At 33.6% G+C, this 71,410-nt stretch overlaps 6 protein-coding genes and 4 long non-coding RNA genes across 13 annotated transcripts in view; 3 read left to right on the top strand and 7 right to left on the bottom strand.

The window, feature by feature from the left end:
• The window catches only part of LOC146923895 (elicitor-responsive protein 1-like), a 20,073-nt gene extending 7,540 nt beyond the window's left edge, over positions 1–12,533 (bottom strand). The window contains exons 1-4 of one of the 3 annotated variants that reach the window (XM_085708978.1): positions 12,330–12,530; positions 12,033–12,240; positions 11,780–11,915; positions 9,206–9,305 (exon numbers count right to left, since the gene is read on the bottom strand). In XM_085708978.1, coding sequence (XP_085565104.1) covers positions 9,252–9,305; positions 11,780–11,915; positions 12,033–12,240; positions 12,330–12,396 — 465 coding nt within the window. In that variant the 5' untranslated portion in view covers positions 12,397–12,530 and the 3' untranslated portion in view covers positions 9,206–9,251. Of the gene's footprint in view, positions 1–9,205; positions 9,306–11,389; positions 11,658–11,779; positions 11,916–12,032; positions 12,241–12,329 lie in introns of those variants that run through there. The other 2 variants (XM_085708977.1, XM_085708976.1) reach the window with 2 other exon arrangements.
• A 5,962-nt stretch (positions 12,534–18,495) lies between these two features.
• LOC146923894 (Calcium-dependent lipid-binding (CaLB domain) family protein) lies at positions 18,496–22,131 on the bottom strand. Its single transcript, XM_085708980.1, has 5 exons — positions 21,571–22,131; positions 21,298–21,363; positions 19,778–19,916; positions 19,241–19,376; positions 18,496–18,910 (listed from the first exon to the last, which is right to left on the bottom strand). The coding sequence occupies exons 1-5, from the start codon at positions 21,635–21,637 to the stop codon at positions 18,857–18,859; spliced, it is 462 nt and encodes a 153-aa protein (XP_085565106.1). The 5' UTR covers positions 21,638–22,131; the 3' UTR covers positions 18,496–18,856.
• An 831-nt stretch (positions 22,132–22,962) lies between these two features.
• Positions 22,963–27,236, bottom strand: SCL30 (SC35-like splicing factor 30). Of its 2 annotated transcripts, none has more exons than XM_085708974.1 (8): positions 27,156–27,236; positions 26,759–27,032; positions 25,354–25,521; positions 25,170–25,210; positions 23,798–23,876; positions 23,521–23,721; positions 23,312–23,427; positions 22,963–23,225 (listed from the first exon to the last, which is right to left on the bottom strand). In XM_085708974.1, the coding sequence occupies exons 2-7, from the start codon at positions 27,016–27,018 to the stop codon at positions 23,313–23,315; spliced, it is 864 nt and encodes a 287-aa protein (XP_085565100.1). In that variant the 5' UTR covers positions 27,019–27,032; positions 27,156–27,236; the 3' UTR covers positions 22,963–23,225; position 23,312. The 2 variants fall into 2 exon arrangements, with proteins under 2 accessions (XP_085565100.1, XP_085565101.1); XM_085708975.1 differs by having other exon boundaries at positions 22,963–23,213.
• A 1,975-nt stretch (positions 27,237–29,211) lies between these two features.
• LOC146923892 (Radical SAM superfamily protein) lies at positions 29,212–33,933 on the bottom strand. Its single transcript, XM_085708990.1, has 10 exons — positions 33,706–33,933; positions 33,513–33,588; positions 32,810–32,907; positions 32,221–32,322; positions 31,999–32,085; positions 31,649–31,765; positions 30,635–30,738; positions 30,253–30,392; positions 30,014–30,150; positions 29,212–29,912 (listed from the first exon to the last, which is right to left on the bottom strand). Exons 1-10 carry the CDS (start codon positions 33,895–33,897, stop codon positions 29,724–29,726), a joined length of 1,242 nt encoding a protein of 413 aa, XP_085565116.1. The 5' UTR covers positions 33,898–33,933; the 3' UTR covers positions 29,212–29,723.
• Positions 33,934–35,657: 1,724 nt separating this feature from the next.
• LOC146923891 (receptor-like cytoplasmic kinase 176) lies at positions 35,658–38,831 on the bottom strand. The gene is made up of 6 exons (XM_085708991.1): positions 38,672–38,831; positions 37,604–37,932; positions 36,922–37,057; positions 36,691–36,833; positions 36,493–36,616; positions 35,658–36,248 (listed from the first exon to the last, which is right to left on the bottom strand). The coding sequence occupies exons 1-6, from the start codon at positions 38,721–38,723 to the stop codon at positions 35,797–35,799; spliced, it is 1,236 nt and encodes a 411-aa protein (XP_085565117.1). The 5' UTR covers positions 38,724–38,831; the 3' UTR covers positions 35,658–35,796.
• A 3,948-nt stretch (positions 38,832–42,779) lies between these two features.
• LOC146923890 (F-box protein At4g35733-like) lies at positions 42,780–44,241 on the bottom strand. Its single transcript, XM_085711793.1, has 3 exons — positions 44,176–44,241; positions 43,016–43,299; positions 42,780–42,954 (listed from the first exon to the last, which is right to left on the bottom strand). Exons 1-3 carry the CDS (start codon positions 44,239–44,241, stop codon positions 42,780–42,782), a joined length of 525 nt encoding a protein of 174 aa, XP_085567919.1.
• A 1,998-nt stretch (positions 44,242–46,239) lies between these two features.
• On the top strand, positions 46,240–48,407 carry LOC146923889 (uncharacterized). The gene is made up of 3 exons (XR_015009923.1): positions 46,240–46,652; positions 46,777–46,912; positions 48,189–48,407. It is a non-coding gene; the product is annotated as an uncharacterized LOC146923889 (long non-coding RNA).
• Positions 48,408–50,534: 2,127 nt separating this feature from the next.
• On the top strand, positions 50,535–52,702 carry LOC146923888 (uncharacterized). The gene is made up of 3 exons (XR_015010937.1): positions 50,535–50,947; positions 51,072–51,207; positions 52,484–52,702. It is a non-coding gene; the product is annotated as an uncharacterized LOC146923888 (long non-coding RNA).
• A 16,886-nt stretch (positions 52,703–69,588) lies between these two features.
• On the top strand, positions 69,589–70,303 carry LOC146923887 (uncharacterized). Its single transcript, XR_015009922.1, has 2 exons — positions 69,589–69,794; positions 70,132–70,303. It is a non-coding gene; the product is annotated as an uncharacterized LOC146923887 (long non-coding RNA).
• A 737-nt stretch (positions 70,304–71,040) lies between these two features.
• Positions 71,041–71,410, bottom strand: part of LOC146923886 (uncharacterized) — a 2,834-nt gene continuing 2,464 nt past the window's right edge. The window contains exon 2 of the long non-coding RNA XR_015009921.1: positions 71,041–71,410. This exon is cut by the window's right edge and continues 1,419 nt beyond it. This is a non-coding gene — a long non-coding RNA (uncharacterized LOC146923886).

Genomic DNA, 71,410 nt, shown 5'->3' with positions numbered 1-71,410 from the left:
GAAGTTAACCAATATTTTTTTTTTTTGAGGGAAGAAGTTAACCAATATTATGTACTTGTTTTTTTTAGGGTAATATAATGTTCTAGTTGAATTGCTCATACAAATCCAATTATATGTTTAACTCATAAGAACAATGCGTGTTGCCAGATGAGTTAAGCGATGTGTCTTGTTGACATATGTCTTGTTTATTGTTACTAAGCTCCCTCACAAACTATGAATATTAATGTTGAAGAAAATATGACAATAAGTGTTTACTGTTAAGGACCTAATTGATAGTAAGTATGCACAATGAACGATCTTAATGACCATTTCAATTTTTTATGTTTGTTTATTCTATATATATCCGAACTGTTTCATTGAGGAAGATGACCCATTCATGACGAATGAACAACATTTCGTTGGGACGAGTTTGCACCGACGCCCATCATCATGTTATTCGATTTTGGCATTTAATGGAAGATTTGATTTTCAACAAAAGAGGGAATTAGATGAGATTTAAGGATTTGAGGATCAAATTCGGGATTTATGGATTTGAGATTCAATTTGCGATATTGATTTACAGTTCATGGACCAAAATAATCATTTTCTACTTTCAGTTTAGGCCCTGTGACACCCCATGCACCTTGTCAGCATAAAATATTTGACACCTCATCAATCAACAAAAGTTTTTAACATTAGACACTAAACTGATAATAGAAGTGCACATTTAAGGAGTACTTAATATTTAATCCTGAGTCAAAGACCTTTGTAACATTATGCAGAGCTAGGGACTAAAGTGACAATTTCCTCATTTTATAACCACTTTCAAGAAGTTAACTAATATTGTGAAGTTGAATTGCTCACACAAATTCAATTATGTGTGTAACTCATATGTATGATTCCCATAAAACACAAATGTATGATTCCCATAACAAACATTTTTAGGTAGGCGAGATGAGTTATAATGGTGTGACCGATTGTGGAAAAATTGTGAGAAGCCATTATATATAGCTACGATCGGTTGATCCCAAATGTTAATTTTTTTTTTGACAAAATAAAAGATATTCATTCATTCAAATTGAAAGAGTACATCGATATAATGCAAATGCGCTAAAAACAAAAAGGATGAATCTGTGAACAGGCTCACAACATCCATGTTAATAGCATAAAACGGCAAAGTACAAATGCCTACACATATGACTATATTTAAATCTCCGGAATAACCATATTTCCGGATCTGCAACGTGGATGACGCCAAAGTCATTGATTGGATCTGCACTGGATCGAAGCTGATCTGACAATCTGAAGCGATCAAATACCTGAGAGAAACAAGAAAGACAACCAACGTCGCACGAAGACAACGAAATCACAAAATAAAACGAAATAAATGTGAAAATCACTTATTTCAATAAAAGGGAAATAGAAAACGAGTTAGAGGGGTGATTTTGGGTCAAAAATTGACCTTAAATCACCCCTCTTTAGTGGATGACGGAGAAGAAGCTAGGGTTTTTGTGACGGCTCATATGAGAGAAAGGAAAAAATGAATTTGGTTCTTCATAGCACGTCGGCACCAAATGTTAAATTTGGCATGATTATATCGCTAACTTTTTTCTTTTTAGTATATTATACACATTTTATAAATGCAACTATTGAATCACTTTGCCTACGGGTGATAACTTTGTACATACACCTCTTCAATCAATCACAACACAAGAGTTTATTTGAAAAATTAGATGGTTTTTTTTTCTTTCTAAGAAGTTAAATTAGCTCACCCAAATCGGCACCAGAAGGAATCGAACCGGAGACGTTGAGGAGGAGCACACTCCCCGGTCCCAAGTCAATACCACTAGGCCAATCCAAGTGGGTTGAATTTTATTTTTATTTATTTGGGGATTAGATAAAAAAATCTTTAATCTTTTTTAAGAGACTGGGTATGTAGAAAATTATATATGAAGGGTTATAATTAATATTCAGACCAGAAGGCAGGAATAAAATTCTAGGTTTAGTGCTTAGTTCGATGGGATCAGGTTTACTGTGGTTTTTGACCTTTCTGTGGAATAGAGTCTTGGATACACTTCGCTACGTTCGGAGGGATTGGGCGAAGATACTTGTCAGTGTGGGGAACCATAAAAAAAAATGTATTAATTTATTTTCATTTTTAATGAAATAATAATAATTGATTTGTTTTTTTGGATGGAATATAATTGATTTGTGATTATCTTGAAAAAATGGTGGTAAATATGACATTAGTACTAATCTATGGAATAATAATGAGAGGTGTTTATGCTCTTGTCTTATATTTGCTTCCACATTAAATCGGAATATTAATTCATTCAATGTCGATGTGCATTTTATAAGATTTTTTTAACAGGAGTGCATTTTACAAGATTGTTGCACGTTAAATAGTTTTGTCAGTTTAGAATTTTGAGTTTATATCGTCAAAGTAGTTTGATAGAGTTAGAGGGTTCGATCATATAATTGTGAAGTTTTCGAAAGAAGTCATGGCATAAAGTGTTTGGACCGTTCTACTGGTCTGTTGAAGGATGTGATAAAAAATTTACAAATTACAATATTCTCGATGTTTATGTTGTAGAATCTCATTGATTTGGATGACTCAGTTATCTTTTGAAGAATTTTGTGTTATTACACTCTACCAATAACCAAAGACAGATGTTATGCTTTTGAGAGTTTCTTCGCTTTGATGGATATCTTCAAACAAGAGAGTGGTTGTGGTTTTTCAATTTAATTACAGTGAAGAAAGATCAACGGTCTTTAATTTCAAGAAAAAAGAAGATTTGTAACAATACGTTTAATGGTGTTGTAACCACCTACATCTTAATACAACTGCATAACTATTTCCTTAACAAAAAATCTCTTCTTAAACACAAAATATCCTAAAATAAATAATGTAAATTATTTCCTTTTGCGGGTTCCAACTTTAAACGATTTTATCCGGTCTAAAAGGCAGCATAAGCTCGCCTACAGATTTGATGAAATACTTCCTAATTTTGTTGTTAATTAACAAATCCTAGTCTTTATTTTGTTTCATGTTTATAAACTACAAATATAAGAAATGTTTCGGATTGGTCCAAGACTTTGACCTAATCCTAGAGTCAGCATAAATCAAAGAAAACAGGTCTTTAGGCACTAACGATTACTCTCATTCATTTACCGAACAACAATTAACTTGTTGTCCGATACTTTCTAGATCAGTTAAGGCAACCGATTTAAAAAGTGTGTCGAACGGTAGTTATTTACCGTTTGGCTTTTACTAAGTGCCTAGGGAGAAATTGTCTATGCTAAACTTCAAGAATATTGCTCTTCTCCCATCAAACTTTGCTCACTTCCAACCAAACTTCCGAAAATATCACAGCGTGACTTAAGTCACGTGTTAACTGCAACGTGACTTAAGTCACGTTGAAATGGAACCTACGTGACTTAAGTCACGCTGAAAACTCACACCGAACCCCAACGTGAGTTAACTCACTGGAGATATTTTCGGAAATTCGGTCGGGAGTGAGAAAATTTTGATGGGAGAAAAGCAATTTTCAAACTTCAAACCACCAACGAGGTCCAATAAAAACTCCTCGAAACCTCACCAACTTACGTTCTAGTGTTTTTGCTGATACATCACCCCCGCTCTAATGAAGAACAATTGCAAAGCACTGCATCACACCTACCCCAGCCGTCAGCTCTATTTGTCGACAAATGAAACAACAAAAAATTTATCTTTTTTTTTTTTGAAAAACAAAATTTTCATCTTAAAAGTGTTGTTTTCATTATATTCTATATAAATATGCAAAAAACTATACAATGAGAAAATACAATGAAACATTTTTTTTAAGAAATTAAACTCACCCACCCAACTTGGCACCAGGGTGAATTGAACATGAAATCTTGGAGTGTGATCTTATCACAATCCAAGATCTCAAGCAAACACGACAAATAAAATGAAACTTATTTTGTTACAAATGAAAATAATAAATAAAAATAAAACGTTTTTGAAAGTTCATAGTGTTTATTTTGTGAGATTGTATCCCTCATATCAACAATATAAATGAGCTAAGAAAGTATGTAAATATTTTAAAGATGTAATTTTCTGATTGAAACAAAAACATGTTCAAAATCGATCATAAGTAGATAGATGATTCCAAAATTTCAAATTGGTCCAAGAATATAAATTACTGAGAGAATATTTAACCATTACATAGATGATTTCAAAGTGGATAGATAGATGATTCCAAAGTTTCACCATCATATTGTACCAAAAGAATATTTACATAAACTCCAATCAGAAAATGATAGTTTTAGGTTATAGTCAAATATCAAAATTCCAGTTAATGCTCATATGATTAACTCATTGAGTGATTACAAATTGTAAAATGAAACTCATAAACAACAATCTCAATTAAATTGTAAGTGTTTACAACACATAACCACCATTAGAAAAGATTACAAATTCTATGCACATTCAAATGTTAATGAAAATACTGTTGGATTAATTATTTAATTAATCAATCATGGATTCACAATAATCAATTATTATAAGTTGATGTCATAATATAAATTATGGTCTATTGTGTTAAGCACTAATTATATGATGAATTTGAGTGATTGGGCTTTTGTTACTAAATGGACCGTGATGGGTTGGACCATTTAGATAAGCCCAATGAGAGGTCCCTGCCCTCAGTCGTTTAGATATTTAAACGTCATCCCATTAGACGGTTAATTATTCTGAATGTTGGTGAAAACCTAGAGCTAGACGGAATGAGGGTAGTTACCCCTCTCATAAGTTGTCGGCGTTGTCTACGGTTATCCTTCATCAACTTAATTCAAAGGTACACAATCTCTTGTTCTTTCTTTGTTATTGATGATATGCTATAATTTGTATCTAGTGATCGATGGCTAAAACACTTAAACTTTCATCAATTGGTATCAGAGCCGAATAGATACAATTTATGGCTATTGTTGTTTGCCTTGTATATGGTATGAATTGAATATGAATCATCCAATTGAATCAGTTATCCTGTATATGCCATATTTTTTGTTTTCCATCATCGTGGCTATTATGTATTATCTAATTCGTATGATTTATCGTTAGTCACCATATTCATATGATAAATACTTGACTGTGATCCGTATATATGAGATTGCATACCTTATTGAAATCATCGTTGAATCGAATTTTTTTTTTTTTACGGAGTAATCAATCAGATTTTGAGTGGAATCATGGTTATTCTAAATCTAGTAACCTACACTATTTTTTATATACTGATTCAAATACTATACTGCTGAATCAAAGAATCAATTTTCATGGGGCTAACTCAAAATCATTGATTCGAATATTTATGCCTCAAAACTCAGTTAACTGTTCAAAGCACGTAAACAAGAGGAAAACCGGGTATTTGCAACCCGTTTTTGTTTTATTAAATTTTATTTATTTTTGCCTATGTCCACTTGTGCTTTAGGCTCGTGTTAGGTCTAGATAATTCCAATATTTTTTATTTTTTATATGCCAGATATTATTATTATTATTATTCTGATTCTTCGGGCATAAATTTTGGAATTATTTTGACAACTATAAATATTTTTATATTATTATTTGGGGATAAATTATATTTTAAAGTATCATATTCTTAGTTTTTGTGGGAAGATTTCTTACTCGTTTATGACACTTCGAGAAAATACTCATTGATGTATTTTTCATCCCCAAACTAACTAGTTAATATTATATTATTTTGGGATAAAAATATAATTTCTCTTGTACCCAAAATATTCAGAAGATTTGATTTATTTTATACCCTTAAAATTTGGGATTTAAATTACTTTTGAGATCTCTAAATTTTTGATGTATGCTAATATGAGAATCATATGTTCTTTTAAATCATGCATTCTTTAGATTTGAGTCTAAAATATAACACTTATGTAAATTATTCTTTTAAAGTGTTAGTATTGTGAAGAATCTTTAGACTGAGTCTTATATTCTTGTCTCAAATATCTTGTATAAACTAATATATTTTGAGAATTGTTGATATTGTATTTTTTTGATGCATGGATTACAAAATTTTGTCAAATCTTGTAAGGATCATATATCAATTAAATTGAGAATAATTTATTTCAAATCATATTCTCTTAAAGCATAAAAATTACTTATTTGTATAATTGGAATCTCACCTATCGTGGGTACAATTATGCGAATTTTGTTAAATAGATTAGCATTATATTGGTAACAGGCATACCCTATCGGTGTGTTGTTATTAATATAATTGTTATTATTCAATGTACCTAAAATATTTATACTTATGTCAATTATAATACTCTATCAATGTATAAATTTTGAGACATAAGAATTGTACATTGTGATGATATAGTTCTTACTTATTATTATCCTTAAGGTTCTCGAATGAGATTACAATAAGTAAGTTACTCTATTAAAAGACATGTAGAAAATTGTATAAATTTTGCAATCCAATATTATTATATTTTGAATTAAATTTCTACTTAAATGTTATTTTTATATATATAAATATTTTGGATTGCTACTATCCCTTTGTTATGTGAGTGACGGACATACCCTATCGGTGTGACGTTACTTAACATATCATTTTGTGATAGAGAAATAGTTGAATATTTTATTTAAAATATCTTTCAAACTTTTTAATTCAACTATCATTGTCTATTCTCTATCAAGTGGGAGAATCATTGTTATGTATTGTGTAACGTGATGGACATACCCTATCGGTATGACATTACTTAACATAATCATCCTTTTGTGGGTAAGATAGTTTAACTATCATTCTCCACCAAGTGGAGAAAATATCATTCTTCAACAGGTGAGGAAAATTCTACATGTCAACTAACTATATCTCATAAACAAATATATTTATTTGTTTTCATATTTTTAGATATGAAATTTTTGTAGAGACTTATATTGAGGATATTAGTTATGTTATTGCTATTCTTTAATACTTATGGAAGCTTATGACTATTTTCTCTTATATCCTCAATAATAATAAAATATAAGTCTTGTGTATTTCCGCGCTATTCTTTAATACTTATGGAAGCTTATGACTATTTTCTCTTATATCCTCAATAATAATAAAATATAAGTCTTGTGTATTTCCGTTGTTTGTAACCTAATTGTTTCACAAATTTGTGTAAGTATAATTGTAGCATTTGAGTTTTGAGTGAGTTATTAAAATTGTGAACAGAGTCTTATATCCTATTTTTTAGAGACTCATCTCACTCATATGATGATAAATTTTTTATATAATCATCATACTCTGTCATATATTGGTTACTATGTTTATAAAATTCTGTGGAATTTTAATTGTGAAAAAGGAGATTTTGTGTTATAAATTTCTTAAATGAAAATTTACATTCTCCTTAATTATAAATGCAGAATATGCGGTTAACTACGAAACTCAATTCTTGATGATATAAGTCATTGATAAAATATGTATTTGAGGGGTTTTATATTATCTTTGAGTTACCACTTGTGTTAATAATTCTGCTATGCTTATGTGCAAAATATGTAGTTGAGTTCATGAAACTCTGTTAGTTAAAATTATATAACCACTTATGTTGATAATCTTGCACTAGTAATTGAGTATCCCACTGTTGAATATTACATTATTATAATATTTTGTATCAGTGATCACTAATGAGAATCCCACTTACTCTTGTTTATATATATGTGGGATCAGTGGGAGTGTGTACACAACATTATATATCATGAGCTCAAATGAGAAATCTCACTCTTGTTTATATATATGTGAGATCAAGAGAAATGTGTACACAATATTATTGTCGTTATCGCCATATACTTTTGTGCACACTATAAAATATGGCATAACTTAAGAGACTTTAAACTTTAGTCTCATTCTATTATATTGAGATATATGTTAAAATTCTATCGATCTCAATGAGCATCATAATTGGATGCTTAAATCAATTTTGTTGGAATATGCACAATAACTTCTTGGCATGCAAATATACATTGTGTTTCTGTTTTACCAACATTCCACATTTTTTGAGGTCATAAAATTTAAGTACAATGTACAATATCAATACTCCTATTGAGTATGATATTGTGTTCTTGTGGTACTTATAATTTGAGATAACCATAAATGTTCTTTTGTTATTGACATTCTAGTGGCCACATTAATCCACATCTTTTTCTTTAAACTACGTGTCTATGTTAATCCAATTTGGGGGTTATTGAATTTCCTATTTTGTTTTTATGGATTTTCATAGTCACGCTTTTGCTAAAACTTGGATTAATTGAATGTCATAGAACATTTATTGATTTTGACTATATGTAATTACACTCTCTTAATAGGCTATCCCTATAAGTAATTACTATTCGTGTACCTATGTGGATATATGACTTCTGTAATATTGAAAACTCATTGGCAGAACCACTAACCACAGACTTATATATATGAGTATTGTAACTCATGATGATTTGATTAAGTCTATACTATTTTGGGTTAGTGGGAGTTTGTTATAGCATTTTTAAAATGTTTGGGCTATTCTTTAGTGACATATTCTTTTTAATTCAAACGTGTCACTATAGATTCATCATTTGTTAGAAAAGTGAGTCTTTGATCTGTATGATTTGTTTTCACTATCGGATTCAATTTCTGCAGCATTAAAGCTTACTTCTCTTTTGAATGATTAGTGCTTTGACCATACATGTAATTTTAAATTTTTAAATTCTTTATGACAACTGATTTTTTTTAATTCTTTCAGTAATTGAGTATTGTCATCCACGTGGGAGATTGTTGGATTAATTATTTAATTAATCAATCATGGATTGACAATAATCAATTATTATAAGTTGATGTCATAATATAAATTATGGTCTATTGTGTTAAGCACTAATTATATGATGAATTTGAGTGATTGGGCTTTTGTTACTACATGGACCATGGTGGGTTGGACCATTTAGATAAGCCCAATGAGAGGTCCCTGCCCTCAATCGTTTAGCTATTTAAACGTCATTCCATTAGACGGTTAATTATTCTGAATGTTGGTGAAAACCTAGAGCTAGACGGAATGAGGGTAGTTACCCCTCTCATAAGTTGTCGGCGTTGTCTACGGTTATCCTTCATCAACTTAATTCAAAGGTACACAATCTCTTGTTCTTTCTTTGTTATTGATGATATGCTATAATTTGTATCTAGTAATCGATGACTAAAACACTTAAACTTTCATCAAATACTTGTCTTCAACTTCCATTCCAAATCCTACATCTGCTACACAATGAACTAATATTCACTATCCCTCCATCCTCCAATGTCATCGTCAGTATATTCATTTTCCTGTGATGAATTTCAAGAACATTAGAGACAATACTAAACATAAGTTTGGTTTGGCGTTACCATAAGTTTTTTCATGTTCCAATGTAATTGACAGTGAAAATTAGGAAGCAACAAATCGTAGCAGCTGCCAAACATGCGACCCCACTGTGATTGCCTTGAAATAAAGAGTTATGACATGTTGACTAGAGTAATTTCAAACATGTTGACTAGATTTGTGTCACTGCCTTGACAAACACGTCAACTCCCATCCTTCCAAACTTTTATGATTCAATTCATGTCTCATTACAAGACTTGTGATTCCACGTTAGAAATTACAAGCTCTTCTTCCTATTCCTATTCATATTTTCCTCAAGAAATTGACTGGTCTTTTTTAGTTTTGTTTTTTGATCAAGCTAAATAACTAGTGCGTATTTATCTATTCTTAATACTTTTCTTCACATGGATGGTAATGTTAGCTCATGCTTTTAGGTCACAAATGCCGCCATAATTCGCTAAGCGAAGTGAGACCCGTTTAGAGAATTTTATCATTTATATATATGAACCATTATTTACACTTGAATAGAAGGCAAGCGGACAACAAGCTACGCCGCTAGACCTTTTTGGATGGTAAAACCAATCCTCGTGAACACAACATTCATGGATCTAGGAGACATGACATTACTATGCATAACCTTTTGAACTCTATGTAGAAGGTCAACAGCCTCGGGTGCTAGGAAACCAAAAGTGTCAAAAGCAAATGGTATAAAAACATGTTGATTGTCAGAACACACTTTCTCATGTTTGGCCACTTTGCCTGACGCAACTTTTAGCGCTACCTGTCCTACGGTAAAAGGTCTGACATGTAATCCCACAAGTGGTGAAACCCGAGTCAAGTCTACACAAGCATGTTTTTCACCTACCCATCCGTAAACCATAACGTCCGCAGGCCTGAGTGTTGATCTTCTATCTAGTGGGTCAGTCAGGAAGTTCACAAGCGCCTCCTTCTTCACTGATATCCCTGCCCGTCTGAATATATCAAAAAGTACATCCCTAACAAAGTCATGTCTGTGCTTAAAGTCGGGAAACTCCTTACAATGAACGGCGTGCTCCCTAAAAGTATCCAGGCACGCCTTACGACAAACAGGGCACACCTCATCAATAGGAAATAGTGGAATCATAAGGCGATATCTAAGGATAGTATGATACTCCACTGGTGACATACGCTGACCTAACCCATCAATCGGGATAACTAGAAGAAAATGTTGAGCATGTGCTGCTTACAAACATCCAAAAATTGCATTCTGTCTCGTGGTCATGTCAAATTTAACTTCCATATCCTGAACACTTTTATTAATGTAAAAGAAATAAAGAATTACTAGCTTATTAATGAATGTATCGATACATATCTCATCCGTACAATTATAAAATTGAAATGTATTGATACATTAATTAACGGACATTTCTATGAAATAAAGAGTTTATAGACTATTATGTTTTACTCTCTTTGTCTTAAATTATAAGTCGATTTACAATGTCAATGAAACATTAATTTAACTTTTTCTGTTATATTCTTACCTATTTATTACTCTCTTTTCTTTTAATTATTTAATTTATCTTTCTCATATTATTTATTAAGGACAATTTTTTAAAACAGCTTATAATATCTTTTTTCATACAAAATTAATTACATAATTTATTAATACGTGTGAAATATTCAAAACCTCGTATAATTTGATACAGGAGAGGTATTAATAAATTTCATTTACCAATGCTAAAAGAGGAGTATATAAATTCATTTCCAGGCTTCAAAGACGCTAAAAAACAGTTTATGAGGAAAGAGTTTTTGCTCGCGCAGAAATAGATAATGGTAGATAGCTGTTTAGAGAGTGATTGGTTTCAGTAAGTTGGTTATTTGGTCACTATTCAATTCAACTTAATTGAACCAATCACCCTCATCCCATGTAAAACATCTACTTGGTTAACCTATAGGTAAATCAGATTAAAGTTATGAATAAAAAGAACATAACATCACTATATTCTATATAAGATGAATTTGCCCTTTTCAAAAATAACTTCAAAGAAATAATTAATATCCAAATAAAAAATTGAATAAAAGAATTGAATTTGATTGAATTGAATATTACAAAAAACAACAAGCATCCTAGAGGTTCCATGTAACAACATACATTTATCCCTTTAATACTTGCTAGAAAGAATAAAAGAATACAAGCTAATGAATCAACATGTAATTACATAATGAAATTTCAAAACTATTTTTAATTTACAAATAGGTCATGCATAGTCTAATTAAGATATATAGTAACTACTTTCTTTCCATCCTCCTATGTCTTCTTCAATTAAATCCTCTTCCACCTGTGAATGAATTCCAACAAAGAAAAATAATCAACTAAACAAGAAACAAAAATTCAATTACCATAACTATATATTGTTACATGCCTTAACAAAAATGAAATGTGAATATATTAATTAATTACCTTTGGAGTAAAAGTAATAGCAACTTCAATCTCTCCACGATAAGATTGGTCTGCACGAACAACTCTATACTTGAGAGGTGGTAGCTTAGCAACTCCATTTTGGACACCTTGAGCCAATAAATCTTTACAATAGATTCTGTTTAATTAAGGAATAATCAATAGTTTTAATTAATCAACTCATTAATTAACACATGCATTAACAAAAATGAGACATTATTGTTAGGTGTATATATGTGGAAGGCATTAGTCTTACGTGGCTTGTCCAATGAAATCATCAGCAGAAAAGCTATCTTTGTCCATTATTTTGAGAATGACTTTGTTTTTATCATTTGATCCATTGTTTTCTACTTTGAACATAAATATCTCATCCCATACATGATTTCTTCCTCTACCTTTAGCCACACGGCTCCTATGCTCTTGGCCTTGATATTGTATCAAAACATAGGGATCTTCCATTCCACCTATATTAATATAGTAATTAAAAATAATAAATATATGATACAAGGGCAAAATATATGAATGTGTAAGGGCAAAATAATTTGCTATATACCAAAGAAACAAGTGCTATTGAGGCCTTTTGCTTTCACAAGATGTACTTCCATTATCCCAATTGCCATATCTTTGAGTGTATGAGAACTGTTTATAATCTAACCCTAAAGATTCAAATTCAAAAACTAATATTGTTGTTTGTGATGTATACCAAAGTATATGTTTTAGGTTTTAAGTGGATCTTTATAACTTTAGAAGGAGTTGAACCTTGTTTATATAGAGCCCTCATCATGAGCAGCCCCTATGATAGGATGAAGACTTGGTATGATTTTGTACAGAAATCAAAGAAACGATGTGGACCGTACTCGGTCAACTTTTGAAATCATAGTCTTAGTTCCAAAACTAAAATAAAGAATTGTCAAACTGGTATTAATATTGGTAAATAATTCAAACTACAAATTTAAATAAAGTTAACTAGTAAATTTTTTTTTTGAAAGAAAATAAAGTTAACTAGTAAATTTAAATATAGTAACATAGTGAGTCAAAAATAAATAAATAAATAAATGACTTGGTAAACAATCTTTACTCGTTTGGCTGCTACTTCAAAACAATTCATTCAAAAGGCTAACTAGTGGATTCGATTTGGATGCAGTTTGTGGAACTGTCATCAAGTTAAATAAAAATTGCTTGAGAATAAATTAAGGACGAGTAATCCTCCTTTATTTTTTATTTTTTTGTGTTAAGCTTCTGTTTTTAGAAGAAATAACCTTGACAATCTGAAATTCGATCTTAAGATAAATACAGTTTAATGAAAGATTGTTTCATCCAATAATCGAATTCAAATTCTTTCGAACGATTCGTTAACTACTAAGTTTAATTTTTTTTTCCCTCCTTTGCCTCTAGTACAAAATGCAACAATGCAACGTAAGTCTTAATTAAAGTATAAAGTAATCATATCATCATATACTAAGTTTAAGATATCACACTCACTAGTTTAGCTATTAATTCTTTTACGTTATTTTTTTTTTACAGAAACAAATTCTTTTACATTGATATTAATGGAAAAAAAAATCAAAATCTAGATAAAGACATAATTGTATTTCTTAAAAGTTAAGACTATTTGTCATTTACGCTCAATCAAAAATATACTAGTCAATATCTAGAAAGAAATACGAATATGAATAGAAATAGGAAGGAGAGAGTGTAATATCTAACGTGGAATTGCAAGTCTTGTAATGAGACATGAATTTGTGCAGTCAAATATATTTTATTTTTGTGGTTGCTGATGATGGCTACGGAAGATTCAATATAGTGTGTCAACTATCGAATATAAAATCAAATTTCTTGGAACCTCTCAAATAAATAAGGACAAATTGAAGACGTGACATTAGACTGAGACTTGGTAAAGAAAAAGAAGACAACACAACAATGGTTGAAATGTAAGATTTGCATGCATCCCTAGTCCCTACCATGATCATTCTCATTCACACATTACTAAACTGAGATGTTCTAGGACTCTTGATTTTTAGATTAATAAATTAATAAACATTATTATGAACTAAAAAAACTATTTGTCGGTATTTATATTTTAGAAAATATTATTTTATAAAAAAAAAATATCATTTCATCCAACTTGTAAATATGTTCTTAATTAAATTTTTACAACGTGGAGAATAAAAAAAAAAATGCTTTGACACTCTCTGAAATGTTATTTAATTTCTCCATAAAAATGAAGTTTCCTAAATTTTTCAGAATATAAAATATGTTAAGAATAATATTATAAACAAGACAAAATCAATTAAATTAAAATTTAATTATTCTTTTACCACTAAAAATGAATTTTTCTCCTTATATTTGAAATTGGATGAAGTTTTTTTATAACCACATTCAAGAAGTAAATTAATATTATGTACTAGTTTTTTTTCTAGGGTAATATAATTTTCTAGTTGAATTGCTCAGACAAATCCAATTATATGTTTAACTCACAAGAACAATGTGTGTTGTCACATGAGTTAAGCAACGTGGCGGTAAATGTTTACTGTTAGGGATCTAACTGATGGTAAATATGGACAGTCAATGATTTGAATGACTATTTAAATGTTTTATGTTTGTTTATTCTATTTGCTCGAAACAGTTTCATTGAAGAGGATAACCCATTGTTGACCAATGAGCAACATTTCGTTGGAACGAGTTTGCACCAACACCCATCATCTTGTTATTAATTCAATATAAGCGTTTAATGGAACATTTGATTTTGAACAAAAGAGAGAATTAGATGAGATTTAGGGATTTGAAGATTAAATTCGGGATTTAGGGATTTGAGATTCAATTGGGGATATTGATTTTCAGTTCAGAGACCAAAGTGACTATTTTCTACTTTCATTTTAGTCCTTGTGACACCCCTTGCACCTTGTTAGCACAAAACATTTGACACCTTATCATTTAACAAAAGTTTTTAACGTCAGGAACTAAAATGACAATGGAAGTGCACATTCAGTGAGTACTTTGCATTTAATCCTAAGTCATGGACCATTGTAACAGTGTGGTGCATAATTAAAGACTAAAGTGATCATTTCCTCATTTTAAAACCACTTTCAAGAAGTTAACTAATATTGTGAAGTTGAATTGCCCACACATATCCAATTATGTGTGTACCTCATCTGTCAACACACATCGTCCTTAAGAGCAGAATGACATATGTATGATTTCCATAAAACACAAATGTATGATTCTAACAAACATTTTTAGGTAGGGGAGATGAGTTATAATGGTGTGACCGATTATGGAAAAATAGTGAGAAACCGATTATATATAGTTACCATTAGTTGACACCAAGTCTTAAATTTGGCATATGGTTATACCTCTAATAACTTTGTATATTGTACACATTTTATGAATGCAACCATTGAATCACTTTGCGTAGAGGTGATAACTTTGTACATACACCTCTTCAATCAATCACACCATAAGAGTATATTTGAAAAATTAGATGGGGATTTTTTTGGAGGAATTAGATAGAAAAATCTTTCATCTTTTTTAAGCAAGCGAGTTTGTAGAAATTAACATATAAAGAGTTGTAATTAATATATTTTAAAAATATTATAACAACATAAATTGAATTTAAAGAATTTATCTAAGCCCTTTATAATTCTCCTCCAATGCATTTTTCTAGTTTTTCCAAATTAAAGAAATTTTGTATTCTCCTAAAATAAATTGTTATGAAGAGAAAAAAAAAAAAGTAAAACCCCCCAAAGCTTCCTCTCTTCAAATTTTCTATTCCTTCCAATGACTTAAAAAATGAAACCCCAGGAGCTTCCTCTCTCATCTCCCTTTTCCCAAGTTCTTCCCTTCCCCTTCAATCTCCAAATACAAACCGCAATGTAACAAAGTGTAGATAAATTAGTTTGATAGTAGATACAAAGAGTCCAAACTTGTTTAAAAATACCTAAAGTTTCGTTGGCAGCGCAGTGCCCTCCTAACCATGATGACTTAAAAAAAATTGCACATGTATTGTAATTCAAATTTTCAAAAGTAAATTGTTTTCGTGAACCAGATAATATTTTGAAGTAAATTTTTAAAAATATGTTATTAAGCCTAAAAAATTGTTATTAAATTGGCGTACAATAACAATTCAACCTTTAAAAGAAATTTATTAAAAAAAAACTTAAAAAAACTATTCCTAAAAAAACCTTTTAAAAGAAATTACTATATAAGTCACATACACTTTTGAAATTACTATAAGATATGTTAAATCGCTACCCCTTCTGGAATGAAATATAAGCAACAATGGTAGTAAAAAAAAAAACAATGTATGTGTAGTTCACATACACTTTTGAACTACACTCCAGAGGGAGTATTCCAATTTTATATTATATTTGCTTTCATATTAAGCCTGAATATTTGATATGCATCTTATAAGATTGCATGTGCGCGTTAAATAGTCTTAGTATGAGTTTGCAACTTTGAGTTTATATCGCCAAAGGTTGATCAAAAGAAAGTATTTAGACTGTTCTATTGACCAATTGAAGATGTGATAAAAAATTTACAAATTATATTGATCATGTATTACAAATGCGCTACCAATGGCTTAGTAAAAAGATGAATATGAAGAAACTGAAATGAATCTTTGGTGAGTTTCGGTTTGATTGCTGATCTTCAAGACAAGGGAGTAATTGTGATTTTCAAACTTAATCTTACAGTAGATGGAACATACTTTATTGTTAATAGTTAGATAGATTTAAATCTTTACCTTAAGAAAGATTTGCAGCAATCACAGCAATCATCGTTTACATGATGTTGTACACAAGGATTAAATGTACATTCAAATAAAACATAGAATAAACCACATAAATTTTAGAGTTAAATATGTTTTTGGTCCCTATAAATATATCAAATTTTCGTTTTAGTCCATCTAAAATTTTCCTTCGACTTTTAGTCCCCATAAAATTTTCAGTCTTAAATTTTGGTCTGTATTCTTAAGTCAACATATGTATTTTTTAACGAAATTTTCCAGAAATGTGTAGAATATTATAAAAATATCTCCCAAAATAATTAATTTTTTTTAACCAAACATGAATTAAATATGAATTTTTAACCACAAAAATATAAAAATGCATATTTAATTCATGTTTTGTTAAAAAAATCTAATTTTTTGGGGAGAGTTTCTTATAATATTATAAATTTTCCGTGTAAAATTTTATTCAAAAATATGGATTCTACATAGTAGTTTACTTTAAAGAAGGGACCAAAAGTGAAGATGAAATATTTTTGAGAGAATAAAAGTTCAAGAATTTTTTTGAAGGGATTAAAAGAAAAGTTAGTATATTTATAAGGACAAAAATATATTTAACCCCAAAATTTTAATAAAATGCAGAACAACTCTTAGAAAAACTTGATATGCATATTAATTATATCCTAAAATAATTTATGTAAATTACAATGTAAATGATTTTATCCGGTTTAAGAGACAACAAAAGCTCAACTACGGGTTTGATGGAATACTTTGTATTATTGTTGTTAATTAATAAATCCATAGTCTTTTTATTTTAGAGTTTAATAGTGGTGGGTCTCTGACTCTATGATTATGTCAAAGTCTCACTGGGTCCGACTTGGTCCAATCTAAAACATTATTTATGTTAGTAATTAAAAAATTAAAAACAAGAAATAAAATAAAATTCCCTATAAAAAAAAAAGAAATAAAATAAAGTGTTTAATGATTGTGGATCGACGGTCTAAATCAACTTTGTCCGCACGATCAATCAAAACAATCAAAATTGCCATATTAATTAAAAACATTAATTGATGTGTCAATTCTAAATGTTTTGATTGATTATGTGTGTAAAATTGTTTTGGATTCTCGGCTCACCATCATTATTCATTAAACACTTTGTTTGTAGGGAATTTTATTTTATTTCTTGTGTTTAAATACTAACATAAGAAAAATGTTATAGATTGGACCGGGTCGGATCCAATGAGACTTTGACATAATCCTAGAGACAAAGACCCAATGAGTTGCATAAATCAAAGACAATTGATCTTTAGACACTAACGATCACTCTCATGCACTCACCGAACATTAACGGTTTTTCGGTACTTTCTAGATCAGTTAAGGTGATCGATTTAAAAAGTGTGTCAAACGACATTTAATTACTGTTTGGCTTTTATTAAGTGCCGAAAGAGCAATTGTCTAAGTTAGCCTTCAAACCACCAATGAGGTCCAATAAAACCTCTTGAAACCTCACTAACTTAAACGTTGTGGTGTTTTTGCAAATACATCACTCTCGCTCTAACGGAAAACAATCGCAAACCACTTCATACTCCAGCAGCCGTCAGTTCTAGCCGTCGACAAATCAAGAAACAACAGAATTTTTATCCTAAAATGTGTAGTTTTGATCATTTTTCTATCGAAAAAACTATACACAAGAAAATAAAATGATTTTTTTAAAGCTAAACTAGCCCACCAACTTGACACCGGGGTGAGTCGAATATGAAATCTTGAGGAGGAGCATACCACAAATAAAATGAAACTTATTTTGTTACAAATGAAAATAAACAAATAAAAATAAAACGTTTTCTGAAAGTTCATAGTTTTATTTTGTGAGACTGTATCCCTCATATTAATAATATAAATGAGCTAAGAAAGTATGTAAATATTTTGAAGATGTAATTTTCTAATTGAAAGAAAAACATGTGCAAAATTGATCATAAGTAAATAGATGATTCCAAAGTTTCAAGTTGGTCCAAGAATATAAATTACTGAGAGAATATTTAACCATTACATAGATGATTCCACAGTTTACCATTATATTGTACCAAACAAATATTTACATAAACTCCAATCAGAAAATGATAGTTTCAGGTTATAGTCAAATATCAAAATTCCAGTTAATGCTCATATGATTAACTCATTGAGTGATTACAAATTGTAAGATGAAACTCATAAACAACAATCTCAATTAGTTGCAAGTGCTTACAACACATAACCAACATTAGAAGAGATTTGAAATTCTACGCACATTCAAATGTTAATGAAAATACTTGTCTTCAACTTCCATTCCAAATCCTACATCTGCTGCACTGCACAATGAACTAATATTCACTATCCCTCCATCCTCCAATGTCATCGTCAGTATATTCATTTTCCTGTGATGAATTCCAAGAACATTAGAGAAAATACTAAACATAAGTTTGGTTTGGCGTTAGCATTATTTCTTTCACGTTCCAATGTAATGGACAATGAAAATTAGGAAGCTACAAATTGTAGCAGCAGCCAAACATGCGCCCCCACCGTGAATGCATACATATCATAACATGATCATACACTACATATTGACTAGGTTAATTTCAAATTTATAATTGTAAAATCATAAATAGGGCTTTTTTCATCTGTGATCTCAAAAGTCACATTTTTTACAATGGTTTGCATAACAAGTAATTTGAGCACTTTCAAGCTATTAGTTTCAAAATGTTTACCTTTCGAGTGTAAGTTATACCAACTTCGAGTTCACCGCAATAAGAATTGTCGGCTCGAACCACACTATACTTGCGAGGACGAAGCTCAGCTGATCCATTCTCTGCTCCTTCTGCCAATAAATCCTTTACATAGATTCTGGACACGGAAAAAAAATACCCTTTATCAATTATCAGATCAAGAAATAAAAAAGCACTTACGATCTAATTTTAATGAATCATGACTCTGGTGTAATGTCCTACTCATTTAGGGTTTTTTTGTCATCCTTATTCATAGATGCAGTGTAGCCAATAGCAGATCACAAAAAATAGCTGTTTGCTCAAATTCTGCTATGCAACACTGCAACAGTGCTATAGCTGCTATTCAACAAGCGTATAGCTGGACAATAGCAATTTGTTCAAATTTCATTATGCAATACTGCTACTATAGCCGTTATTTAGCAACACTGAATGAAACTGCATTTTTGAATTGGTTAATCGGAGAAACTAATCATTATTCATGACTGATGCAATTAGTTTATGAAGCAATTGAAGTCTTACACGGCCTGACCAACAAAATCATCGGAAGAAAAAACATCCTTGTCCATGATTTTAAGATTGAGCTTGTATTGGTCACCTGATCCAGGGTATTCCACTCTGAATACAAATTTCTCATTCCATACTGGCCTGCTACCCCCCTCTGCATCATTCAATACACCAGTTAAGCAAATAAATAAAAAAAACTATATTGTAGTGAAATTTTATCTAAGGTTTTATTAGCATTTGAATTTCTTTATGGCTCTAGTGATATCCACTGTTGATAAAGATACTAGCACTTAAGCAGACATTTATTTTTACTGATCCATTGCATGTATGTGACTTTGATCCTTCAAATTACATATTGTGGAGCAGTTGGAAAAGGAAGAAGAAAGGAAAATCTATGTAGCACCAGTCTGTCAGACACTAATACGACACCGACGTATGTGATTACATTCAATCTCTTCGATTTTCTCAAATATTACTAAGTGTGTATGATGAGAGTAACTAGTGTTCGGTGTTTTTGTCAGTGCTTCATAAGGAAAAACTTCTACTTTGCCATTCCCATTTCCTTAAAAAAGCAGAATACACATGGGAGAGGGGCTGAATGAAAATTGTCTCATTCCATGAACATGCCACTTCATACTGAAATGTGTGGATTTATCCATGTGTGACAACTGGGGTAACCCTTTTGTTTTATAGTGTCAGATTCTTCAGCTCTAAGCTTCTAACCACAAAATGTTCAATTCATTTATCCAATTTGCTTTATTACCCCCCTCTCCACAAGAAATCAAAAAGAAAAAAAAAAAAAGGCAGAAGGAATAGATTACATAAGCATCCCCCTAGATTAAACCTAACAAATCTCTTCCTATTTCACTTTCACTCTTTCAATATCACAACAGGAAAATCTGAGTACAAGTGTATGTCAAATCATTATACTAATCCATGTACCCGTCAGGGAAGATTAACTTACTATCTTGAACCAATTTAACTAGTGGTTCCACCGTTGAACCATGAACTACATAAGCAAATGAGAAATGATATTTGAACAACCATTTTTTAGAACTTTTGTGACAACTTTCTCTCTCATACTCACATTATCTTTTTACTTTCTCTCTCTATTGCTTTGGTTTTTGTGCCACTACCTCATTTCCTTTGTAAAATTTTGGTTGTCACAAAAGTTGTCACATATATGGATGTTCAATTAACACAACTCTTAAGCAAATCTAACCACTTACAAAATTTAATCTATGAAATAATGACAATCAATGGCATGAGATTTGAAATACTCCACCATTCACTTCGTCTGCCTTCAACATTTCATTGAAAGTGTATTTCGTTACCCATGTGCCGATGTCGAACACTGACACAACACTAATGTTTGTGATTACATTCAATCAGTTTCATTTTCTTAAATTATTATTGATGTCTACGTGTCAGTGTCAATATCGTGTATGATGTATTTGCTTCACAGTACAAACACATGTCAATTGATTAAACACAAGACAACTGAATTTTGAGAGAGAATGAGGAAAAGAACTAACCATGAACTACACTGCTCTTGTGCTCTTGCCTCTTGTATTGTAAGAGAACATACGGATCCATGCGAGCTATTAACAAAGAAAACATAATTATAAAAAAAATGATAAAAATAACATTTTCATTTGCATGTAAATCTGAGAGGTCAGATCAGAAGATAAACCAAGAGGAAAAATAAAACAGCATATTTTAGAATAAGAAAAAATGCTTTAAATCTGAGGAAAAACATTGCATGCAAACAATAATAAAATTAGAAAGGGAAAATAACTGTTATTTACCAAAGATATCGGTTTCTTGAAGACCCTTTGCTTTCACCAAAAGCACTTCCATGAACCCAATTGTCATCTCTCTCACACTCTCTTCAAATCTCTCTCTAGTCTCTCTCTTCAAACTTCTCTCTCAAAGGTGGAGATGAAATGAAATAGAAGTTTCTTTGGTTTGGTTAGTATAGAAGGAAGAAAAGTGAAAGTCAATATACATCAGCAACCCATAATATGACAAAAACGTGTGTAACTAGTAGAAGATTTGACAAAGACAAAGCCACCTTCAAAGGCAAAGAATGTGAAACTGAAAGTATCCAACAAATAATAAAGAAATACTAGTTGTTAGTTAGCCACGTAAGAAATGGAAAGTCATCAATCAATGTTATTACGCGTTTTCCATTTTCTGATCCTGACTAGTACAATAATCACTTGCTTGCTACATTTGAGTTTTCCGATTATTGCAAGAAACATTGAGCTTTACTAAATAACAAAATTAAGGGAACCTTGGAACATTTCTGATTTTCCTTTTTGAGAAGAAAATGGAAGTAATTTAGTGGTTACATTAACCCAAATCTCTTCCTCAAAACCCCGTATATCTTTGGTGACATTTTTATCATTAAAATGCTTCCAACAATTATGTTTTAGAAAGTATCTAAAACAAAAGAAAAAAAAGAATAAGGTGAAAGTGACAAGTTGTGTGAGAAAACCAAATTTTTAAAAAACTAAAATAAATTACTAGTTTTTTATCACACAGAAATGCAATATTCTCAAGTTTACATTCCTAAAACAAAATTTATGACCTTAAAACACAAATTTAGAACAAATGTTTACAGAGTATCTCACTCGAATAAAGTCTAACTAGCAGTCACAAGACTTTTATATAGGCTACATATTATATCAGATATAATTTCTGATTGGTATGGACGTATTTTGTAAAACTTGAGTTCCTATAGTTACCACATCAATGAAAGCATGAGCTGCTATGATTGTTAAACTTGATACCACATCTGATGACATAACAATCAAGAGTTGAGCAACTCCAATTTAATTACAGCAATAAGTTCGTAGTCCAACATGATTGTTTCATTTAGAACATTCATTGGTTGCTAGACTTGGTTCCGTTGAGCGGTTGAAACTTCATTGCATATTCTATTTTTTATTTTTTTTACTTCAAATTAACCACTTGCCCATGCTAAAATGGTGATTGTAACACATGCTAGCATTATATATTCTTTTAGACAGGATGAAGGTATCAATCACACCTGAAACATACAGCCCAACACTGTAGCTTATGCAAAAATCACCATTTTAACAAACCTAGTACTATGTTAGTTACCAAACAAGGACACAGTCATTGACGGTCTCATACAACTGCAGCAGTTATGTTGAAATCATTCTCGAAGGGTGTTTGACAGAAGAAAAATAAAAGCTTAAAATCCTCAACAATTCATCAGTTACATAGGTATTACACAAGTTCAAAGTCCAAAAAGCCCCACACAGGTACCAAGTTTAAAGATTATACAACCAACCATCATAACATTTTGAAACTTTTAAGCAGTCTACATGTTTTAGTAAATGTCCTGATAAATAGAAGATAGTAAATGTCCTGATAAATAGAGGAAATTGTACATAAGCCCAAATGCGCATTGCCAATAAACCTGCAGTGCAACCTGCATGAAAAAAAACCATCAAAATAGATTCTAAACAGAGGAACTGATATCCTAATAAATATACTTTTTAACATTGAACACTTTACCTCATCTGCCACGTCTAGGTGACAAATCAACAGATCTTGATCTAGATCTAGATCCTGGGGGTGATCTTGATGACTTCCACTGGCCTCTATCCGCCTCAGATTTGTACACAGATTTCCTTTATACAGAACAAAGTATAAACATACAGCGCAGGAGAGGGGAACCTAGCACATTCAAGTAAAGAAGATAAACAGAAAATAGATGGACTCACTCGGCATATCCATTGCTTTGATTCTGATCAACATCATTGCCATAACCTGGAGGAGAATACGACCTGCGTTTATGATCTCCATCGCGCTCCACAGGAGGACTTCTAGGAGGACTTCTAGGTGATCTAGGGCGTTCTGCATGCCTTCTAGGAGAAACAGAGTAGTCACCTTGCCTTCTTGGGGCAGGCGAGAAGGACCTGGACCTGTCATATATCAATTCAAAACCATGACTTCGTGATTCAGTTAACATATAAAAGGAAGTTATTTGAAGAAACTTGCCTTGAGCGATAGCGGTTTCTAGAACCAGAGTGATAAGGAGGTGATCTTGATCTGGAAATTGAGCGAGATCGAGAACGCCCTGATGGATTTGACATGATTATAAAATTGTAAGTATTTATAAGAAATGCAGAGCAATGCCATATCACATTTGGCCAACCTAAGAACTAAGATTCAATATGAGCAATGCTTCATATATATGAAAACATTTAGCAAGATGAATGAAAAATTGTATAACTATAAAGTACGACCAATTTAGCACATCAAAAGACTAAACGTGGTCGACGAAAGTTGAGGAATGGGTGGAAGAACTGTCATAGCATCTGAAAAATACCTCACCACACCATGAATGATGAATCTACTGTAAAATATGTCCAAATCATCTTATCTTTTATCTTAAAATTAGTTTTCCATATTCTCTTACTTTCATGATTTTTTTTTTTTTTTACATATTTCACTAGGATTAAGAGTCTAGTAGAGTAATACTCTAATAGATTAATATAAATAAAGATTAGTGTTGACTTCTGTATTTAACATTCAACATACCATTCCTACTTTTATTATAGTTCTGAGTACCCCCAACTTCCCTTCCTTTATGCCTAAAACTAGCCTAATGACTTAAACAAGAAATATGAAAAAGCATGGCACCTATGCATACTCTTAGTAAAGAAGCTTAAAAATTGGCAGTCCCCAATGAACACCTACCGTTCCAACAAAAATCAGTCTTCCAATCCTTATATATCTAGTATGGTTTTCAGTAGGCTAGCTAAAATCAATTAGTTAAATAACTTTTAGACACATAAAAGTTTAGTATCGGAGCGGCAATCCTGACAATAAATCTCTGGAGCATCAATACTAAGACAACAAAGGTCAAGGGGGCGCAGTCTGAATAGAGTACAACATAACTATTTACTACTCATGAAATACATGGATATGACATTATAGAAAGAAAAATATATATATCATTGTTTCTTCACATCAGGATAAATACAAAATAGGCTTAAATAAGCCACAATTCTAATTCCAACTAGAATAAGCCATGGTCAAGACTCTGGAAGAACATATTTAGGTTCAGTATCAGGAAAAAGCAGCAAAACTTTTTAAAGACAACTAATAAATTTCTTGAGGCAACAAAGAAACGATTATCAATTCATTCAGATAAAGCACACATGTCACACACTATCATTCTATTGTCAAATTCACGCAAAAAGGACAAATTCTAATGTGGTGGAAGAACAACAACAATATGCATCACATGTGCAGGTGGAACAAATTTCATATCTAGCATCTAAAAAATGCTTCAGCCATAAATAGCATTAGGTCTGCTCAGTATAGATTCCAAGAAGTTAATACAATTTGAAAAAAGTAATATTACCGTGGTAGGAAGACCTTTGCCCTCCATAGCCCCCTGGTCCTCTGTAAAATACAAAAATCATGCAAATACATATAAAGAGATATTTTTTTTGGTGGGCGATCTTTAAATGCGACAAAGTAAGATATACTACAGATTTGTAATCTTCTACATAAGAGTAGACAAAGCAGAGAAATCAAAGACATACCTGGACCTACTAGTCCTATGACGCATCTCCTCTGGCCTTTTTCTTGTCTCTGCAGCCACAACAACAGATATTTCCCTTCCAGCAAAAATTTGTCTGTCCATATGGTACTGCGCCTCAGAGGCCTCATATGCATCCACAAACTGCACGAATGCAAAGCCTCGAGGTTGTCTGTACGGGAAAAAACAGAGCTTCATTCTAACACTGCTACAAAAATATTGGCAGAGAAAGACTGCAGAAAATGCTGATTAGGCAGACTTCGCATACCACAGTAACCACCTCAAATCACATTACATAGTATAGCTTTCTTTAGACAACCTATTAATGGCTCTCTTGAGACATGTACACAGTAGTGGACGCTGATTACTAAAGCCGCTAAAATCCAAAGCTTAGTTGTGACTGGGCCTTATCTTTACATTCAAGTAGTAAAGTGACTTGAAAAATTCTTCAACATTCTTGTTGTATTTATAATCACTTGAATTCAAAGCTTCCCACAACCACAAAATAAAAAAAACCTCCTCACAAAGTCTTCAATAGGACAACCAACCAACTTGCATGAAACTTGTATTCATTGAGTTGCGTAATTATATAGATTCTCTATCTTGGTATGACATTAACACACTTGGAAACCAACAAGTTAAAGAGTGAGTAGTTCTCTTCAAATGTGGGGCTTGGGCTTGTTTTAACTTCAATTTCAAACCAACATACCCCCTGACAAACCAGTCAAAATTAATTCATAATGCAAAAGTTTAAACCTTATAAACCAAAAAAAATTACATTTTGGTTCCATCTATTTTCAAATTCACAATTTTGGTCCTTAAATTTCATTTCTGCCTAATTTGGTCTCCCCACATGACGATTTTTGGGGACCAAAAGTTTGGAAAAACAACAATACTAAGAGACCAAGTGCCTGTTTGGATTGGCTTATATGAGCTTGTCTATTGGAATAAGTTGTTTTCAGCTTATGACATTGTTCAAAAACTGTTTTCAGCTTATTTTCATAAGTCCTCCAAGATATCTTATGAAAATAGCTTATAAATTTTACGAAAACAATTTAACTTTATTTTATGTTCTGCTATAGAAATATCTTATACATAAGCACTTGTGCTTTAAGTTGCAAATCAGCTGTTAATCCAAACAGCGCCCAAAAGTACAATAAAACAATTCAGAAACCAAAATCCCAAAAAATAATTCGCAAGAATCAAATTCATGAAAAATAAAATAGGGAACCAAAATCGTAAATTTAAGAAAACAAGGGGACATGACAGAACAGACCACCCAAACCCAACAATCAACCTGTCAAATCAAACCCACAAATCTGAAAAACACAAACTTAACAAACAACACAGCAAGACACAAACAATAATTACGAATAATTACGCAGAGTAGATCACAAAACTTAGCTCACCCAGAGTAATAATCCTTCGGTATGTAAACATCACGAACCGGTCCAAATCGCTCGAACGGCGCTCTCAGCTCCTCAGGTCTACAATCCAAAGGAATGTTCCTCACCAAAAGACTCCCATTGTTGCTTTCCCGGCGTCTACCTCCACCTCCACCTCCACCACCACCACCGTATCCTCTCCTGCCACCACCACCTCCACCACCACCCCTTCCACCGTATCCTCTCCGTGGAGGACTGTAGTAACCTGGACTGTTCCTCCGCATTTCTTAACCTAACCCTAATTTCAAAATTAACAAAGAATTAATGGAAATTGGCGAGAATTCGAATGTGCTTAGTTGTTGTTTGAAGCGAATTATTGATTGGAATGATGAAAAAGATAATGAATTTAGAAAATTGTTACCTTGATTTGAGTGATTAGAGAGAAAGGTACCAAAAAATTCGTATGCACGGGAAAGTATAGAAAAGAAAGCGTTGAGAATGTGTTTGTTTTTTCCTCTGAGAAACCTATTTTAAACCCTAGATTGGATTTCACGTGACCATTCCAAACGCACCGTTTCATTCATAACTATAAATATATACTCCTATTTTATTTTTATTTTTTTTAATTATTTGTTAGTTACACGCTCTCTAAGTTTATTGAATAATTTTTTAGTTGGTCTTTCACAAATTTTTCTGAGGTTGATTTAGTCTTTTACAAAAATAAAATATTGTAGTTTCTAGTAATTTTATACCAGATAAATCAGTATAAAAATATCAAAGATAAGTCTATTGAATAATTTTTTAGTTGGTCATTCACAAATGTTTATGAGGTTGATTTAGTCTTTTACAAAAATAAAATATTGTAGTTTCTAGTATTTTTATACCAGATAAATCAGTATAAAAATATCAAAGATAAGTCTATTGAATAATTTTTTAGTTGGTCATTCACAAATTTTTCTGAGGTTGATTTAGTCTTTAACAAAAATAAAATATTGTAGTTTCTAGTATTTTTATACCAGATAAATCACTATGAAAATATCAAAGAGTAAATTGATTCGTGAGAAAATTATGAAAGATTAAATTGGATCTTCACTCATGGTATTTATAGTTTTTTTGTTGTTTTTATGTTGAGAATCTAGATCATACTCAAAACTCATTTTAAGTAGATTTGCAGAAACTTATTTCAAGTACGTTTAGGTAAACTCGGTTCAAGACTTCAAGTACATCTAGATAAACTTAATTCATGTAACACATGTACATTCTAAGTTACTAGATTTTACTCAAACTCAATTCAAGTACATTTTCATAAAGACAAAATTACACTTTTAGTCCCTTAACTTAATTTTAAATAACAATTTGGTCCTTTATATTTTTTTTTTCCATTTCAATTTTGTCATTTTGGTCCATTTGCATATGGATCTTCCAACTTCAAATTTAATATTCATTTGTAGACATATATTTTTGAAGATTAAGAGGCAATAATATACATAAAGGACAAAATTGAAATGAAAAAAAAAAGATAAACAACCAATTGTTAACTGAAATTAAGTTAAATGACGAGAAACTGTAATTTTACCTTTTCATAAACTTAGATTTTACTAAAGCTCAGTTGAAGAACATTTACACAGTTCAAATGTGTTTACATAAACTTGGTTTATATAAACTCAATTTAAGTACGTTTAAGCAAATTCTATTCTTCAAGCACTTTATGCCAAGAGTATTTTGAGTTAGAAAGGTGTAAGCATGAAAAAAGGGGTAGCCAAATGAAGGGGTTGTAACTAACAAATGTCTGAATTATTATATTATATTATATTATGAAATTTCTACCAGTATACCTACCAGAATAGATTTTTTCCTCCTCAATGCCTATAGGATTCCAACTTCCGGGAAGGCTTTCTGCTGATTTTGAACTCAATGATAACAATCAATAATCCAAACTCCTTAGCTCATTGAAGAGCTTGAAGAAGTTCTATGGCCTCACATTCCTTTTAGACTAGCCATCCAACTTGTTCTAGCAAGAAGAAAATCACATCTTTCTCCCCTTAGACACACACATTGCCGTTAGTAGGCATCAAAGACGGATACATCTATACTCTTTTTTTAAGAAAACTGTGGAGGCCTCATCCATAATTCTAATTCAACATGCAGTTGATCAAGATTCCATTTAGCATTAGATTCTCAACTTTCCCAAACCTTGTTATTTCCTCTATAACTCAAGCTCCAATTTGGATCCTCTACAATGTTGTATGGTGCAGTAGCTATAGAAACCATTAGATTAGAAAGAGATTCGTGAGGTTTTGCATTTATAATTTGCTATACCATAAAGCAGCTGTTTAGGATTTGGATTCATGAGATTTTGCATTTATAATTTGCAAAAACTAAACAACTTTAACATTGTCAAAATGACATGGTCCATAGTGAACCACTTAAAGGATGTGCATTTCAAACAACGTCTATGTTCTAATAGCAACAAAAAATTAACAAAGGGAAAAATATCTGTTTTAATAATCAGATTTTCACAGGCTAGATCAGCAGTTTGCTACATGAATAAATATATAATGCAAAAGGGGTCCAATACATGAAAAATATCTCCCAAGTGCACCATATAAACTACAAGGTCCTAATCACTTATTACCAACAATATTTGCTTGTGGCAGTAACTAAATCTCCAGTAGGTTATTTCTTATGAAAATTCCTCTTAGCTTCCAAAGAATCTAAAGACTTTCTAAGTTGCCAAGCCTGCATACCACAAAAATAGTGCCAACAACCACATAGATGTTTCTCCACATTTCTCTGCTAGCAAGAAAGTTGACATTACAACTCGGGCAGTAACAGGAAACACCTCTATCACTTCATAATTGGTAATTGAGATTATGCTCATTTTGGTTCATCAAACCTCTCATTGTTTTTGTCCAAACTTGTTAGTATATGCCATATAAGTAGAATGTTGATAACATAAGCAGCCACGAAACTGACATTGTGTGTGCAATCAACCTGTAACTGCAAGGTCCATATTTGGAAGCTGGGATTCCAGATTGTTGTCAGAGTCCGTGACCAAAGGAGTTTTCTGGAAATTATTTCGTAGCTGACCACAAGCTGCATTTGCGTCCAGTCCTCTGGTTTGGCGTACACTAGTGGTTATTTTAGATGACTCCAAAGCATTAACAAATGCTTGCACCTACCAAATGACAAAGTTTGGATTGAAAAATTATTGAATACATCAAGCCATAAATTATAAATCGTGTTTAGAATAAATGAAAAATAAGAAAATTATCATACTGCTTTCCTGTAAGGACGGCGAAACTCAGAGCCTTCTATTGGATTAAAAGGTATAAGATTGACATGATAACCACTGCCATATTCATGTAGTAGTTTAGCTAGTTCTACTGCATTGTCTACCGAGTCATTGATTCCAGCTGCTCAAACATAATGACAGGAAAGTGGCAAATACATTGTAAGAATTTCATTAACCTTACTATACGAGGGAGGAACAAGAATGTGTTCGAAACTTTCCGTACCTAAAAGTGCATATTCAAAGGAAACCCGTCTACTTGTTTCACGGAAGTATTCCTTGCAATCTTGCATAAGTGCATCCAATGGGTAAGACTTTGCACTTGGAACAATTGTCTCCCTTAGTTTCTGGTTAGGAGCATGTAGGCTGATGCAAGATACAAAAGGGAGGGATATCATATGTTAGAAAGAGAATTATTTACATAAACGAGTATGAAAAAATCCACTAAAAGAAGCCACCAAATGATATATTTTGCGGCCACAAATCAGACCAGACCAGACACCAAAGTATGAACAATGAACGAAGAAAGGCACGAGATAAAAGCATATTGATTATTCGTTGTGAAGTCCTAATTCTTGACTGACAAGACCAGAATCAAGGACAATTACCTCACAGCTAAAGTGGATTGAAGTTTATGAGTAGCTAACTTCTTTATTGTATTTGGAACCCCCACGGTGGAGATAGTCATCATTCTTTGCCCAATTTGTATATCCTACACGAAGCCAACATTAGCACACTTACATACAATAACTATATGCTCTCTATCATCACAATAAAATGAAATATAAAAGGTGAAATAAGACCAAGCAAAACTTTATTCTGATCAGCATAGTCAATCACTGATCACAGAAAATAGCTGTTTGTTCAAATTCTGCTAAGCAACAGTGTTATAGCACAACTATAGTTGCTGTTTAACAACATTTTGTACTAAATAGCGTATCACGGAGCAATAGTGGTTGTTCAAATTCTGCTACGCTATATTGTTTATAGCCGCTACTTAACAACACTGATCCGATAAATGATTTCTTTTGACGGATGACCATATGTATGCATAAATATTTTTATGCATGTGAGACGGTCCTATTCTGTTCTATCTCGTTTATGCTTTCCAAGGGAACTAAGATGTATCACTTTTTACCTTGTAAGTGTATCCTGTTCTGTTCTACTTTTAAGTTTTAACATGTACCAAACATAAAACATAACTAATTTGTTCTCTTATATTCTGGCCTGTTTTAATTTCTATAGAACTTCTGGAAAGAAAAAAAAAATCCATGTCCCTCCTCCGTGAAAAGATAATATTATGCAAAACAACCAATCCAGTAGCAAGAGAACCTAACACTTGCTAAGATGGAATCAAAAATTTGCAAAACCGATCTGTAAGGTGAGGGGTACCGCTCTTTATAAACTCACTTCAGGCTCTATTTCTATTCTATGCGATTTGGGTTTTTTCCCAATAAGTAACTACCAATGAGTCCCAGAGTTTAAATGATAATGTTAACCCTAGTTAAGAGCACAGATCGCTGTTGCAGGTTTAAACTCTAAATATCATATAGAGAACTGTTACAATTACAGGCAAGCATTTGATAAGGATATAATGTCACATATCATAGGCATTCATTCACCTTATTCAAGCAATGGTGTGCCTCAATTACTGCCTTCAGGTTTAACATTGGTTCACCCATTCCCATAAAGACTACATTAGTCACCCTGCGTTTGAACACCTCCTCAATGGCCAAGACCTGTTCACATAAAATGCAATGTTATCCAGCTTTGTGGTGGAACAAAAAGAGCTTGCGTAAAAACATTTGCGAACCCGAAAATGATCTTGTTGCTTTATTTGATATTTTTCCTTTCTTTTCTGTTAACATTTTTATTCTTTTAATTAAATCTAAATTGCCTTGGGCAATTTATTTACGGATCACATGGGAAATCTAACATTAAACTACTCTACTGTATATGTATGGACACAAACCTGCTCAACAATTTCATGGCTCCGAAGATTCCTTGAAAAGCCCCCTTTTCCAGTGGCACAAAAAGAGCATTTCAGAGGGCAACCTACCTAAATATCCAAATAACAGATGGACATAACAAAAACAAATGGAAAATATCAGTTTCTTGATCAATAACGCAAACATTACTGCAAAGAAAGAGAACAACAACTCATTCATCAATGATTCAAAAGTAAGTCAAACACCTGCGATGAGACACATGCTGTCAGGCGAACTGAACCCTTCTCATCTTCAACAGGAATACCAACAGTTTCAATCAATCTGTTGTCTTCCAACTTTAATAACAACTGCAAAATCAAATTCCAACAAATAGAAAAACAAGAATCAGTGCATAAAAAAAACCAAGGAAACATCAACAATCCCATCCTTTAACAAGCAAGTTAATATCTTACCCTTCTTCTTAAGAATACCAAGTAAAACACACAAAGAAAACAACTTGAATCATTGCCGGAAAAATGAGAACAATGTCACTGGAATCAAATTACATTTGTGTTTAGAGGTAGACATCTCAAGATATAAAGTGGTCACTAAAACAGAAATTTAAATCATTTAAAAAAATTAAAAACTACAAAGCACAACAATACAACATCGTAAATGATTGAATGTTTTTCTTATTGAAAAACATGAAGTTTTTCTTATTGAAAAGTATAGCCTTTGAAATAAATAATGTATTGAATGTTGTGATACCCCATAAAAAATGATTATAGCAGGAACCATAAATTAAAAACAACAACAACAACAATAGGTTTGCTGAACTGTGATTATATCTTTTACCTTAACAGTTCCATCAGTTGCAACGACAGTGTTGAAAATAGGAGACCTTCCTACCTTCCATCCAGCTTCCTCAAGCTCATTCCTAAATGCTTGAGGCACTGCAATGCAAGCAAAACCACAACAACACCACATCGAAAAGTTAATACTTTCATTGTCAAACACTCGACACTAACACTAACACGAACACGAACAACACCGACAACAGTAATAATTTGATAAAATAGAAGTGATTGAATATAACCACGTGGGTCAATGTCGTGTGAATGACACTGACACAGCTAATAATTTGATAAAATGAAAGTAATTGAATGTAACCACCTGCGTCAATGCTACACTGAAACAGACGCAAACGATACTGACACCAATAATAACTTGATACAATGAAAATGATTGAATGCAACCATGTGTGTCAGTGTGGTGTGGGTTGTTCGAACATCGGACAAAACTTCTTACTCAATACTCCCTCCATCCCGGATTAACTGAGCCATTTACTTAAAAAAAGTGTCCCAAAATAACTGAGCCATTTCAATTTTCAATACTACTTTCATCATTCTCAATTCAATATATTCCACTTTTTCCTTTATTTATACATTTTTCTTAATAAGTGTGAAATGAACCAAGGGCTCAATTAATCCGGGACAGAGGGAGTAATAGATATCTCAACAAACAAGACAAAATAAGGTTAAAAGTAAAATACACTCACCCTGAGTAAACTCCTGAATATCTTTGACCTTTCTCTTGTATATAAGATGATAAAGTTGCTTCCCCCTAAAACCTTGCTAAGAAAAATTCAATCAATAAAAAAAAATTCATCAAAAATTCAATTTTTTTATTTATTTCAAAGTGAATTGAATAAATTAATAACGAAGGGAATTGAAAAAAGAGAAGAAATTTACCTGACCAAAGTCAAGGGCAAGTTTCTGAAGTTCGGTTTCGGATAAGCCAAGGAGAACCTGAGACTGAGGAATAATTGTGCGAGGAGGAGAAGAAGAAGAAGAAGTTGCGAAGGAAATGGCGGCACGTGTGCGAGGTGAAGGACGCACCACACGTGCGAGGGGGATGGAATAGTGGTGAAGCAGAGACATCATTATCTCTCTTACAAGAAAGAAGAGAAAGAAGATAACGAAACACAGAGTAGAAGCAAAAACCTCTTAAACCCTCCACCCAATGTTTATTAATTCAATTTTAATTATATTTTCAATAATATCCTAACTTTTTTTTTTGAGAGAATAATAATATCCTAACTTGATAAGTAAAAACTAAAATTTCATGTTGTTGATATTTTTATTTTAAATTACTTCATTTTTCCCTATTTTAAATTTTTGTCACTAAATTTAAAAAATTATAAGAATGATGTTAGGAAATTGTCTCGGGTAAAATAGAATATTTTATGTTTACATAGGGAGAATGGAGGTTTGGGGGTCAGGAGGCTGAATGAGTTTAATTTATCTTTACTTAGTAAATAGGTGTGGAGTATGATGGAGGAAAGAGGAAGTTTGTGGTAAAATGTGTTGTTTGGGAAATATGGTGAGGAGGGGGGTGGTTATGTGTTGGTGGAGATTGGGGGGCTCCGTGTGGTGGCAAAACTTGAATCTTATTAGGATGAGGGATGGTTTGTTAGATGATCGGTGATTGTTGGATAATATTTCTAGGCAGGTGGGGATAGGGCTTCTTCATTGTTCTATAAGGATTCTTGGTTGGATGATGTATTTTTAGATGTTAGATATGCTAGGTTGTTTGATCTTGTTGTTAATAAATTTGTCACTATTGCAAAGATGTTTTCTTTTGATTAGGAGGTTAATGGAGAGGCGTGGAAGTAGAGAAGGAGATTGTTTGCATGGGAGAAGGGGTTGGTAAGGGAGTGTGCGGAGCAACTTTCACTTGTTGTTTTGCAGGTTGGTGTGACTGACAAGTGGATTTGGAAGCTTCATTCTTCCTATAGGTACACGGTTAAAAGCGCTTATAATCATTTGACTAGCTCAGATGGGGCAATTGATGACCGTTGCAATCATGTTTTATGGCTTAAGCAAATTCCGCTTAAGGTCAGTATTTTTATTTGGCGTTTGTTTTTGAATAGATTAGCAACAAAGATGAATCTGTTTAGGAGAAATATTTTGGATTATAATGATTCTTTTTGTTCAACCGTTTGCGGATTGGTGGAGGATCAGGATCATTTGTTATTTTCTTGTGCTTTTTATGGTCAACTTTGGCTTTTGATATCGGTTTTGTTAGGCATTTCAACGGATCTTCAAGGTTCCTTATTTGAGCATTTTCTTCAGTTTTGAGGTCTTGGGGGTTTCTCCAACAAGTCTCGTTTGGCTTTTAACATTATTTGGATTTCAGCTCTTTTTACTATTTAGAAGAATCATAATATGAGGCATTTTCACAATAAAAATCGGAACAACTTCTATCTTTATTGGAAAGGTTAAACTCCAAGCTTTTTGGTGGTTCAAATCTTATTATTTGGTTTTTGATTTTGAGTATTCAGTTCGGAGGTTAAGTCCTTTATTATGTTTCCATATTGTAACGTAATTTTTTTTTTATTGGCTACATTGTGATAGCTGGGTTTTTTCTATTGTAATTTTCAAATACTTTAGCTTCCTGCATCTCTTGTTAAATAATCATAACAACTAACATTTTGTTATTTAAGAAAATTATTCGAATTAATAAAATCAATAAATATCACTTGCATATTGACCAAAAAAAGAACCCCACCAACATTACATTGTAGATACAACTTCCATTAAAATGGTCACATTACTACAAACTTTAAAAATGATAATTGAGCTGTATTATAAAAAAAAATAAAAAAAAATATATGATAATTGAGCTGCAAATGGAAGAAACATTGGAAAAAGAAATGAAAATTTTAATAATTTTACTGAATCAAAAATCTGTACAACAATCACAGATATCTCAAGACACATACTTAAGTTCATCAAGATATACAATTATGCCAGAATTCAAAACCAGAAACACAAAGCTATCTACATAACTAATATTTCATTGTTTATTGTTACACTTGGCCTATTACTTCTATGTTGTCTTGGACCGTTGTTGTTCCTTGAGCTATGAACACTCCTTTTAATATTTTGATCTCGCGGGTTTCCGACTCCTCCGGCCGTGTCAACCGAAGAACCCTGAAGTTCCTCCAATACTCTTACAATCTCGTCCATTTTCGGTCTGAATCTTGGTTCAACGGACAGGCATCGAACTGCAAGGTCAGCTACTTTCATTGCTTGACGCACCGTATACTGGCCTTCAATGCGAGCATCCATAAATTGGAAGACCCGGCGTTTGCTGTTGAGGTAAGGTTTGGCCCATTCAATTAAATTGTGTTCCCCAGATGGCCTGTTGTTGTCAAGCGCACGTTTTCCAGACATAATTTCAAGGAGCACAACGCCGAAACTGTATACATCACTCTTTTTGGTCAAATGACCTGCACAAAAAAGACAATGGAAAGCAATGTGTTAGAAGTGACAAGTGAGAGTCAAGTTCAAACTGCTCAGTTTTCAAACAAATTAATATAGTTTCAAAGACTAAATGCAATAATGCATGTTTGGATTTGTGGAGATTTTGGCAGAATCCTAGTGGACCACGTTTTTAACTAAGTACATGATTATGTCACATGTGAAATGGTACAACAAATTAAAGTAATCATAAGTACTTTGTAAGTTTTGTACCTGTGGCCATATATTCAGGAGCGGCATAGCCGTATGTGCCCATAACCCTTGTAGAGACATGACTATTATCACCTGCCGGTCCATCCTTAGCCAATCCAAAATCGGAAAGTTTTGCATTATAATTCTGCCATCGACAAAACGGAATGTCAGAAAAGCCCATTTTACAATTGAATTATAAGAGCAATGAGATTTACTTACTGTATCGAGCAATATATTTGAAGTTTTAAAGTCACGATATATCACTTTTGCTTCATCGCTGTGAAGATATGCAAGACCCTTAGCAGCATCAAGAGCAACCTTCATTCGGATGCTCCAAGAAAGTGGTTGAAAATAAGAAGCTCCTGTTCCAATAAGAGTTGATAAGTTAGAGTTTGAGGTATTTGATAGTGTTAAGCATAAGAAATTTTTGAAGGAAAATCAATAACTTACTTCGAAATAAGTGATTATCCAAACTGCCTTTGGTTAAAAACTCGTAAACCAAAAGCCTATGTTCATCTTCAAAGCAGTAACCGATCAATTTCACAAGATTAGGATGATGCAGTTGTCCCAGGTAATTGATTTCTGTCTATAGCACAAGGCTAATTAGTTACATCAATAGAGTAAATCATCTAAAACATTAACTATATTCACTACATATATTTCACATTGATAAATTCCCGAAAACATCCTAATAAACTAATTTGACATATTCCTAAACTTCAAAATTTGTTCTATATAGTCTAAAGGAAACAATGAAGGCCAAGATGTGACTAGAGGATGAGTATTCATGGGAGTAAAGGGGGACGTCGTGGTCTATATCCTAGAGATGGATTAAAGGAAAATGATCATCTGGTCTTCATTATAGACATCGTGCGTGTTTGGAATCACGGTAAATTTGACAAAATTACGGTGACACCGTGATTTGTTTGAAGCTTCGAAGTGCATCTTTCACCAAAAACACACCGGCACACCATGATTCTATCAAAATCACTGTCAATACAAACATATTTAACAACTATTTAATTTAGTTTGAATTTTCATTTAGCTTTTGGACAAACAGAAATGTATCTTAAATTCTCAGGTTTTGAGCAAATTTCCAAGGTGTAGATAACCCTTGCTAAAAGACACTTACCAACCACTCGCTGTGCCCTTGTAAACCTTCTTGGTTAAGTCTCTTGACAGCAATGACAACTCCAGTCCCTGGTCTAACCGGTACTAGTGTGTTCTCATCGATCCACCCCTTAAATACAGCTCCAAATCCACCTTCGCCAACCACACTATCGGGACGAAAGTTTCTTGTAGCAGTTTTTAGCTCACTAAAAGTGAAGCTCTTCATATTGGAAGACTTTAAGATCTCGCCCTCAGTTCGAGGAGTTAGAGGTGCAGTAGGTGCAGTGGAGACCTTGCCACTGCTTCGACCACTCAAGCCAGTTTCTCTGCTTCTGTCCTTCGAACTCGAACCTACACGTGTCATAAGAAAAATGGATCAACTTTTCAGGACATATACATGCACTCTAATCAAGTTACTAATTGATCTTAATTATGCTTCTTGATAAACTTGGACACTAGATTTTTTGGTTGTTACAAGATCATGAAAAGGTAAAACACTTGATAAATTAGATAAATAAGCATAAATTCTGTTTTCCAAGTGGTGAAAGTTCTCAAGTTCATCCTTGATTTTTTCTTAACAATCTAAACAAAGAAAAATTGAATTCAATACCATAGGAAAATGCTCATACAAGGAGTGGATCTTGCTAATTTCCAAAACAAATCAACAATTTTCACAATCTTGTATCCTTAAATCAATACTATGATTCAATTTATTCCTTCATTTTAATTTACCATGGCTCTCTCTTTACCAAAAATCACATAACTCACCATCATCATCAACATAGCTATTAATTACCAAACAAAAATCATCAATTAAAGCAAGTTCCTTTTTATAGTGAATTATTCTTCAAAAACAAACACAAACTAAAATAACACGAACATCTACCTAGTTCCTCCAATCACTAAAGTTGCCAAATCAAGCAACCATATTTCATAGTCTCAACTCAAATCATAAACACAAACATATTCAAAATTCCAATTAATTAATCCAAAGAAACTCACAACAAGGTGATTAATATAAAAACTTATAAATAAAAGGAGTAGAAGAAAAGATGAAAAAGAAGACATGCAACAAATATTCCATACATACCATTACGTGGAGGGCTTTCAGCTTTGATTCTAGCACTAAGACAACAACCCATGAAGTGAGACTTAGATGAAGAAGAAAGAAGAAAGAATAGCTAGAGAGGGAAAGAAAACAAGGTTGAAGTTGCAAAAAAAAAAAAAAAGTGAAGAGTTTAAGGAAGTATAGGGAAAGAACATAAAAAGGACAAATATAAAAGTGTGAAAGCAAATTGTAAATTCCACATGAAAAGTTAGCTGTCAAGTTATGACACAAAACCTCCCAATATTCAATGCACTGTATGGCTTCTAGTTCCAAACAAAAGACTAGTTGTTGTTTTGTTTTATGTGTGAATGGAGGTGATGAGAAACTTCTTGGTTTTTGACTTTTGACTTTTTTAGAAAGAGAGAGAAAGAAGGACAATAGCATAACGGGGTTGACTTTACTGACACCATTAGATTGTGGTTAGATTATGTGCAAGTGGTAACTACTATGTGTCAGTTGTTCCAACCTCCAACCTTTTTTTAATGATGTTGCTTCTTTTTGGGTGGGGTCCTTGTTTTTAAACCTTATCTTTCTCTTACTCTAATCTATTAAGAATATGGTCACAATTTTAATTTTGGAAAATATTTGGTATACACCTTATATCGTATATGGGTTCAAAAAAAAAAAAAACCTTATATCGTATATACAATTTAAAAGAAATGTAAAAAGAAATGTATCAGTGATATGATAGGAAGAACAAGATAAAAAATAGAATGAGTGTATAAATTTAGAAGTGTTCTATGGTATATTTAATTTATGGGTTGTGAGTATTAACAAATTTCATTTGAGAGAGACATTTACTAAATGTAGATTTTTATTTTTGGAGGGGTCATATACTTCTAGGAGGAAAGATGCTTGAGAAATTGAAAATAAGGTGGCAAGAAAATCATCAACTAGACAAAAATTTATGAAAGAATTGACTTTTAGTGCATTTTTGGTTGAGTTTGTAATGGTCAAACGTGGTTTGACTAGATGTAAAGATATTTGGTTTTCTATGTTAAAATTTATTCTAAGTTGAAGTTTGTAGCTTCTATGATGGCTTAGAATTGATTATGAATTTCAATGTAATGTGATAGTCATCTTCACACTATTTTATTTTGGTAATTCCGTAATTGTAACAAATGAATTTATAAAAAAGTACCTTTCTCATAAATTACTCAAATATAAATTAGGTTCAACATTTCTTAAAAAAAATAAATTAGGTTCACCAATAAGAATTTGATCTATAGTTGTAATAACTTCACACTATATTTACAAATGAATGTATAAAAAGCATCCATCTCTTTATTCTCTTGAGTTCTACTCCCTCCGTCCTTATATCTAAGCACCCTTTTATTAGAGGCAAAAAATGCTTACATATAGGAACGGATGGAGTATTTCTATAGTTGTGATAACTTATATGAAATGGATCTAGATATATAATTAGAATTGAAGTGATGTGGTGGAAGACGTGGAGTACACTAGGTGGTGAATTTGTAAGCACTTCAACAATCAAGTTAGTTCGGGATTGAGTTGATGATAAGTTCTTTTCTGTATCACATTACTGAATGTAAGTAACTATGAACATAAATATGATTTTTTGTCATTGATCAATACTACTAGAAGTATATGACCCCTCCAAAAATAAAAATAAAAAATACTTGTATATGGATATAACTTTCGTGCATGTAAATTTATTTTGCTAAATATCTAGAGACAATAGGGTGTGGTCATTCTTGGTTAGAATAGGTCATGTTTAGGAGAAAGATATACAACATTTGGAAAAAGAAACATTGAAACATGTTTTTTATTTTATAATATAGTTTGTGTAAATTATTATCGGTAAAAGTGAAAATGGATCATTTCAGGACGAACTTTGTAAAGTTTAAATTTAACCTACTACAAACATTATAGGCTTGAGTATGACATATTAGCTTTCATATGTTCATTTTAAAGGTCTCGTTAGTAGCGGAGCGAGAGAAAAATCTAGGGTAGGCCATAAAATTAATATTGCAATAAACATTAAGCGCAAAATTGATCATAAAAAAATTAAACTGTATATCTTTAAAATTTAAAATAATTTTTAATGTGATTCGAATGACTTAGAATTATCAATAATAGACTCAAAACTAATACTTGTACTAATTTTTCTTTCAATAATGGATCACCTGTCAAAGCTAGGTAGAATAAGAGGGCTAAGCAGCTGAACGGATTAAGAAACATAGAGTCGAAACAAGGTACCGGAAAATAATGGGTTGGTTTTGTTCAACAAAAAAAAACAAGGAGAGAATGGGTTGAGTGGGCCAGATTAGAATTTGTTTTAAAACCAACGGTATTTTTGTCATTTTGCCTATTGAAAAAAAAATCTTTTTTAGGGAAGTGGGTTGTTGTCCGCCTATATCCTTGTAAGGCTCCACATTTAGGTATGGTCTGACATTTTTAAATGTCTGTTGAAACCTGAAAGTCTATTTAAAAATATATTTTACACTAAGGTATAAAAACACCAATTTCAAGTGAGTCACTAATCCAAAATTTTAAAAATAATTATGATACACAAAACAAGTTATCACTAATTAGAATAACCATCATACACAATACAAGTTTTCATTGATGATATTCCCTCTGGTCCTTATTATAAGAAACAATTGACTTTTTTGCTTTATTGTGTAAGTGATGTATCTAATCTATATTTTCAGTAAGATACATTAATTAATCTATGAACCTAAAAAGTCAACTTTTTCTTATAATAAAGACCGGAGGGAGTATTAATCTATGATACACATGACAAGTTGTCGTTGATTCACAATTTCAAAATAACCACGTGATAACACACAATTTACCCCAGAGAAAAAAAAAAGGAGAGATAGAGAAAGAAAGAAACATAAAAGATAGAGAGGAAAATCAAACTTGATAAGAGTTTAAAAATAAAAAAAGTCATATACAATGTCTCTAAAAAGTGAGTTACAAGAAATGTTAAAACTGATTCTACAACAAAAGACACCACTGTATTTTTTAAAGGGAAAAGACACCACTGTGTTAAAATATAGTAAAAAGAGTTTTTTTTTTTTCACATGTCATGTTCGCCATGGCCATCTCCGATAATTTGGAGGCCCCTGTGTAATCTTGACAATTTTAATTTAAAAAAGTATTGAAAAAAAATAACACTATTTAAGAGTGACAAACATCTATGTTCTAGTCAAATATACGAATAATAGTTCAAACATGACTTTTACCCACATATAAACAGACATTTACCTACAGACAATTTATAACTAACAGTAAAATAGTTGAATTTTGGAGTTCTGCCTACGAAAAATGACATTTAGTGACGGATATTGTCCGCAGGTACAAGTTTTTTTTTTATCCTTTTTTCAAATTTTAAGGCCCCATTAAGTTTGAGACCATGTGTCAAGGGCCTTGATGCACTTGCACATGGTCGGCCCTGATGCTTGCCATTGGTAAACTATTTGGCAATTTTTCTTTTATTTCTTCTATATATCAACAACAAGTGTCAAAACAAAAACTACATTTGTCAATCTCAAAATTGATATTTCAAACAAATATAATGCAATACACGGCTTGTTGCGCGTCCTGTGAAAGAGAATCAAACCTTAATTCAAATCAATTCTCTTAAATGCCTAAGGATTAAATGGGTCATGGTTTGGTAAAAAGAATTTAAGGGTGATAAATGATAAGCATGTCATCGTATCCCTTAGTTTTTGTCACAAATATGATTTGATACGTCCTAATATTCATATAAACAAGTATCATTCGTCAAACGGAATGACATTTAACTAGCTATAGCGATATTTTATCTTTCATTTGCAATATCTCTCGTAAACTTGCAAATGTGGCCATATATAACTCCACTTCCCAATTTTATTTTAAAATTTCAGTATTGTAGTATTGTATCGATCCTTTAATTTTTAATGAAATTAACTAGTTTTCTCTCAAAAAAATAAAACCAAAAAAATGTAATTGATGATTAAACATTGTGCAACCACAAAATAACTTTATTATAGAAGTATGAAGTTGACATTGACACCAAGTACATGTTTAAGATTAAAATGTAAAACAATATCACTCATTTTATCATTCAATCAAGTGACTCCTACTTGATCAAGTCCTGGTTGATGAGACTATGGAAATCCAATTGGTCCGCTAACAATTTGTCATTGAAATACTCGAACTCTATAACCTGTTTATCAAGGTCTGATGTAACCATTGAAGATGATGATATTGATGTGGAGCAACTGACCAATAAGTTTAGATTGGTACCTTTAACACTAGTGACAACCATTAAAATTGAACAAAGTTGGGCAAAGCCATGAAATATGATCAACATACTTAATTCCAGAATTGTTCAGGCTGATACGGACAATCCTATTTCTACAATGAAAGTAAATGCAATTTCTTTCAAATCCATAATAGTCTTTAGCTGATAATGAAAAGTTTGAGTCTTTGCCTAACACAAACAGATCATCACCCAAGTCTGATACACGGAGCCATCTACTTAAATCGTTATCAACAATTAAAACACTGGTGTCAATGTTTAAATCGTAAGCATTCAATCTTTTTCTTTCATAATATATATCGACAACAAAGAGTCTTCCATTTGATTCCACCAAATACTTGGAACAATTCTCTTACTCGCAAGTTCATGAAATCTAACACGTTGAATGGGTATGTGTGTGTTATGGATGCGTTAGTCAAGACATCTAAGTGACGAAGTTTTCCAGATTTTGATTCTTCAACCTTTATGATCCACCCTTTATTAGAAATAGAATTAGAAGAACAAGTTGGTATTAATGGTTCTAGACGGTATATTTTAGTTTGGACGAGTTGCCAAAATTTGTCATCTAGAGTGTGAAGTCTGTAAGAGGGAGATTGAAGAGGAGGGGGAAGAATAGAGCGCAATAAATTACAAATACTACGAAATCGAATAACATCAATTGTAGTATTCATATTTTTTGATATAACTAACCATAGTTCTAGAGGAAGATTTACCCATTCAACCAGATTATCACCCATCAGTGAGGCACACACTTTTTTGACTTCAAGTCTCTCTATCGTTTGTCCCTGTCCGCTTTGCCTTTTTTGCTATTTGCTGCCTTTTAAGATTCTTATGCCTGATAAATGGGTTAGGACTAGAAAGAATTGAGTCACTCTGATTAACAAAAACACACTCTTTGATTTCTAATACTTGAATGATTCAATAAGTACGCTATGAACTCATATTTATAGGAGAAGAAAAATGAGAAGGCTTTCATGCGAGAACACAAGTGTCAAAAAATAGCATGCAACATGCAAAGTGTCAAGATAAACACATGCAATAAGCCAAGTGCACATCATGCAATAAGGTTAGGTGTATCTCATGCAACAATGCAATATTTCAAGTGTGGGTTAGATAATGGTTTGGGCTTTGGTCATTATGTGGACCTGGCTTGAAACAATATTGAAATTGATTTTTAAGCTTTTAAAATTTTTCTCACGCACCTCAAAATTACCTTAATACCCCCAATGACATTTAATAGTCGTTTGCTTTTCCATGCGACAGTTAACCATCGTTGCATTCTGACTTATACCAGAATAGCAATGAGCCAAGAATACAATGTGAATATTGTTTAGACTAGGTTTAAGTTTAATGTGGTAGTTTAAAACTTGAAATAACACAATGAACCAAGAATATGAACTTTTCACTCCAAGTGTTTTATGAAATTCCTGAATGAGCTTTTCATTGATTTTTTTTAATTGTTTTTTGTTGTGTATATATGGCTGACAACCCCCATAGGTGCGTACTAGGCAAGGAGACAACGTCGAACAACACTCGTAGAGAAAGATTGGAGGCAACCTTACTAAACAGAGGGGGAATAGGAACCCAAATGTGGTAGATGGCTCGCATACGGGTCGGACGCATGTGGTCGATCCTACACAATATCACTTCCATATGGATAAGGAGTAGTTATAAGAGCCTACTGAGCAACATTACCATCATGATACTCATAATCAGTACTATTAGTACCATCCCGAGCATGATGAAGAGGTTCAACCTGAGCAGCATGACACCATGGTACCCCCAACACCACCAACACATGATTCTTATCCTAGAGGGCCTTTAAATCTATCTTTGTTCCCCTCATTCAAATATCATATTGCTTTCAAGATCTGAAATGATGTCGATGTAAGTGTTTATACTCGTTTCTATCCATTTAATATTTTAATTTTCAAGTGTTTATTTTCGTTTCTATTTATTTAATTTTGTATTTTCAAGTGTTTATTCTCGATTCTATTTTTTTACTTTTTTTTTTAATTTCAAGTGTTTATTCTCGTTTATATTAATTTAACTTTAATTTTTAAGTGTTCATTCTCATTTCTAGTCATTTAAGGATAATCCACACTATACCTTTGACTTGCCACGCGTTGTACGGTTCGTTCTTAAGATCATTCTTAGGAAGGGTCACGCTACACTGTAGTCGTACCGAGTGATCTTTGATTGTCTGGACATGGAAGGTGTGATATTTAACGCATACGGTAAGCATGTGGAAGTCCAAACATTCCACGATATATGGTGGTATTTTGGATGGATTATGTGAGACCGATGGAGGGTATACTGCTACTTCCCTGAGTGGGTGAAGAGGTTGTACATGCACGTGCAAGACATCCCTAGACATCTATCATTTCTGCATGTTTGTGGTTTATCCTAGATAGTCCAGGGTTTCTTGGAATTCTGTGTGCACATCATATCTCATGATGAGTGGGGTTGGGTAGTGGTAGATCCATGTTAGTACGTACCAAGGTATGTGGCGTTGTTATCGCGAGAGATCCTCTAAGACGGGCTAATGAGGACGTTATCACTGAGCATAACTATGCTAGAGATGTTCTCTATTCACTGAGTATCATTAGGAGTTGCATTAACATGACGAAGAGGAGTTGAATAGTTATTTGACAGCCGAAGAACATTGATGACAGATTATCTTACGTTATTCTTAGCACGCTTTTTAGTTATTTTCATTACGTTTTAGCAGCAAAAAGGAGAAGTATCAGAACGATTGCCTATGATTTCAGGACTTTTGTAATATTTTCTATATCTGAGTTTGTGATTCTAGTTTTTGAAGTAATTCACGAAGAAATCATGCAAATCGGCAAATCAAGAACACCCGAAGAATTGTGAAGATTCAAGAAACACGAATAAAGATTTAAGAAGCCTCAAAAGACTTGCAAATTATTATAATAGTTTAAGAAATCCTCCTTTTTGTTAAATTATTATAATAGTTTATGTAATTCAAATTATCTACTTGATGTGATTATAATAACTATTAATTTTAGTTGCTGGATCATCTCTATGCACTAGAAGCCATGCGTTTTAGGCTTGAGCCTTAATCTCAATTCAACCTTCTTATTATTCCTTGTAAAATTAGTGAAAGATTATGTATGTCCACCTCTTTAATTACGTGGGTTATTGTGGTAGTTCCTTCATTCCTATTTCCACTCATTTTATTCTACTTATTAGTATACCTTCCTAAAAATAAGGGATCCACCTCCCACATATCAAATAGTCCCTATAGTTATGCCGACACATTAAAATAGACCTAGTTAAACCTGTTTTCACGTGTGTATCTGTGCAGATATTATCCCTTTATTTTTGCTGATTTTTTTGGCAATTAAAAGTCAGCAAAGCCATTGAGTGCTCTTATCATAATTTCATGAAATGCTCACACGTCCTATTCCCATTACTTCAATTACATGTGATGATGCCATATAATCCCATTAAACCCTCTTAACTTCCCTGTTCCTTGAAGAAAGAATCACTCCCTGATAATCTCCATCCTCTCAATACTCTCGCTGATCTCTCCCTCCCACACTATTATTCAGTTTATTTTTCTAAACCTTTAAACACATTGTTCTATCAATTCTTGGTTCATGCTCGCATACTAGATTTTCCAAGTAGAGCAATCAATTCAGTTCATCCTCTTGTTATTTTCGTGTAAGTAGTTATTTTATTTCTTTTCTCAATTTATTCTTATGCCATCTTCGCGTTCCCTTAACATATCGTCGAAGAATTGTAACCGTACCTTCGTTCATTGTCGAATCCTGTTGATTTTTGACAGTAGGTTCATGATGCACGGTGCTTCATTTTCAATTGTTTGATCGTCCAATTAAGGTCAAAAAGTGATAGAATCCGGCATCGCATTACCGCTGCGAATTTGGGATTTGAAGTCATGTTAAGAAAGTAAAGCGCCTTAGGTAAGGGCTTTTTCCCCATACGTCCATACTAAGTGCTAGGGCTTTGTTATTAAGTAGAGGTATCAATTCTTGTCTTTTAAAAAGGAAAATAATTAAAAATGTATTTTCTTGGTAAAATTTAATCCTTCCTAATAGTGATTATTCTTAATTATGTTTTATATGAAAGTTGTGTATGATGTGAACTGATATGTTTTATATTATTATGCTTGCTATGTTTTTGTGATGTTAGGAAAGAAATGATAAATTTTTGATAAATTAAAGAAAGGAAAAAGATGAAAATATGTGTTATAAGAAGATATAGCTTTAGCGCTCCAAATCATTCTTGAATGAATTAATAGATGTCTAAATTTGTGGTATATGGGTGACTAATTATCGTTTAGAGCAAACATACTATAGTCTTAATATTTTTCACTTCGGGAGCCACTTTTTGTAGGATTATGGCAGTGAGATAGTACACTACTATATACTTGATGAGATAATGCCTGCCTATTTTGAATGCTTGTGCAGCTAAGTTTGGTGGACTATAAAATTGGTGCTTGCTTATTATTCATGAAATATGTGTGTCTATGACTTGTTATATGAGGTTTGATTCTCTTTTATGTGTGGGTATGAGCTCATGGATGTTGCACGTAAAATTTGAGATTGTTATCGAACTGAAATAATAAGAAGAGAAATAAGCTTTTTATGAAAGACTTCTTTTGTCGTGTGCATGATGTGGTATTATTTTTGTGTGGTGCCTTAGTGGCGGGTTACAATTATTTCTTAGTGGATGCCTGTGTGGCGGGTTATAATAATATATTTCTTTGTGGTGCCTTAGTGGCGGGATAATATCATATTGCATTGTCGTGCCTATGTGGCGGGTTTTAGTCTGCATTTTCATGATCATGCATGGCATATGCATCTGTGTGGTGCCTTAGTGGCGGGAATTGCAATTATTTTCTGTGTGGATGCCTGTGTGGCGGGAATTGCAATTATATTCTGTGTGGATGCCTGTGTGGCGGGAATTATATCCGGATCATATAGTTATAAGAGCATGCATTTTGCACATCATTGCATTGCATTGGGTCTATTATACATCTGTGTGTTGATAAGTGATTAAACTGTTATATATATAAAAGAAATGTGTATGAACTTTACCTTAAAGACTTAAATGTATTTTTCTTATTTCTTTTTGATTGATAAGTTTTGATATTATCTATTTCATGACATTGTTTCTGGTGCTTTGAGTATGAACCAATTTGGATAAGGAAATTGACCCTTACAACCAACATTTTAGGTACCTAAGAAGACATGGTGTATGCTTTGCTGTTTTTGCTTGAAGCGCGTACGGGGACGAAATTGGGTTTTTGATTGTATTGTAATTTTAGAAGTACTTTTGAAGGACATTTAGTCTAAGAATTTTTATTAAATTATGTAAAGAATTTTGTATAGGTTTTGCTAGAATATACATTATTGATGAAATAAATAAATAGTAGTGTTTTTCAGAAAAAAGAAAATTAATTAGGCGTAATGTCTTGGATCAAAATCCGGGGCGTTACAGTATGGTATCAGAGCAATAATCCTCGGACAAATATTTTTGGGGTGGGAAGTGTTTGTATGACGCATGCTTTTGATTGATGTATGTGAATGATTTGATCCATTTGTTTTTTTTTTGTCTTGACATTTTTTCTGTTGTTAAATTGATCTAAAGGTACTTGTGTATATATATGGCTTCTTGATGCTTATTTATATTGAAGTTGTTAACCGTGAATCTGCTGAAATTGAGTAGTTTGGTGTCATATAATCTCTTTAATTCTTTCATGGTGTGGATATATAGGTTTTATTTTGTTTATGATGTTTATTGAATTGCAATCTTGGATTATTGGTTATTTGAATGGACGATGGGATATTTGTTTTTCTTTATTGGTTAAGAAAAATAAAATCATTTCTCTTTGGTGTCAATGATATATGAAGTATTAGAAGTCAACTGTACATGAATATCTAGTTATGTTTATGATTTTTGTTTAGGATCTATTTGACTAATTTTTATACATGAAATTGTAGAGGTAGGAACCATTACTAGAGTTAAATTTGTGGTATGTTGCATTGTGGTGTGAATAGTTTTGATGCGTGGACTGCTATATATTAAGATATAAAGTCCATTTATGTTTGTTTGATACATTGGTCTATCCCTTTTATGATTACACATTGTTCTTGATATAATTTTTTTTTTTTTTTGGACATGTGAATGCTAGTTTAATGTGAATCTGGTTTAGATATGTAAATTGGTTTAGAAATATGATGTGGTTTGAATTTTGGATTAAACTTAGGCCTGCTTTAAAAAAAAAAATATGTGTTTTTGTGTGTAACATGCATACAACTTGTTGCTATATAGTTTGATTATTTTATGGTTAGTGGATTTTTGGTTACCTTTTATAAGACATTGTTGGTTGCAAGTTAGATGTTACTTTTGAAAGCTCCTAGAGTTAAGACTAAATCGTAAACACCTTTTCTTACTCAAATAAATTGTAGGACTTAGATGACTATTCTTCCATCTTCAAGAGATGGTGTGTGCATTGTTCCACCACTATTTGAACCTTGTCTTAATGTCATCCCTTGTCGAAAGGTGTCTGTTTTAGGTATCAATTCGTAAAAATTCTTGACCTTTAATGGTGATAAGTCGTGTTATTTTTGTGGAGGAGAGTTAACCACGAGTGATGAAGACTAATGTGAACTCGTAGAACACCAAGTGCAAGTTGTAGAGAATAGTATGATTGTTGGGGTAGGATAGTATGTACCACCATTATGATAGATGACCAACTAGTTGCTATCAGAGTGCGCAGCGGAAACATAACTTTTCTTAAACGACATTGGATGTTTTGTTTCATTATTAAATTGTTCTTGATTGTCATTATCTATTTGAATGACTATTTTTTTTTTTTTTTCGTTTGCAAAGGATTCAAAAGTATTTTGGCTTGATTTAAAAAAAAAAAAAAAAAACTTGTTGAATGGTTTTACCAAAGATGTTTCTATTAAATATATCCTAATCTTATGTTATTGTTTAATTTTGACAAAAAACTATTTTTAGAATGCAAGACTAGAAGATTTTCAGCAGTTTTTAATATCTTATGATTTTATTTAACGAGGAAACTCTACTCTAATATTTTCACCTTTTAGTTTCGAGGACGAAACTATTTTAAGGGGGTAATAATGTAACATCCCGATATTTTATATATGTAGTTCTTAATGATTTTTTTGATTTATCATTTATTCAATAATTTATTTTATGTGTAAGGAATTTTAGAATATTGTAAATCCTCCTTTTTGTTAAATTATTATAATAGTTTATGTAATTCAAATTATCTACTTGATGTGATTATAATAACTATTAATTTTAGTTGCTGGATCATCTCTATGCACTAGAAGCCATGCGTTTTAGGTTTGAGCCTTAATCTCAATTCAACCTTCTTATTATTCCTTGTAAAATTAGTGAAAGATTATGTATGTCCACCTCTTTAATTACGTGGGTTATTGTGGTAGTTCCTTCATTCCTATTTCCACTCATTTTATTCTACTTATTAGTATACCTTCCTAAAAATAAGGGATCCACCTCCCACATATCAAATAGTCCCTATAGTTATGCCGACACATTAAAATAGACCTAGTTAAACCTGTTTTCACGTGTGTATCTGTGCAGATATTATCCCTTTATTTTTGCTGATTTTTTTGGCAATTAAAAGTCAGCAAAGCCATTGAGTGCTCTTATCATAATTTCATGAAATGCTCACACGTCCTATTCCCATTACTTCAATTACATGTGATGATGCCATATAATCCCATTAAACCCTCTTAACTTCCCTGTTCCTTGAAGAAAGAATCACTCCCTGATAATCTCCATCCTCTCAATACTCTCGCTGATCTCTCCCTCCCACACTATTATTCAGTTTATTTTTCTAAACCTTTAAACACATTGTTCTATCAATTCTTGGTTCATGCTCGCATACTAGATTTTCCAAGTAGAGCAATCAATTCAGTTCATCCTCTTGTTATTTTCGTGTAAGTAGTTATTTTATTTCTTTTCTCAATTTATTCTTATGCCATCTTCGCGTTCCCTTAACATATCGTCGAAGAATTGTAACCGTACCTTCGTTCATTGTCGAATCCTGTTGATTTTTGACAGTAGGTTCATGATGCACGGTGCTTCATTTTCAATTGTTTGATCGTCCAATTAAGGTCAAAAAGTGATAGAATCCGGCATCGCATTACCGCTGCGAATTTGGGATTTGAAGTCATGTTAAGAAAGTAAAGCGCCTTAGGTAAGGGCTTTTTCCCCATACGTCCATACTAAGTGCTAGGGCTTTGTTATTAAGTAGAGGTATCAATTCTTGTCTTTTAAAAAGGAAAATAATTAAAAATGTATTTTCTTGGTAAAATTTAATCCTTCCTAATAGTGATTATTCTTAATTATGTTTTATATGAAAGTTGTGTATGATGTGAACTGATATGTTTTATATTATTATGCTTGCTATGTTTTTGTGATGTTAGGAAAGAAATGATAAATTTTTGATAAATTAAAGAAAGGAAAAAGATGAAAATATGTGTTATAAGAAGATATAGCTTTAGCGCTCCAAATCATTCTTGAATGAATTAATAGATGTCTAAATTTGTGGTATATGGGTGACTAATTATCGTTTAGAGCAAACATACTATAGTCTTAATATTTTTCACTTCGGGAGCCACTTTTTGTAGGATTATGGCAGTGAGATAGTACACTACTATATACTTGATGAGATAATGCCTGCCTATTTTGAATGCTTGTGCAGCTAAGTTTGGTGGACTATAAAATTGGTGCTTGCTTATTATTCATGAAATATGTGTGTCTATGACTTGTTATATGAGGTTTGATTCTCTTTTATGTGTGGGTATGAGCTCATGGATGTTGCACGTAAAATTTGAGATTGTTATCGAACTGAAATAATAAGAAGAGAAATAAGCTTTTTATGAAAGACTTCTTTTGTCGTGTGCATGATGTGGTATTATTTTTGTGTGGTGCCTTAGTGGCGGGTTACAATTATTTCTTAGTGGATGCCTGTGTGGCGGGTTATAATAATATATTTCTTTGTGGTGCCTTAGTGGCGGGATAATATCATATTGCATTGTCGTGCCTATGTGGCGGGTTTTAGTCTGCATTTTCATGATCATGCATGGCATATGCATCTGTGTGGTGCCTTAGTGGCGGGAATTGCAATTATTTTCTGTGTGGATGCCTGTGTGGCGGGAATTGCAATTATATTCTGTGTGGATGCCTGTGTGGCGGGAATTATATCCGGATCATATAGTTATAAGAGCATGCATTTTGCACATCATTGCATTGCATTGGGTCTATTATACATCTGTGTGTTGATAAGTGATTAAACTGTTATATATATAAAAGAAATGTGTATGAACTTTACCTTAAAGACTTAAATGTATTTTTCTTATTTCTTTTTGATTGATAAGTTTTGATATTATCTATTTCATGACATTGTTTCTGGTGCTTTGAGTATGAACCAATTTGGATAAGGAAATTGACCCTTACAACCAACATTTTAGGTACCTAAGAAGACATGGTGTATGCTTTGCTGTTTTTGCTTGAAGCGCGTACGGGGACGAAATTGGGTTTTTGATTGTATTGTAATTTTAGAAGTACTTTTGAAGGACATTTAGTCTAAGAATTTTTATTAAATTATGTAAAGAATTTTGTATAGGTTTTGCTAGAATATACATTATTGATGAAATAAATAAATAGTAGTGTTTTTCAGAAAAAAGAAAATTAATTAGGCGTAATGTCTTGGATCAAAATCCGGGGCGTTACACAAATGGGAGGAATTCTATTCCCAAAGGACTGAGGCAAGTTAGTTGAAGACGAAGACCTAAAAATGATGGAAAATCGGAGATTGGGCCCAGAAGAGAGATAGAATGCGCCTAGGGCATGGAAAAATGCCTAGGGCATGAATTTAGCAATCCATGTGCCTAGGGAATTTACCACGCACCTAGGGCATGAAAATTTCTCCACTATCATGCGCTTAGGGCATTTTCTATGCGTCTTGCGCATACAAAAAGTCGGCGCACAACTGTCTTTTCCTGCTTCCGTTTTGGGTAAAGCCCACACTTTTAGCCCAAACCCAGGTAGAAACTCTCACTATAAATACCAGTCTTCCTCAATTAGAATTTCTCGTTCAGAATTGTGGCAGTTTAAGAGGAAGACAACTTTGGACCTTCGGGAGAGTTTCTATCTTCTCCTTGATTTTCTAGGGTATTTTTTTATCTTGAGTAATTTGTTTTTAGTTACCATGTGCAACTAAATTTTTTTAGGTTAAAGTTTTAAGATGAACCTCTGTATATTTTTGTTAGATATTTATTTAATATAACATGTCATTTATTTTATTTTATTTTATTTTATTTATTCTTTTGTTCGCTATTAAGTTTTATTAGGAAGTTGTTTGTTTCTGTGAGGGGTGCAACCCTAGATTAGATACTTAGGTTGTGACAAGGCCTAACATTGCTATCATTAACTGGATGCTTATATCTTGATATTTATATCCATTTACGGATAACTATCTATCTAGGAAGTAAGTGATTATTAACTAGCCAAAAATACTAGAATAATTGTTGACCCTGGACGTAGGTATTTAGTGGATGATGCCCATTGAGTCGGGTGGTGCCTTACCGAAGCTAGGGATTAACTGGTTAGTAATTAGGGAAACAAGTGCCTAGCTGTCTGAAATAAGTTGTAACCTAATAGAACCATTCTCTTGAAACCCTTAGTCAGGTATACGTAGATTAGGGTTGTCCGTTTGTAGAACTACTAAGAAAGCTTAGAGATAGTGTGCTATGAGTGTCCTAAGATTTATAGATGGACATACCTAAGGGAACTTTGGCTTTCATTGCCTTGGGAAACACTGGAAAGTTAATATAAAGTTTATGTTTCAATTACCTTTGAATTAGCAAGACCCCGAACGTAAGGATCAGCGTGCGATCAGCAGGTGCAGTTAGCCATCGGAGGGATAAACCAAAGTAGATTAGTAACGTCTGATGTAAGATTTTTCCTACATGTCATATAACTATGTACACGTGAGTATATATAGGATCGTTTCCACAGGGAGTTACGTTTATTATAAGCATTTTCACAATAGTTCACATTAAGGGTTTGGATATAATTTGTTTGTTTGTAACACTATATCCAAAGATTACAAAAGTAAAAACGAGAGGGTATCGAACTATTTCGCTTGCGGTATAAGATAACGAGCAAGCATAACAGCAGCAATCTCTCGATCGATTAACAGATTCTAGCTTTATAACCAATATTATTACAATCATTTCTACAATATCCTTCGTGTCCAAAGCGACATCGTTATTTCTAGGTTATCGTTTAAACATTCGTGTCCAAATCCCTTAAACGATAACAAAGTCGATCGGATAACTTAATCGACCGTGTCCAGCCTGATTAAGTATCCGAAAGCATTAAAATCTTGATTAAAAGTAATTATCAAAGGTTTACAAACTTGTCAAGAGTGATATAACATAAGATAGATTGTTATTCTAGTTATAGATTCAAGAGTTTGTGTCCAAATCATCTTGAATCTCTTTGAAAGCATTAAAAGCAAGAATAACAACAATATTGAATCATATAGCTAGAACCTTATATATTAAAAGATCAAAAGATTACATAATAGCTTGGTTGTTACCTCAATACTACAAAGAAGGTGATAGTTACACATAGACATGTAAACTAATGCAAGGAATGAAGGAAAGATGAAGATTCCATGCCAAGATCCTTGATGTCTCAATGAATCTAGGGTTGAATCTACTCCTTAATCACTTGCTTTGTGTTTCTCTCTTTGAAATAGCTCTAACCTCTCTCTAGAAATGTATAAAATGTTTCAATGGAATAGTGAATGACCTAAAAGAGAGGTAAGAATGCTATTTATATGTGCCTGTGTTTTTGCACCTACGCTAATAGCGCAGATTACGCTAATAGCGTGGTATGTCGGCCTATAATCTGGCCAATGGGCTTGTGCCACGTTGGCCTTGCCCTGCTTCTACGCTTCAGCTACGCTAATAGCGTGGTTCTCTGGAGCTTCTACGCTTATAGCGTAACCCACGCTTATAGCGTGTTTCTTCATGACAGCCACGCTCCAGGTACGTCTATGGCGTAGCTCTCGGGAGCTTGTACGCTAATAGCTCAGAATACGATATTAGCGTACTCTTCAAAAGTGCTCCAGATCCTACGCCCCAGGTACGCTATTGGCGTATCTCTCTGACCTTGGGCATTTCTTCATCACGCTAATAGCGTAGGACACGCTAATAGCGTGTGACATTGAACTTTGACGTTTCTTGATCCTTGCTTGTATTTTCCTGCACAAAAAGGGTAGAATAAGGCTCAAAAGCATAAATGACATATTTACACAATAATTGGAGTTTTCCATAGAGAATCTTGCAAAACAAGTCACTAAAATGCCTAAACTCCTATATGAAATATATCACTTTTAAACACTTATCAAACTCTCCCCAACTTGGCTTTTTGTTTATCCTCAAACAAATCAATTGAAAAGGAAACTAACAAGGCTTTGGACAAGCTTTTCAACATGGTGTCAAACAATTCAAAACAAAAATAAACAAATGGTGATTCAAATATGATCGCGTGGATAAGCATGAATTCCTCCGCTACTCTAGATTCAAACTAAGAATGCGAAAAATGTCCTAAGCACAACTATACCTCATAAACTTCAAAATATAAACATATCTATCTATGAACCACACCTAACACACTTCTTTAAAAGTAAATACAATGATATGATAACAATAAGTGAGGTAATGAACACACATCCAACAATCATGCTAACATCCTATTTAAGTTAGGTGTCCATCCAAATATCGTCTCAAAAAGCATAAAAGCATGGATCAAAAGGTCTTGCAAGGGTTATAACTTGGCCGGGCTACAAAAGAAATGTCATATGTGGGGCAATTGATCAGAAAGCCTATCAAAGAGGAACATTTTTTTGTATCACAACTTGAAATCCATATACTTCCCTACCAAGAATTACAACCTTTGGTGATTAACAATCAAACTTATAACCTTGACAACTTATTCTATTTTTGATTTTTCTCTATCTTTTTCTTTTCTTTTCTTTTCTTTTCTTTTCTTTTTCAAATGTACAAATTTTTCTTTGATTCAATGTTGTCAGGTTATTTTACAACTTCACCAGAACTTAACATATAATGCCTCCTTTTCTCCCCAACTTGAATACAACAAAACTCTAATTCAATGTTCCCCTATCCTAAGGCAAGGGACAAGTACAAAGAGGTTAAGGGTTCAACAAATTAAAAATTATCAAAGTCCTTTCAAAGACAAGCATGAACTGGATTTATGAAAAATTTCAGACAAATTCACTAAGCATTGTGCTTATGAATATTGACAGTTCATGTTTGAGGACTTGATTCATTAGGCTCAGATTGGGGTATCAGATACTCGCTCTTCTCACAGGTAGGCTTTATGTGGTCAAGTAGGTTACTCTCAATTCAAAAAGTGCCTTGATCCTTTCCATGCTTTCAAACAGTTCAAAATAATTATCAGATTTAACATAACTAAAACAAGTTAGACGGTGATTATCGGTCTCCAGCATATATACAACAGATTGAAGCTACCTCACATTTATGTTAAGTACTAAGTGGTTCAAAGATATTTATGTTTATGAAAAGACTTAAATGATATATATTTTGTGCAAAGTACAAGTTTCAAATTCTTATTAAAAACCTAGAATAGCAGGAAACCAATACCTTGGCCTTACGCTTTCTCACAAGTAATATCATTATCACTCACCTGGTTTTGCTCAAACATGGCTCCATGGAGCACTTTAAAATTTATTGTTCATGAGCAATTATCTTTTGAGAGACACAAGCAAGATGCAAACAAAAATTTCATCCAAAGCATAAGTTATTAAACCAAAAAGCTAAGTTATTAAACCAAATATAAAGTAACAAAGTAACAAATCAAGCACTAAAAACCACAGTGCTTGAAAAGTACAAAATACAACCAAATAAACAATTGTTCCAACATGAAATAAAAAACATAGAGTTTGAAAGCAAAAAGAAAAACATCACTAAAAACCCAAGATATCACTGATCATCCTCTCCAGCATCATCCATGTCAAGATCCTGGTACACATCATCACCATCAACTCCATCATCATCCGGAGTAGCCTCATCATCCACAGCATCTGCCACCCCCACATAAGGACTTGGCCTGCCCTCAGGCCAATGAACATAGGTCTGGTACTGGTCAGGTGTCATGACCGGGTAATCAGCATTTCCCGGATGCATGTGAGCATTGTAGAGGTCCTGGTGTATGCCCATGTTGCTCCTCCAAATTGCCTCATTCTGATCCATTAAGAAGCTATTCTGGTCCCTCACGTACTGGTTATGCATCTGCTGCTCCAGCATAAAGGTCTGCAAACCTGAAAAATCAAAAGAACCAGTGCCCTCAGATGGGCCAGCCTCATCATCAGAGAAATGGTATTGAGCTGCCCTATTCTCTGCTTTCACCCAGGTACGGATAGAAGTGTCAGTAATGGTCCCCTCAATGTCTTCATCAAATGGTCCAGAAATGGGCACTCCATAGGCCTTCAGCAATCCCATGATAAGTCCTGGGTAGAACAAAGCAACCTTCTTAGCACCTGTAGCAACCTTCAAAGCCACAACTTTCATCTCATTGGCTATGATGCGAGCAATATCAACAGGCACTTCTTTCATAATGCACCAGATGAGTGGCAGAACGGCTTTTGGGGCATCGGATGTATGGGCTCTAGGAAGGGCATTGTGGACAAGAAACTGGAATACTAAGCGGGCCTTAGCAGTCATCTCCTTTGTGAGAGCATGTCTAACCTCTCCCTTATCATTCTTTACAAAACACCTACCCTTGTTCATGATATCCCGCTCAATTTGGTCAAACTTCCAGTTACCCTGAGCATTTCTCTTAGCATAAGTACATAAAGTGGGCATAGTGGGATCAGGTGAAGGCTCAAGGTTTAAAGCATTGTCAAGGAAATCATTAATGGAATCCCTATCAAATGGGATTTGCTTCCCTCGGACATAAGAAGTCCAAGAGAAAGCATCAGCAAGGGTGGTTGGGGAGGCATCAGGGACAGCATTACAATAGAATTCCTTGATTAAATCAGTGTTGATTTCAGTACTAGGAACAAGGAGTTTGGTCCACTTGCGACCAGTGAAAATGTGGAGCAAATCAGAGAATTCACCACCTGGTTGAATGTCAAATGTTCTCTCATGCCAGGTTTTGTACTGTGCCATTTTCTTGAACCTGGCAGAGTGGGCAGGGGTGGGAAAACGGTTAGGGTTGACTGGTGGGGCTGAGGTGGAGGCAGATTTGCCTCTTGGACGTTTGGTCCCGGTAGTTTTCTCAACATTTTTAGGTGCCATCTGCAACAAAACCAGGAAACACCAACATATTGCATAGAAAATATTAGCACAAACTAAAATTAGTCATTTAAAAAAAATATCAAAAATTCTGAAAATCTGGGCAAGTATGAAGAACTACGCTATTAGCGCCAGCCATGCTAATAGCGAAATTTTCTGGAAAAATTTCGCTATTAGCGTAAATTTCTCTATTAGCGTATTTCTTCGTACCTGCAATTTTCAAATTTTCAAAATTCTTGTTCCTGCAATTTCACAGCACAAACCAGCAATTTTCAACCCTAGGTTTCATCCTATGTCTCTAAAACACAATATAATCTTGAAAAGGAATCAGAATCACAACATTGGCACACAAATCATTCAAAACCCTTATTTTTCAATTTTTACAAAATGGGTCAAAATCAAAAGATGAATGTTTGTTGCATGTGGGTTATGATTCTTGTTCCTTTCCAAACTATAATCAATGAAGAACAATCTCTATTCACAAATCAAAACTCTAACCCTAACCTAACCATTTAATCATGTCAAAATATGGATTTTTCTCAAATTTAAAACAAGGAAAGGATGAGAAGATCAAACCTGTTAATGCAGAGAGAAGCAACACAAATGCAAGATGGGATGATGCAAAATGAATGCTTGACTTGAATTGACCCAAAATGGAATGGGTTTGATTTCTAGGGTTAGAGAGTGGGAGAGAAGTTTTTTTGTGTGTGGTTATGAGAAAATGAAGGAATGAAACCGTAAAAAGGGAAAAATGAGAAGTTGTGGGATGTTAAGGGGAGTTAATCCCCTGGGCCCACAAATTTTTTTTTCTCCCACGCCAAACTCACGCTATTAGCGTGGCTCTCTGGAGCTCCCACGCTAATAGCGAAAAATACGCTTATAGCGTGAAGCTTCAGGATCAGTTTTTCAAAGTTTTTCATTTCTGCTTTTAAATGCTTATGTACTACTACTATATGCAATAAACATAAAAATACTTACAATACTGGGTGTGCCTCCCAGCAAGAGCTTGTTTTACGTCCTTAGCTTGACGCATTTTGAAGAAATCATGGCTCGATTAGTGAAATCGTCGTCAAACACCGATCAATTTCACCACCGAAGTAAGGCTTAAGTCTCTGCCCATTCACAGTCCAGTTGGCTTTTGTGACTGGATCCTCAAGCTCAACAGCTCCATATGGTTTGACCTCTTTAACCATGAAAGGTCCGGACCACTTAGACTTCAATTTGCCCGGAAACAGTCTTAGTCTTGAATTGAAAAGTAACACCATTTGCCCAGGCATGAATTGTCTCAGAATGATCTTCTTGTCATGATACTTCTTGGTCCTTTCTTTGTAGAGCTTTGAAGATTCATAAGCTTGATTTCTCAATTCTTCAAGCTCATGCATTTGAACTTTTCTTCTTTCACCGGCCTTCTCTTGATCAAAGTTTAGGAACTTCAATGCCCAAAATGCTTTATGTTCGAGCTCGACCGGTAAGTGACAAGATTTGCCATAGACCATTTGGAAAGGAGTGAGGCCTATAGGAGACTTGTATGCAGTCCTATATGCCCACAAAGCTTCATCAAGTTTAGCCGAACAATCCTTCCGAGATGTAGAGACCGTCTTCTCAAGTATTCGTTTGACCTCCCGGTTGGAAACTTCGGCTTGTCCATTCGTTTGCGGATGATACGGTGATGCTACTTTGTGCTTGACTCCATAATGATCTAGGGCCTTGGCAAGGTGTGTGTTGCAAAAGTGTGACCCCCCATCACTAATAAGGACTCTTGGTGTACCAAAGCGGGTGAAAATATTCTTCTTTAGGAACTTCACTACCGTCTTGCTATCGGCTTTAGGCGATGCTACGGCTTCCACCCACTTTGAAACATAATCAACAGCTACCAAGATGTACTCATTTGAATATGATGAAGGAAAAGGGCCAACAAAATCTATACCCCAACAATCAAACACTTCCACTTCAAGGATGAGTTGTAGAGGCATCTCATTTCTCTTTGACATTGATCCGGTTCTTTGGCATTCATCACAATACTTGCAATGTAAATTGGCATCTTTGAATAAAGTTGGCCAATAGAACCCGGATTGAAGTACCTTTGCGGCTGTTCTCTCCCCGTTGAAGTGACCTCCATAGGGCGAATTATGACATTGCCATAGGATCTTCTTTGCCTCTTCATCATCCACACACCTACGCAAGAGATTGTCCGCTCCAATTTTGAACAAATAAGGCTCATCCCACACAAAGTGGTTAGCATCATGAAGGAACTTCTTGCGTTGTTGCCATTCAAAATCTTCCGGAATGAACCCGGTTGCTTTGTAGTTCACCATGTCGGCAAACCACGGTCTCACATTGATTGCTAGCAACCGTTCATCTGGAAATTCTTCACGAACCTCCGGTTCATTCTTGGTTACCTCATTGTTTGTCAACCTTGAAAGGTGATCAGCTACAAGATTCTCCGTGCCTTTCTTATCCTTGATCTCTAAGTCAAACTCTTGAAGCAACAACATCCAACGGATGAGCCTTGGCTTTGAGTCGGACTTAGTAAGGAGATACTTGATAGCTGCATGGTCAGTATAAACAACAATTTTGGAACCTACAAAGTAAGAACGAAATTTCTCCATTGCATAAACTATTGCAAGTAACTCTTTTTCAGTTGTGGCATAATTGATTTGTGCCTCATTCAAAACCTTACTTGCATAGTGAATAGCATGAAAAATTTTATCCTTACGTTGACCCAAGACCGCACCAACAGCATAATCACTTGCATCACACATTAATTCAAAATTTAAATCCCAATTAGGAGCAATGATTATTGGTGCGGTGGTCAACTTTTCTTTTAAAGATTCAAATGCATCAAGACATTCATTATCAAAAACAAAAGACTTATCTTTGTTGAGCAAGTTGCTCATAGGCTTTGCGATCTTTGAGAAGTCTTTGATGAACCTCCGGTAGAACCCGGCATGACCAAGAAAACTCCGAACACCTTTGACATTCACCGGTGGTGGAAGCTTTCCAATAACATCGACCTTTGCTTGGTCTACCTCAATACCCTTAGCAGAAATCTTATGACCAAGGACAATACCCTCGGTAACCATGAAGTGACATTTCTCCCAATTGAGCACCAAGCTAGTTTCAATACACCGCTTCAGCACGGTATCCAAGCTATTCAAACACATTTCAAATGACGAACCGAAAACCGAGAAATCATCCATGAACACCTCCATGCATTTTCCAATAAGTTTGGAGAAGATTGCTTGAACACACTGTTGAAAAGTTGCTGGTGCATTACACAAGCCAAATAGCATTCTTCGATAAGCAAAAATACCAAAGGGGCAAGTGAAAGCCGTCTTCTCGTGATCATCTGGGTTCATGGCGATTTGATTGTAACCGGAGTAACCATCTAGGAAGCAATAAAAGGATTGACCGGAGAGTCTTTCAAGCATTTGATCCATGAAGGGCAAGGGGAAATGATCCTTCCTTGTTGCTTGATTGAGTCTTCTATAATCTATACACATCCTCCATCCGGTGACGGTTCTAGTTGGGATCAACTCATCTTTATCATTAGTGATCACCGTCATTCCTCCTTTCTTGGGGACTACTTGAACCGGGATTACCCAAGCACTATCCGAGATAGGATAGATCATGCCGGCTTCAAGCAACTTCACTACTTCCTTTCGCACCACCTCTTTCATGTTTGGATTTAAGCGGCGTTGTGGTTGTGCTACCGGCTTGAAGTTTTCTTCCATCATAATCTTGTGCATACAATAAGATGGACTTATCCCCTTCAAGTCGGATAACTTCCACCCTAGTGCTTCCTTGTTGGCCTTGAGAACCTCTACCAACTTTGTTTCTTCATCGATGGACAAGGAGCTACTAATGATCACCGGTTTTGTACCATCTTTCTCAAGAAAAACATATTTCAAATTAGATGGTAAAACATTTAATTCTACCTTGGTGTCATCAACTTTTGCTTCTTCCTTGGATTCTTCTTTCAAATCTTCAAGTATGGCTTGATTAGGAAGAACCTCCTTCAAGGAATCTAGCTCCTTCAAACACTCTTCAATGGCACTTGCTTCGTCTTCATCAATAGCATTGAGTGCGTCCACCAAAGCACTCTCAAGGGGTGTTCCATTGTGCATTTGCTTCCGAGTAGTTAAGATGACTTCTTCGGTTGCATCCATTTTGAAACACGCACCCTTGTCTTTCGAGTACTTCAAGGCTTCTCGGATATTGAAGGTAACCTCTTCATCATTTACCTTGACCTTCATGATATTATCATCAAGATCAATCATCATCCGAGCAGTTTGCATGAAATTCCTTCCCATTAAGATAGGCACATCCTCATCTTCTTCGACATCCATAACCACAAAGTCAGCCGAAAAAATAAATTTGTCCACTTTTACAAGAACATCTTCGGCCATACCTAGTGGTTTTGCAAAGGATTTGTCGGCCAATTGCAACATCATCCTAGTCCGCTTTATACAAAGGTCACCAACTCTTTTGGCAACGGACAAAGGCATGAGATTGATGCTTGATCCAAGATCAAGTAGTGCTTTACCTACATGTGTTGTGCCAATAGCTACCGGTAGAGTGACTCTTCCCGGATCTTGCTCTTTCTTAGGCAACGTTCTTTGAATAATAGCACTACAATTGGCATCAATTTGGATCGTCTCTTCATCGTTGATTCTTCTTTTCTTGGAAAGGATATCTTTCATGAACTTCGCATAGACCGGCATTTGCTCCAAGGCTTCTAAGAATGGTATATCAATTTGCAACTTCTTGAAGAGTTCAAGAAACCTTGCGTATTGCCGCTCTTTGTCTTTCTTCGATGGAGCATGTGGGTATGGTAAGCGTTGAGCCACCACTTGCTTCTCAACTTCTTGTTTCTTCCCTTTATCTCTCCCCACATCTTTATTCTTCCTCTCCATCTCCTCTTGTTCCACTAGATCTCTTTTTTGATTTTTTTCTTTTTCAACTAATGCTTCTTTATTCTTTATATACACTTCCTTATCTATCTCTACACTATCCTCCTCGAACTTCTCTTTGTCCTCCTCGTTAACAACTTCATCTTCCTTCTTTTCAACAACAACATCATCACCTACCCCTCTACCTACTACTCTACCACTCCTTGTAGCAATAGCTTTTGACTGCTATGCCTTGTGATGCTCCTTAGGATTTGGTTGAGTGTTTGCGGTGAAAGTTCCCACTTGCGGAGGACCTTGAGCCATTTGTTGTGCAAACTGACCAACTTGCGTCTCAAGGCCTTTGATGGACGCGTCGGTGTTTTTCTGGTTAGCCATGGACATTTGCATGAATTGCTTCAAGACCTCCTCGGTGCTTTGGGAATTGTTAGGTTGTTGGGGGTTATTTGGTGGGGGGAATTGGTATTGATTATTGAAGGGTTGTTGGAATTGAGGGAAAGGTTGTTGGTAGAAATTTGATTGCGGATATTGGTAGTTATTGTTGTAAGGTGCTCTCCACGGTCTCTGAAAGTTTTGAGTGGCCGGATATCTTCCTTGAGAATTGGAAGTACCCGGATTTTGGGATTGTTGTGAGGTTCCGGCATGTTGTGGTTGGTTAGGCTTTTGTTGGTTTCCCACATAGTTGACCTCTTCCTCTTCAAAAGAACCGGGTTCGGGACAATAGCCGGTTGGATGATCCCCCGTACAAAGTCCACAAGTATTGACTTGAGCGGTTCCTCCTTCTTGCTTGAGAGATTCAAGAATTTTTTTGGCATAGCTCTCATCTCCTTTTGCATAGCTTCTATTTGTTGAGTGAGAAGCTTATTTTGAGCTAAGACCGCATCATTTGCTTCTAGTTCAAGGATACCGGTTTTCCTTTGTTGAGGACTCCGGTTGTGAGAAGATTTTCTTGTGTTGATAGCCATTTGGTTAATGATTTTGACAGCATCAGCTGGATTTTTCATAGCAATAGAACCTCCAGCACTTGCATCTAGCATCGTCTTGGACATGTCTTGTAGCCCTTGACGAAAAAGATATAGTTGCATTTGGCTATCAAAACCATGCTTTGGACAATTCCTTAGCAATGATTTATAGCGCTCCCAAGCTTCACAAAGAGACTCACTTTGGCCTTGAGCAAAAGTTGTAATTGAAGTTTTAGCTTCAAGATGCCTATCCTCCGGAAAGAACCTTTCTTGAAATGCTTTCTCTAGCTCACCCCAATTTTCCATCAAAGAAGTTGGTTGATCAAGATACCACTCCTTAGCCTTCCCGATCAAAGAATGAGGGAACAATTGCACAAACACACCCTCTTCCTCATCTTCCTTTGCACCAAGTGTACCGGCAGTAACATAGAAGTTTGTTAAATGTCTATATGGATCCTCATGATCCATACCGGTAAACTGGTTATGAGTTATCAAGTTTATCAACCCCGACTTCAGCTCAATTGATTTGGCATTACGATTGCCAAGATTTGCTAGCCTCATAGGACTAATCCACATAGGTAGAGCATCATTATCATTTTCCTGAGCCATGACTACTTCTGGTTCACTCTTCGGAGATGAATGTGGTGAAGAATGTGAAGAATCACCAAGTGAAATAGTATGCACCGAACCTGACGGAGAAGGTATAAAAAGTAAAGATTCCGGCTGAGCCAGCCTGGCTAATCTCTTAGCTTCCTTTGCTTGAGCTCTAAGTAACCTAGCAGTTTTCTCAATCTCAGGATCAAATTGTAGGTCTTCTATAGCAACGGTACCTCGCATAAACAAAGTTCACCAAGACTATACCAGGTGGTTAGCATAAAAAAAATAACGAATGATATATGTGTATATGTATATGCATGAAAGAATTTTGTGCAAAATTGACTTAACATGACAAAATTGTTTCAAAACTTATAAATATAAAAAAATACGCTACTCCCCGGCAACGGCGCCATTTTGATGTAAGATTTTTCCTACATGTCATATAACTATGTACACGTGAGTATATATAGGATCGTTTCCACAGGGAGTTACGTTTATTATAAGCATTTTCACAATAGTTCACATTAAGGGTTTGGATATAATTTGTTTGTTTGTAACACTATATCCAAAGATTACAAAAGTAAAAACGAGAGGGTATCGAACTATTTCGCTTGCGGTATAAGATAACGAGCAAGCATAACAGCAGCAATCTCTCGATCGATTAACAGATTCTAGCTTTATAACCAATATTATTACAATCATTTCTACAATATCCTTCGTGTCCAAAGCGACATCGTTATTTCTAGGTTATCGTTTAAACATTCGTGTCCAAATCCCTTAAACGATAACAAAGTCGATCGGATAACTTAATCGACCGTGTCCAGCCTGATTAAGTATCCGAAAGCATTAAAATCTTGATTAAAAGTAATTATCAAAGGTTTACAAACTTGTCAAGAGTGATATAACATAAGATAGATTGTTATTCTAGTTATAGATTCAAGAGTTTGTGTCCAAATCATCTTGAATCTCTTTGAAAGCATTAAAAGCAAGAATAACAACAATATTGAATCATATAGCTAGAACCTTATATATTAAAAGATCAAAAGATTACATAATAGCTTGGTTGTTACCTCAATACTACAAAGAAGGTGATAGTTACACATAGACATGTAAACTAATGCAAGGAATGAAGGAAAGATGAAGATTCCATGCCAAGATCCTTGATGTCTCAATGAATCTAGGGTTGAATCTACTCCTTAATCACTTGCTTTGTGTTTCTCTCTTTGAAATAGCTCTAACCTCTCTCTAGAAATGTATAAAATGTTTCAATGGAATAGTGAATGACCTAAAAGAGAGGTAAGAATGCTATTTATATGTGCCTGTGTTTTTACACCTACGCTAATAGCGCAGATTACGCTAATAGCGTGGTATGTCGGCCTATAATCTGGCCAATGGGCTTGTGCCACGTTGGCCTTGCCCTGCTTCTACGCTTCAGCTACGCTAATAGCGTGGTTCTCTGGAGCTTCTACGCTTATAACGTAACCCACGCTTATAGCGTGTTTCTTCATGACAGCCACGCTCCAGGTACGCCTATGGCATAGCTCTCGGGAGCTTGTACGCTAATAGCTCAGAATACGCTATTAGCGTACTCTTCAAAAGTGCTCCAGATCCTACGCCCCAGGTACGCTATTGGCGTATCTCTCTGACCTTGGGCATTTCTTCATCACGCTAATAGCGTAGGACACGCTAATAGCGTGTGACATTGAACTTTGACGTTTCTTGATCCTTGCTTGTATTTTCCTGCACAAAAAGGGTAGAATAAGGCTCAAAAGCATAAATGACATATTTACACAATAATTGGAGTTTTCCATAGAGAATCTTGCAAAACAAGTCACTAAAATGCCTAAACTCCTATATGAAATATATCACTTTTAAACACTTATCAAACTCTCCCCAACTTGGCTTTTTGTTTATCCTCAAACAAATCAATTGAAAAGGAAACTAACAAGGCTTTGGACAAGCTTTTCAACATGGTGTCAAACAATTCAAAACAAAAATAAACAAATGGTGATTCAAATATGATCGCGTGGATAAGCATGAATTCCTCCGCTACTCTAGATTCAAACTAAGAATGCGAAAAATGTCCTAAGCACAACTATACCTCATAAACTTCAAAATATAAACATATCTATCTATGAACCACACCTAACACACTTCTTTAAAAGTAAATACAATGATATGATAACAATAAGTGAGGTAATGAACACACATCCAACAATCATGCTAACATCCTATTTAAGTTAGGTGTCCATCCAAATATCGTCTCAAAAAGCATAAAAGCATGGATCAAAAGGTCTTGCAAGGGTTATAACTTGGCCGGGCTACAAAAGAAATGTCATATGTGGGGCAATTGATCAGAAAGCCTATCAAAGAGGAACATTTTTTTGTATCACAACTTGAAATCCATATACTTCCCTACCAAGAATTACAACCTTTGGTGATTAACAATCAAACTTATAACCTTGACAACTTATTCTATTTTTGATTTTTCTCTATCTTTTTCTTTTCTTTTCTTTTCTTTTCTTTTCTTTTTCAAATGTACAAATTTTTCTTTGATTCAATGTTGTCAGGTTATTTTACAACTTCACCAGAACTTAACATATAATGCCTCCTTTTCTTTTCTTTTCTTTTTTCAAATGTACAAGGGGGATTCGAAGAATCCTAACCGCTGCATACTTTTCTGCAACCAAAATAGGTAAATTTGCTCTGTTGCAAACAAATACAAATTGCAAGTCTCTTTAACCCTTAACTTTTATACCGCCAACTTATAAAAATAAGTAACGAGATTTTTTTGGATGAAAGGACAATCCATGTGGATACGATACTCTACTTATCACTTTATTACTTGGTCAAAGATTGGTACATTTGCCATATCCGACCATCAAGCATCGTGATGTTATAAGAAGGGTTATGACTGCAAGCTTGCTAGCCACTACATATTTGGTGACCAGAATGAGGAGGTGATTGAGGAGGCTGGACATGACACCATGACTTTATTATTAGTTCTTGTTCATGTAATTTGAATGATTTTGGTTTTAAATTGGATGTAAATGAATGACATTATCGTTTCTTCTATTATTGAATGAATGACTTCAATATTTTTTTTTGTTTCTTTTATAAATGATTTGCATGAATGATTGAATGAATGAATGTATGAATGATCGAATGAAAGTTTTAATGAGAAAAAACAACAATTCCGTCAAAAATTGTGTTTTGTCTTTGTTTCCAGAGCACAATTGTAGTTAACTGCCGTTGAATGCAATTTTGTGTGGTTGAGGTTGCACTGACAATTTCAGTAGTCCACGACGCATAAAAACTTCTATAAATAGGCATGTTTGGTTCATTTGTTGTAAAACTCAATAAAGAACCGTAAACACTTATCTCGAGGATCTAAACACGAAGAGGTTATTTTGAACTTGATCTTGCTGCCCTGTCAATATAAATATTACAGTTGGTAGGGTAGTATGACCAAGTTCATAACAACATCTTGGAACATCATCCCTTTCAACATCACTCATCTTATAAATTCAACCGTAACATGTTAGGCTTCCTTAATTGTGTCTACGTAATTATCTTATTAATTCAACATTTGTTTTATATTGTTTTACATGCAATGTTTTTATTTAGGTAATTTCATCTTAGAAATTCTAATGCTACATATATCTCAATTTCTGTTTGTTTTTGAAGAAGTCTGGGAGTGAGAGTGGTTTTTCAGGTACAACGAGACTTAAGTTTCGATGGTACAACGACGACAATTAACTGTGCGAACATTGGTTAATTTTTGTTGGGGTATTAAGGTAATTTTTGGATTTGAAGAGCAAATTTAAAAGCTTTAAGAGCAATTTTTAATAATGGTTGGGTCTACATCAATCTCATTAGATTTAAAAAGACTCATCCGTCCCGTAAGTGTAGCTCAGTTGGTAGTTACCAGGGATAATTTGTGCAGGGCCGGGGGTCGAACCCCGGATTCCCCACTTCTCCACACATTATGTGTGTGAATCTAGCCACTAGGCTACTTGACCAAAAAAAAAAAAAAGACTCATCCTTTAGTTAAACTCAACTTCATCATCAAAATAAGGAGAAAAATCAGCTATGTTGAAAGTTGTCGAAACTCCATATATTATGGATATTTCGAACTTGTAAGGATTATGATGATTCCTCACCAATCACTATTTTTAGAATATTTTTAACTAAGTTTTTCGTCTATTTTTATAAGTTTTGCATTTGATTTAGAGTCAATTTGAATAAATTTTAGTTTTTTATTTCCTTAGTCAATTAGGTAGTTTTTGATAAACCCCCAATTGAACAATTTTATCATCGTAAGAAAAATATTGATCTAGAAGGACTTTTGATAGGAATGATATATAGAACCAAGGTCTAAAGGTTAGGTAATTACTAAAGTAATATGACTTTCATCATGAAAGTTTCATGTTTGGGACGTCAAATTTGGTCTTGTGTGATTTTTGATAAGTAACATATCATATTCTATTGACAAATGATAAAAGGTTTTCATGTTACTGAGTATGAAGAAAATGTATTTTATAATATTGTGGATTTATGGTGACGAATGATAATGAAGCTCTTTGAGAACTTTTAGAGCTAGTTAATCAATTGAATTATCAAATCAGATAATGAAACTTATATAAATTTTTGTATGTCTTTCAAAAAAACAAAGTTTGATGTTACATTATCATTTTACTAAGTTTTATTGGGTTTGGTTCGACCCGCCTAATTATTTTTTTGGTTTGCTATTCTTTTTTATTAATAATCTATAAGATAAGATGCCTTTGATATACTATATTTTGGAGTATCGTAGTACTGAATCACCCATCCACTAAACTAATTTAGTAAATAATTTACAACTTGATATATCACCAGTCCACTAAAATGATATAGTGATATCACAATTGCTTTGGCGCTCAAGATATCCATCCAAACTCTCAAGTCTCAATGTCAAATCAGGTGGGACCAGCTCTTCACTACAAAATTGTTGTTTTCTATTCTGTATAGTACGGAGTACATGTAAATATGGAATGCTAGGATCACACTCTCTAACACTCTCCTTTTAACACACCTAATTATTTGAAGTCACATCACCCCACTTTTTTATTCATGTACTTGGCTACCGGTTGCATTTTTCTAACCATTTATGTATTTTATTAGATTATTATTAACCTTTTAATTAGAAAAACAAATCACAGTCTCTTTCTTCTGCAAGTTCTCTCCGTCGTAAAACAATTAACAAACCTTTGAACACCTGCTCTTCCAACACTCTTTTTTTCTTCTTTCCGTTTTATAGATCACAAGAGCTCGTGAAGATGGAGGCAAAGAGAGACCAGACAGCCATAGATCTGCAAAGCCATTGTCAAAGATAAATAAATAAAAAAAATTAAAATGGAAATATGTTGTAACTTGTTTCGCCGGTTTCCAGGTTAAGGAATAAAAAAGTGGGGTGATGTGGCTTCAAATAATTGGGTGTGTTAAAAGAAGAGTGTTAGAGGGTGTAACCCTAGCATTCCTCGTATATAAATAAAAGTACAATCCAGTTTAGAGTGCCACTCCAAAACATATAGATTGGCCTGCAAATATAAGCTAAGCATTCATAATCATTGATTAAATATTGTTAAGTACATTTATTAGACATACATATATACATCCGATGGAGAGAGGAGCATTTTTATCTTTTGAAATTATCCATCCAAACTTGACTTCAACATCATTTACCATTATTTCCTCACCTAACCACCTAACAATGCCTTCCCATATTTTTTTTTCTTTCTTTCTTTTAGAAGAGGAAAAGAACAGATAGTTCACAATTCAAGCATTTTAAAAAAAAAAACACACACATGAAAGAACATGAGAGATTGTACAACCAAAAGCACCTTTCAAACCATTAGCCATAAGATAAAAACCACTATAAAAAACCATTGGCAAAATGTAAAAACAGTACCAAAAAGTTATATCAGTAATAGTAGTTACCTACCAATAATTCATTCACTTTTCAATATGAAAAACAAGTAAACTAGTAGTTATTCATACAATAATTACTTGCCATCTATAAATATCTACTTCACTACCCAATCCATTGCATTCTTCATTCAATCTTCCTCCGTCCCTCATATATTTACTCTCCTATATTTTTTTTCTTTCTCCTTCCATAATCACTTGTTAATCTTTTATTTTCTACCTCTAGTTTTCATATCCCCACTTGTTTTTTCTTTTTTAAGTTTTGGATCATTTTACTAAGTCAATCTTTTTATTCAGTTCCACATAGTTGTTAGGTTATGTCGATTTGACGAAAAACATGATATTTACAATTAAATTTATCGTTCAACTCATTTTATTATATTCAAATGTAGTTCATTTTATATTCTACTAAAATCAATCAATTCATCGAACTAAATATTTGTCACTGTATAACCAAACAGAAACACCATGTCAAACTTTGGTTTGGTCTCCTCACAAATACAGTGTCTTCCATAATCATTAGTGTAGAAGTGATTGTGCTTCAGTAGCAATTCTCAAACGCATGTCCAATGTCATTACCATTTTTCAATGATATGGTTGGAATGCTTGGA

The sequence above is a fragment of the Medicago sativa genome, chromosome 5 (assembly GCF_051527215.1).
Source record: "Medicago sativa cultivar Bolivia chromosome 5, Bolivia_mono, whole genome shotgun sequence".
NCBI classification, from domain to species: Eukaryota; Viridiplantae; Streptophyta; class Magnoliopsida; order Fabales; family Fabaceae; genus Medicago; species Medicago sativa.
The sequence above is the reverse complement of the archived record's forward strand: the minus strand, read 5'-3'. Positions and strand labels throughout refer to the sequence as shown.

Excerpts from the sequence above, each read along its gene's own strand:
- LOC146923894 (XM_085708980.1), bottom strand. The coding sequence starts at position 21,637 with ATGACAATTGGGTTCATGGAAGTGCTTTTGGTGAAAGCAAAGGGTCTT. Across the intron at positions 21,364-21,570 it reads TCAAGAAACCGATATCTTTG|CTCGCATGGATCCGTATGTT; the intron begins GTAAATAACAGT and ends CTTTGTTAATAG. Across the intron at positions 18,911-19,240 it reads GTATAACTTACACTCGAAAG|GAAAATGAATATACTGACGA; the intron begins GTAAACATTTTG and ends AATTCATCACAG.
- SCL30 (XM_085708974.1), bottom strand. The coding sequence starts at position 27,018 with ATGCGGAGGAACAGTCCAGGTTACTACAGTCCTCCACGGAGAGGATAC. Across the intron at positions 25,522-26,758 it reads CCGAAGGATTATTACTCTGG|ACAACCTCGAGGCTTTGCAT; the intron begins GTGAGCTAAGTT and ends TTTCCCGTACAG. Across the intron at positions 23,428-23,520 it reads CAAAGCAATGGATATGCCGA|GAAATCTGTGTACAAATCTG; the intron begins GTGAGTCCATCT and ends TTCTGTATAAAG.
- LOC146923892 (XM_085708990.1), bottom strand. The coding sequence starts at position 33,897 with ATGATGTCTCTGCTTCACCACTATTCCATCCCCCTCGCACGTGTGGTG. Across the intron at positions 32,908-33,512 it reads TATTCAGGAGTTTACTCAGG|TGCCTCAAGCATTTAGGAAT; the intron begins GTGAGTGTATTT and ends CTTGCATTGCAG. Across the intron at positions 32,086-32,220 it reads CAGCATGTGTCTCATCGCAG|GTAGGTTGCCCTCTGAAATG; the intron begins GTGTTTGACTTA and ends TTGGATATTTAG.
- LOC146923890 (XM_085711793.1), bottom strand. The coding sequence starts at position 44,241 with ATGCAACGATGGTTAACTGTCGCATGGAAAAGCAAACGACTATTAAAT. Across the intron at positions 43,300-44,175 it reads ATGTCATTGGGGGTATTAAG|TATTTGGTGGAATCAAATGG; the intron begins GTAATTTTGAGG and ends AATTGTTCCAAG. Across the intron at positions 42,955-43,015 it reads CTGAACAATTCTGGAATTAA|TGTTAAAGGTACCAATCTAA; the intron begins GTATGTTGATCA and ends GGTTGTCACTAG.
- LOC146923891 (XM_085708991.1), bottom strand. The coding sequence starts at position 38,723 with ATGGGTTGTTGTCTTAGTGCTAGAATCAAAGCTGAAAGCCCTCCACGT. Across the intron at positions 36,834-36,921 it reads GGATAATCACTTATTTCGAA|GAGCTTCTTATTTTCAACCA; the intron begins GTAAGTTATTGA and ends TTATTGGAACAG. Across the intron at positions 36,617-36,690 it reads CAAATATATTGCTCGATACA|AATTATAATGCAAAACTTTC; the intron begins GTAAGTAAATCT and ends TGTCGATGGCAG.